General features: G+C 45.7%; 1 protein-coding gene across 1 annotated transcript; it reads right to left on the bottom strand.

Moving 5' to 3' along the window:
• Positions 1-24,143: 24,143 nt before the first annotated feature.
• On the bottom strand, positions 24,144-60,713 carry LOC134420551 (tyrosine-protein kinase ZAP-70). The gene is made up of 14 exons (XM_063160705.1): positions 60,553-60,713; positions 40,499-40,721; positions 39,859-40,110; positions 36,490-36,650; positions 35,846-35,984; positions 33,545-33,623; positions 33,085-33,125; positions 31,497-31,545; positions 30,224-30,404; positions 28,834-29,040; positions 27,401-27,593; positions 26,294-26,434; positions 25,891-26,003; positions 24,144-25,071 (listed from the first exon to the last, which is right to left on the bottom strand). Exons 2-14 carry the CDS (start codon positions 40,646-40,648, stop codon positions 24,948-24,950), a joined length of 1,830 nt encoding a protein of 609 aa, XP_063016775.1. The 5' UTR covers positions 40,649-40,721; positions 60,553-60,713; the 3' UTR covers positions 24,144-24,947.
• Between the last annotated feature and the right edge of the window lie 3,105 nt (positions 60,714-63,818).

Consider the following 63,818-nt stretch of genomic DNA (forward strand, 5'->3'; position numbering starts at 1 on the left):
AAACCTTTTGGGGCTGAAGGATTCCTCGACCCTTTTGTGGACGAAGGATTCCTCAAACCTCTTGGGTTGCTGGAGGCCACGTGCGTCGACGGGAATGGGTTTGGAGTCGCAGCCGAGGATGTTTGTGGAGGGGTTGAAGGTTTTGCAATGAAACTCAGCCGGTTCCAGCACCTTGGGCACAAAACTCTTCTGGGCAGGGCAGCAGGAATCACCAGCAAAGGGCTCCACACCCAGCAGGGGTGAGGCTGCCCGGTGCCCCCTGAGGTAGAGCCCAAGGGGGCGGCCCTGGTAGGGGCTGGGCGCGGGGCTGAGGAGCCCGAAGCGCAGCTTGAGGGACAGCAGTTCCATCCTGAGCACGGCGTTCTCGCGGCTCAGCGCTGCCAGCTGGCTCTCCATGGCCACGTCGTTGAGGCGCCGCTTCTCCCGCGAGCGCTTGGCCGCCTCGTTGTTCTTGCGCCTCTTCTCCCAGTACATGGTGTCCTTCTTGTCATCGGGCATGAATTCCCTCTTCCGCCGTGAGTGTCCGCCCGCCTTCCCCAGGAGCAGCTGGGCCCGGCCCCGCTGCAGCACCAGCTCGCTCGGGGTGGTCAGGAAATGCTCCATGGTGGTGGGGAGGGCAGCTGGGGTTCTGTTGGAATGAGAACGCTCATTAGTTGCCTCTAATGGTGGAGGTAATTAGTGCCATTGGGTAAATTAATATTGGAATGGGTTTGGTTTTTGTCTCTGTGTCTTAGGATGGAAATGGGGGTGTGTATCTGTTCCTATCTGTCAGAGGTGGGGCAGTTATCTGTCACCCTGGTTTTTTAAGATTTTCTAAGCCGTCTGATGTTGACATTATTGTTGTGAACTTTCTCACACACTTTCTGTAAATAACTCATTGTTTTGCATTCCTTTATGGAGGAGGAGAAAGTTGATGAACTGTTGGTTTGTCCAGTGTCATTGGAGAGGTGTCACTGTCACTCTTGGAAAACTATAAATGTTGGAGTCAGAAAATAAACTTTCCTTTTTCTTCACCTTGAGAACAGCGGTGTGTGCTTGTGTTCTTTCATGTCCTACAGCGACAGTTATCTTCTGTTAATTGGGCAGTTTATCTCTCCCACAACCAATCCTCCCCCCAGGAGATCTCTGCTGTCCATGGCCACTGAGTGTCCCTGCAGGGCTGATCCAATCCCAGCATCCCATGGGGAGATGCTCCGCCCAGGGGAGGAGCCAAGCATTCCTACCTGGGCACAATCTGAGCCTGGCACAGCACAGCAGCCTTTGCCCCCTGCATTGCCAGAGGAGCAGCTTTCTGCTGCCCTGCATGGCCAGAGGGAGCCCAGGCCCATCTGCAGCAGCCCTGGAGCTGCAGAGGAAAACTCCCCCCTTGTGCAGGATCCCTGCTGCAGCAGAGCCACAGCTGGCACTGCAGGAGGGCTGAGCCCCCCTGGGATGGGGCTGGGACACCGCCCTGACACACAGGGAGTCAGGGCATGGTCTGACTCTGGCAGTGTTTTTGTATTACTGCACTTTTTATCTTTTTTAAAATTTTCTTCTCTAATAAAGAACTGTTATTCCTATTCCCATATCTTTGTCTGAGAGCACCTTAATTTCAAAATTGTAATAATTCAGAGGGAGGGGGTTTGCATTTTCCATTTCAGGGGAGGGCCCTGCCTTCCTTAGCTGACACCTGTCTGTTCAAACCAAGATACTCTGTTACACACACATGTGAATGAAGACAGCTTCTCCCATCATCTTGTAGCCACCTTGGAGCCCTCTGTAATATTTTCAAAATATTCAGGTTCTGACGTGTCAGCACATCAATCAATCAATCAATCAATCCCATCTCACCCAGAATATCCAAAAATGTGCACGACCAAGCAAACCCACAGATTTCATCAGTGGACTGTCATACTTTATCTAAGTAATTTCAATCAAGATGATAAAAATTAGTAGTGATCTCCTACTCATCTCAAGCTGCCTTACAGCGGAAATAAGAGTCATTAGCTCTGTTTGGGAGATAAGGAAGGCACAGGGAGAAGAACTGATTTACCTCAGTCACGGATTTGGGGCAGGAGCTGAAGCATGGTTACAAAACAGCTTTAATATAATGGAAGAATTTGGGTTGGAAGGGATCCTAAAGCCCGTCCAGTGCCACTCCTGCCATGGCAGGGGCACTTCCACTGTCCCAGGCTGCTCCAAGCCCTGTCCAACCTGGCCTTGGGCACTGCCAGGGATGCAGGGGCAGCCACAGCTGCTCTGGGCACCCTGTGCCAGGGCCTGGCCACCCTGCCAGGGAACAATTCCTGCCCAATATCCCAGCTAAACCTACTCAGTGTCCATTTAAAGGTATTTCAGAAAATCTGATCTCTTTTTAAGGTGTCCCAAGCACCCAACAAATGAAGCAGGAAAGATCTCTGGAGGATTTTGAGGATGAAACAATGTGAGAATGGATTAAGTGAGCTCCATCATACGTACACAGAGTTACACAAATATTGTACAGCAGAAAGGTGAGCACTGACCCTAAAATGCTGTTCAAGGCCTTTGATTCAGTGTTCCACTGCTTGTAGATGAAATCTTTATTTATGCAGGTTTAGAAACCTTCAGTACTGGCCAGTTGTAACCACCAGTGACCCCTGCACAACTCAGACCTGCAAACCTGACCAGCCCACATCTATTCCCTCTCCCAGTTTGCCCAGTGTGACCAGAGTTTTGTTCTGCTTTAAACAGGACAAGTCCCACCAAAGTGCTCTCTGCACAAATCAGTGGGATTTTGTAATTAAATATATTTGGAATTAATTTATTTTAATTTCTCCCTAAGCCTGGAGATCTCAAAGAGTACACAAAGGTTCTGAGCATAACTCAGAATGAACAAAAACAAACCAAAACAAAGAATGTCCTTTAGCATGAATAAGTTTGGGGTAATTCCTCCAGCTTGTGATCAAAATTACTGCTGACCTAAAAGCATCAAAAGGAGACTTTCAACGAGTGGATTTGTGGTTTTTCACAGTGTCAAGAGGCAGAAATGCATTTTTTTCAGGGCTTAATCACTTAGCAGGAATGTTTCAGGTTTGGAGGTGACGTGAGTTGTTTGTTGAATGAGTCAAAGTGGCTTTTTCACTGAGTGAACTCCTCTCCTATGGTGGGCAGAGCAGGTTGTTCTCTCACCATCCTTCCCTTGCTCCTGGCGCCCATCACAAGGGGATCCTATGGGGAATTTCTGGACTTCTGTCCCCAATATTCCCTGGGAAGCATGAGGGGAAAAAGAACCCAAAACAGGCATTTGTGAGACAGAGCCTGAGCAATGAACCTTCCTGAAAACCAATTTTGTTCAACTTTTCCCACATGAATCTTACCCTTCACACTCCAATGACAGTGCCAAGGTGGGAATTTCCTTCAGAACTCAACCCTTGAAGCACATGGATGTGAAATAGTGAGAAGTGAGGGCTGAACACAGGGGAAAAGGAAAGAATCAAACATTTCCACTTCCTTGGAGGTGGGGAAGGCCTGGAAGGAGGCCGGGTGTGAAGTGGGAGGCAGGGGAAGAAGCTCTTATCAGAGGCAGGATCTGGCCTTTTAAGGTCAAGGAATGAAGCCTGAGCTGGGCCAGTGTGTGAAAGCATCAAGGTTTAGGCCACAGAGTCTCAGCCCCACCTGTTATTTTTATCTGCAGCCCACAAATTCACACCTGTGCCCACACGAGCCTCGGGGCTCCTGGCGAGCGCGGCCTCCAGCAGCGGAGAGCACAAAGTGACACCGGGCCCGTCCCCACAGGCCCCAGTGGAAATACTGATATTTACAGTGACATTAGAGCAGTTTGGTCAGGGGAATTATGCAACCAGGAGTTTCTAAGGTGCTTTGGTGTCTGTTGTTTCTGCAGCTGGAAGTATAAAAGAGATTTATAAAAGAGATTTCAGCGTCTTGCCTGAATGTAGGCCGAGCTCTGTGTTATCTGCATCCTGGACAGAAAGCACGAAAATATTTGTAAAATGATGCTGCTTCTTTGGTTTTCACCTCTTTTTTGCACTAAATCTGCTGGTTCTGTTTAGACAGAGCATCTCTCAGAAACTCTGCTTCTCTAAAGAGCAGCCTTTGAGCTTTACCTGCATCCCGGACCAAAAAATGTGTAAAATGAAAGCACCAAAATATTTGTAAAATGATGCTGTTTCTTTGGTTTTCACCTCTTTTTTGCACTAAATCTGCTGGTTTTGTTTAGACAGAGCATCTCTCAGAAGCTCTGCTTCTCTAGAGAGCTGCCTTTGAGCTTTACCTCTGGACAGGCTGAAAGCAAGGCACGGTTTTTATATCAAGATTGTTAAATGCATGAAGATAAGAAGTAAAATCCATCCTAATCACTTCTGTGATGCTTCTAATCAGCTAGGAAGGGCTAAATGTGCAGTGGCCTGGTTTAATGTGCACCCCTGTGAGGGTGAGGACGTGCTGTACTCAGGGGTTTGCATTTGCTTTCCACCGCCCTGCTCGAAAGATCCTCAACTTTGGTAAAAAACTTTTCCTCCCACTAAAAGAAGCCCTTTCAGGGCTCAGCACTATCTCCCCTCCTTTTGCTTATCTCCCCCCTGAGCCACAGATCAGAGGGGACTCTGATGAGTTGGACTTTCCAGCAGAGTGTGCAAAACCCTCCAAGAAAAACTTGATATCTCAGCGGAACTGATTCAGTGCTGAGCCCTAAGCTGATACATAATCAAAATGCCCTGAAATCAGCTGCTGAATCTCCCTTTGCTTCAAGCCCAAGGCAAGACTTCGACCCTCAGATTATTCTTTTTGTTTCAAGGATGCAGTAAAATTAAAAAAAAAATCCTGTGAAGGGCAACCAGAACAGTTTCTCCAGACAGAAATTTTAACTGGTTATTTGTCAGGAGTAAAGAAAATTAACTGGGATTATTAACAGAGTGGATTTCAAAGAAACAAAGGAAACCTTCACACAGCACAACTAAAATTTGGAGTTCTTTCCATCAGGATAGTGTAGTCAGCAAAAAAGGGAGAAAGATCAAGCCTTAATCAGCAGCAAGTTGTTATTGATATATAACTGAAACACAGTCATGGTTTTAGCGTGGGATTAGAAAAGATGATGTGGATTAAATACAAAATTCAATCCCTGTAATATCATATCTGTATTTTATTATTCTCAGTTTCCTCCATTTTTAAATTTTGCTATGTCTCTCGGTGACTTCTATAAATTGTAAAGTTTTTCTTAAATCTTCACACCTGTTTATCCTTATATAAAAAAAATTATATCTTCAACAATCGATAAAAATTTGGTGTTTGAAGTTTCATTTAAAAGCACAGCTGAGAGGAACATTCATCACTAAAGCATCAAAAATAAAAATCCAAGCCTAAGTCTACATATATTTTAATTAAATAGAACAATCAATGTAATATAAAAGGGCACAAAGTGACTTGGCAGAACTTCCCTGTATTGGACATTTCTGTTCTTGGCTCTGAAGTGAAAATGGTTGATTTTAAACAAGCAGAGGGAAGGAAACTTCCAATTGTTTTTCATGAAACATCCAGTTCCGTTATGAAATTCACTGCCCCACAGACAATCTTTGGATGAAATTTTCATTCCCAATTTCCTGATCCCTCTGGCTTCATCACCCGGATATATAAGCACCAATCCATGGGAACATCACTGGAATTTACCTTTGTTAAACTGGGCTCAGAATCTGGAATTTGGAGCTTAAATCACACAGTTTGAGCCAAGTTCCCCTTGCCTCTCATCAATATAAAGGAGCTTGAGAGCTGCCTATTTTTTATCTTTTAAATTAGCTCATCCTAAACTAAATCAAAATTCAGCTCTTAATCTCAAGTCACTCCAGCACATCAATACCAAACCCGTAGGAGTTATTGAGAATTTGCTCTGATAAAATGAGATAATTCTGATATTTTTCACTGATATGAGAACTTACAGTGATAAGATGAGGCCCAGGTGCTGATTTACATCAGAAGTTTTCTGATGTAAACTTCTCTGAAAACTTCTCCCAGGGACACTGTACAAACACTGCAAGCAGCAAGCAGTTTTTGATCCCTGCTGCTGCTGCTGCTTCTACACCTGAGTAGTAAGAAAAAAATTAACCCTGTGGTTTGGTGGTATCTCAGAGTGCTCTTTAAAGCTCCCAGCCTGTTTAAGATAAAAGGGCTCCACTCTAATTACTCATATTCCTGAGTATTTGACATTCACACGGCACAGTGGTTAACAGGAGCTGTTGAGGAACACCTATTACTCACTTCTTATGTCTCAGTGGGAAATAACGTGGTCTGATGATGAAAAGAGGCACAAAAGGAGCAAAAAACAGAACCCAATGAACTGTGGCAGCCAGTGCTGGAGGACTGGAAGCTTTAAACTCAAACTCAAACCAAAACTGACTCAGAAACAACCTCAATGTGCCAAAGCCCCAATTTGCTGCATGTCTATTTTGAAAACACAAAAATTATTGTTGGCTCCAAGTGTTAAATATTGCTGCAGGTCTGAAAATGGATTGTAGGGCCTTTAATTTCCAAAACTAGGCATTTTCACCTTCATCTTTTCTAAAATCACTCAAGCTTTGCATTCTTTTCTTGGAAATTTAGATTTCAAGATCCCAGAAGGATTCTCTGGATCAGATTCCAATTACTATTCATTATTATTATTATTATTATTATTATTATTACTATTACAACCATGGATGCTGAAATCTCCAGAATCACCTTTTCCTCTACAGATTCCAGGTCAGAAGGATGAGCTTCCTGATGTGCTAAAATTTTAAGCTCTAAGCTATTAAATCACTGTCTCCACAGCCTAATCACAACAGGTGGTTTGTTGGAAACTCAATAGAATGAATTTTGTCTTTTTGGTCTTGAGGTAAGAGAGTTTAAAGGCTGGGAACCCACCATGAGTTACCAAAGCAGCTGCTTCCTTGATTCCCCAGGCCCTGTGGTCCAAGCCCACAGCTCTGAGGCTGCTCTGCTCGGGGTAAGAAGCCTCAAAAGCAGCTCAGGTATTCCTCAGTTGGAACAATCTGACCTCTAAATTTGACTGTGGGTCTCTGACAGACCATAAGGCTGCAAAATGCTGAAAAGCCCCGAGGTGCTGCTGAACATTTACAAGTGGCCGAGTTTTGCATTTCTTGGTCTGCAAATGCCTCAGTGAGAGCTGCTGAATAATCACAGAATCAAAAAGTCATGAAGTTTTCACAGTGTTTGCTCCATTTCAGTTGCTTCTGCACCTGAGAAATCTGACCTGGCCCACCCTGATTCAATGCAAGATATTCATAAATGTCGGGGGATTTTTTCTTTTGGGAAAGGCTTTCAAGAAATCCTTTTTATTCCCCAGTTTTATTTCATAGCTTGGATGGATAGTATTGACTCTGAGACAGTTTAGAAATAGTAGAATCAGAGATTTGAGTATTTCAGCCAAAAACTGAAATCAGCTTTGGAGTCCTGAGGATGGGATGGATCTGGAGCTGCGGGGATGAGAAGGTATCAGGATGATCAGAGGGGTGGAGCAGCTCTGAGAGAAAAAGCTGAGAGAAATGGGAATGTTCAGCCTGGAGAAGAGCAGGCAAACTGATAGTGGCCTTCCAGGACCTGAAGGAGCTCCAAGAAAGATGGAGAGCCAAAATTTCCAAGGGATGGAGGGACAGGACAAGGAGAATGGCTCCCACTGCCAGAGGGCAGGGCTGGATGGGAGATTGGGCAGGAATTGTGGAATCCATTCCTGGAATGGATTTCCCAGAGCAGCTGGGGCTGCCCCTGGATCCCTGGCAGTGCCCAAGGCCAGGCTGGACAGGGCTTGGAGCAGCCTGGGACAGTGGAAGGTGTCCCTGCCATGGCAGGGTGTGGAATGAGATGGAATTTAAGGATTTAAGGTCCCTTCCAGCCCAAACCATTCCATCATTCTGTGATTCTATGAAAACTCAAAGCAATTCAGATCTTGGTACTTTCATATAATTTCTGCTTTTTTTTTTTTTTAAAGAACTAAAACTCTCCTTGGAAGCCAATTATGTCAGAAAAATAACCTGGACGCTAAGGAGCATTTCACAAACATCTTTAGTTGTTCCTTCAACTTCAGCACCCATTTGTTGGACCCTGCCCCAGGAACACAGAACGTGAATAACGGAATTATTCTTTTTCCCCTGGCCATCTCTTTGAGATATCTGAACTCTTTCATTCACATCAAATGCTGCTGAGAGAGGCTGGAATTCCCCTGAGCTGACTAACGCAAACCAACCCAACCTGGTCAAGAAGTCCTGACACTGCCCCTCACTGAGATCACCCTTGAGCACCATCACAGGGACCAGATTGCAGGAGCAGCCCCTCCATATCAGACCTGGCTCATTCAAAATATCATCTCTAATATCATCTATGAGAAAGGAAAGAACACACAAAGCCGTTGTGCCCCTCACAGAGGGCAGGGATGAACCTGGGATATTTCCAGCAGCCGCTCAGGGGCTGCAGAAGGAACCTGCAGGGTGTGGCTGCATTTACCTTGATGGCACTGCAGGAAAGCTTTTCCTGGCACTGGATCTTCACTCTCACGATGGGAGGAGATGAGAAGGAGCCCAGGAGCTGAAGGACCTCCTTGGAGGAGCAGTTGGATGCGCACGAGCGACGTGCGCGAGTGCAGCCCGGCTTCCGCCCTCCTCCCCTCTCTGCCTACCCAGAGGGATGGAAAATTCCATCTGCTTCATACTTTTTTTTGTGACCAAAACTGCTGTCACAAAAGGTTTTTTTAAAAAAGTGAAGATCGATGGGCAGAGATAAAGCTCATTATTATCTGAAGGTTACCCCACAGGTTACGGTGATGCCTCGGCAGGAGGAAGAAGTGAGAGGCGGCCACGAGCCCAAGGTAAGTCCCTTCCTCCCCACAGAACGTCACTGCAGGCCCTGAGATCCAGGAGGCCTAAACTGAAATCTAAAATTAGGCACAGCCTAAGAGGTTTTTTTGCTGACACAAAGCCAGAAATGCTGGCTCAAGCAGAGCTGCCATTGGTCTTAACGAGTCAAGGAATTCTGTCTTGGAATTCCTAAGAACTCCAATTCAGAAGTCAAGACCCATCAGGAAATAATTGACCACATTTCTACTCTTTTGGAGGTGCCAGCAGATCTTGAAGAAGTCCCTATTTTAAAAGCAGAGTGGAATTCTGTCATTTTGGTCATTTCTTATCATTTGCAAATGACAAAATCCCCCTGCTCTGCAGCAGCTGAAAAGGTGCCACTGTCACCAAGTCCATGACAACACTTCCAGAGGAAAAGCAGAACAAATCCTTATAAAAACAAGGACTTCCCCTCATTTTCCAAATCCATCCAGCAAACATCAGTCAGGAAAGAACCTTCTCCTATATTTAATATTCCCAATTCCTTCTTTCATTTTCCATTAATCTCTTTCACAATGCCCAACCCAAAATATTTTGTACAGCCCGTGAAATTTCCAGGATCCCAATCCTCCGGCTCCTTGTGTGGTTCCTCACAGCAGCAGCTGCAAATTATTCCTGATTTACCAAAGTGAACCAGGCCTTATCCCTGAGCCCCAGAGATGGGATAATATCCCATGGGATTTTGCAAACCCAGCCAGATTCCAGCCCTAAGAAGTTATTTAGCATTAAGCAGAGAAACTGAAACCAAGTCCAGCTCTCCCTCTCTTTCTCCCAGTCTTTTCTTTGCCTAAGCCAGCACAAGCACTTCCAGAACTCAGGGCTAGAGGGTCCCATTTACAAGAGTTTCTGCAGGACCTAAATTAAACTCCTTTCATTACTTCCCTGTCTGTTCCAGACCATTCCCACTGAGATGTGCAGCATATTCAGCAGATTGGGACTGGAGCATTTCAAGGACCATGAATTTCTGCACATGGCACCTTTGTCATTGTCTCCTTAAAGTTACAAACTGTGGTTGTCCCTGGATCCCTGGCAGTGCCCAAGGCCAGGCTGGACAGGGCTTGGACAGGGCTTGGATGGTGAAAGTGTCCCTGCCATGGCAGGGGTGGCACTGGATGGGCTTTAAGGCCCCTTCCAACCCAAACCAGACTGAGATTCTGTGATTTTATGATAATTTCCCAGCAGGAACACACTAATCCTTGAGTTCTTTTGCAGAAATCCTATCAAAGGACCTGAAGTGCTCTAAAAACTTTCTTTTTTCTTTTTGAAAGGAAGCAAATCATCCCCAGCAGCCTGGCCTGGAGGCTGCCAGGCCTCCTCCACTCCTGCACGTGCCAAAGGCACTCTCAGCCCAGCCTGATCACATCTCTCACTCATTAATTGCTAATAACAAGATTTTCTCTCAGAGGTTTCCCTTTCACTCTGCTATCACAGGAAATAAATTAAACTTCTGAAGATTTTTCAGGCACAGTCAGTGCTTCTGAGTTTCCGTAACACACAGAGCTGCTGGCAACCCACGAAAGCTGAAACCGCTCACTTCAACCCCAAATCTTGGTTCCTCTGTGCCCAAGGCAGCAGGGTCCTTATCAGGGCTTTATCAGTCTCAAAATGCTGGCTAAATAAAGTCAAGGCTCTAAATTAGTATTTGGGTTTTGTCTGAAAGTGCGCTCAAGCTATATCTGGAGTGTTTCCACTAAAGCTGCTCAACTCCTTCCAGGTTTGCTCTCAAACAGCAGAAATAAACAGCTAGACCATGACAGAAAAAAGCAAAATCCAGTGGACTGTCTCCTCCATCCCCTGCTTATTCCAATCTTTGCAATATCCCAGTTATTGCAATATTAAGAATCACAGTAAAAATGCACAAGGCGGAAGCAGGAGGAGTTTCTTGACTCCACAAGAAACTAAAAATACTTTTCCTTTTCAAGACATAAAGGCAAAATCTGCTCTTAACTCTATCTTACCTGATTTTCTGCTATTAATCACACCTTAGCTGATTTTCTGTTATTAATTACACCTCACCTGACTCATTTTAATGACCTGAATTATTGCACAACTTTGGTAAAGGAGGGAGCTGTGGCCTGGCACCAATTTCAGCAGACTTCGAGCAGGTTATTCACCAAAAGGATTTCACCCCCTCATCTTTTAGGTCTGAGGGACCCCCAGGAGATGGGACAACTCCCCAACTCCCCAAAATCCAAATTTAAGGGGACACTTCACCGCCAGCTGCTGAGGCCATGCTGATGTGGTAGCACTGTAAGAGCCCCCCTCAAACAAATCCAGTGAAAACACCCTTGAAACCAGGGCAAGCTGGAAGACCGATTATTAATTAATTAATTAGAGTGAGAAACAGAAACATTTTGTGAACAGCAGAAGTTCTAGAGGTTTCTGCCTCAGGAAAAATCAGGGCAGGGACCCCAAGAGCAGTGATGGGACCTGGTGTCGTTGTTTCCAAGATGTTTTACAGCTGCTCAGGAAAAAAAATCTGGAATTGATACAATTTTCCCAATATCTGCTGTTTTTCTGGAAGCCTCTATGAGCTAAAGGTGCTTCATTATAAAACCCTCACCTTTTAATTAAAGAAAAATGTGAGGACTTAAAAATCAGACGGACAGAAAACAACAGCAAAAACCCAACCCCACAAACAAAACAAACCAAAACCAAAAGTTCTTCACATTTGATTTCCTACCCCAGTATATTTTGAATTTAACTTTTAAAGTTAAAAGTTTAAAGAAATTCAAATTGGATTGGAATATTTTCTGGGTACAGTTGATGGTTTAGACTCTTTACAAGAGAACTGAAGTTCTGAGGCACCTTAAAGGTGCCCAATTTTTGAAAGCGGTGGTTTTGAAGTGAAACCTTCTGCATTTGGCAACCAGAAATGCCAGAAATTGGAGAAATTCATGTTTTCTGCCTCATATCTGCAGGTTGTTCCACTTGTGCTGGCATGGAAGTCATCCTATAATTAATTATTGCAATAATTATTATGAGCAGGGCTCTCATATTGGATAACTGGCACGTAGGACCCTTAGAAACTGTAATTCCTTTATCCCAACAAATCCTTGGTTGCCCCCAAGAAATCCAGCCAGTGAGAAGCCAGAGAACAACCAAATTCTATTTTAGAATGGTCAAAATTTAATAAAACTTTTTTTTTTTTTTAATTATGTCTTTTATTCCCTCTGCTACAACCAAGGGCTTTTGTCACCTGTGGAACTGGAGGTTCCAACCTTTGGGTGAGTTCCCACTTAGGGTTTTTTAGTCTGGGGAGACCTAAGAAATGTAATTTTTGCAGGTTTTTTTAATCAACAGAGTAATTATTTAATCTCCAACTTCCTTGAAATCCAAAACAATGCTGGCTGCTCAAATAAGCACAAATAAGCAGGAAAGAAGAGGTAGCAAAAGTGTCCGACTTTGACAATGAGGAAAATAAAGTGGAATAATACAACAAAATCTACAAATATCAGCATTTGTATGTGAGGATGGAACAAGGAATTGGGCAGGGAGATATTGGACATGGCAACAGTGAATATTTGTGCATCTAGGTGTCAGCAGGGATGGAGGGTGATGGGTGCCAGTTTGGAGACAGAAATTCAGGGACAGGTAGGGGAAAGCAGAGAATGCAGAGAGATATAAAAAGAGGGGGTAGAGAGTAAAAAGGAGGATGGAAAAAGTAAAGAGAAAAATGCAAAGAGAAAAAAAAAGGGAAGAAGTGAGAAAGAAGAAAAGAAAAAGAGGTTAGAAAAAGACTTCAAAATATGGAAAGGAAAAAGCGCGGGGAAGATAGAAGAAGATTTTAAAAGAAAGAAAAAATATTAAAAATATGGAAAGTATTTAAATATTGAATAAAATATAAAATATAAAATATATATAAAATATAAAACATATATAATATAAAATATATACAAAATACAGCAGATTTATGGAAAATAGATAATAAAACTGTTAAAATATATAAGATAAATATAAAATATAAATATAAAATATAAAAATATAAAATATAAAATATAAAATATAGAATATAAAATATAAAATATAAAATATAAAATATAAAATATAAAATATAAAATATAAAATATAAAATATAAAATATAAAATATAAGTATATTTTCAATATTTTAATTATTTAAAAAATTTTAAAACTTCTAAAAGCAGCGATTTTCCTGCCACGAGCCAGCCCCATCCCAGCAGAGCCCCGGGGCTCTGGGGACAAACCCAGCGATGGTTTTCTCCTTTTCCCCCCAACACCTGGAAAAGCCCCAATCCCTGGGATTCCCCATCCCAACCTGGCCGGACTTACCTTGAGGATGGCACCCAAACCCTGCAACCACCCGTGCAGGGCGACAGGGGGACGCGTCCCCAAGTGTCCCTCACCTCCCGCCCCTGTGACACCCCCACACATGGCCCTGGGTCCTTTTTTGGCTGGGGTTTTTTTTGTTTTTTTTTTTCACTTTTTTTTTGTTGTTGTTCGTTTCTGCCCGAGCAGCCCCGGGGAAGCTGCAGCGATGTCGCGATTACGTAAGAGGCGGTGACAAGCGGGGACAGCGAGGGGGTGGCAGGTGGCTCCTGCAGCAGCACCGCTGCTTTCGAGCTTCAGCATCTGCAGGGCAGCCAGGGGAGGATTCCGGTGTAGAATCCTCCTGTAGTTTTTAAATATAAATTTTTTTTAGTATAATACATATCATAAAATAATAAATCAGCCTTCTATGCAGAATTGGGGTCACCCAGGAGAGGACGAGGAGCCCCAGAGAGGTGACAGCAGCACCCTGAGGGTGGCACAGGACCCCACCCCACAGACCCTGTCTGTCTGTCACAGAGATATTGCTGAAAAATCCTTTTGTTATGAGAGAAATAGTGGATTTGTCTTTACAAACAAAAACCTGATAAAGGTTAAATAGATAAAAGCCAGCACTGAGAGATAAAAGAATCAATGGGAAGGATTGCACTGGTTGATGAATGGGAAAAGATATCTTGCTTTTACAAATAAACTTCAGGTTTGATGAGAAATGAAATTAGGCATTGAAAGATGAAAGAAACAATGGGGAAGAAAAATCGCTAAATTCAGTAAGAAATAAAAAAACAAAAGGGAGGATTGTACATTAGAGGGGAATCTTCGGTATCAGGTGTATCAGGAAGCCTGAACCTCTCAAGTACCTCAGCCAATGGTGAAAGAGAGAAGGGAAATGAGGATAAAAAGGAGGCTGCATCCTCCAAAAATTCAAGAGATCGCAGGGGAATGCACCATGGCCTCTCCCTTTATTCGAATAAAGCCAGAAAGGACTCCTCTGTCTCCTTTTTGGACATAAGCCTCTGGTGTTTGTGGATTAATTTTCCTAACAGTTAGGATCTTTTGCTGTGAACAGTCACAAGATTTCCTTTCCTTTCCTTTCCTTTCCTTTCCTTTCCTTTCCTTTCCTTTCCTTTCCTTTCCTTTCCTTTCCTTTCCTTTCCTTTCCTTTCCTTTCCTTTCCTTTCCTTTCCTTTCCTTTCCTTTCCTTTCCTTTCCTTTCCTTTCCTTTCCTTTCCTTTCCTTTCCTTTCCTTTCCTTTCCTTTCCTTTCCTTTCCTTTCCTTCCCTTCCCTTCCCTTCCCTTCCCTTCCCTTCCCTTCCCTTCCCTTCCCTTCCCTTCCCTTCCCTTCCCTTCCCTTCCCTTCCCTTCCCTTCCCTTCCCTTCCCTTCCCTTCCCTTCCCTTCCCTTCCCTTCCCTTCCCTTCCCTGAAATTTCCTGAAATGTCCTTTCCTGAAATTTCCTTTCCTTTCCTGAAATTTCCATTCCTTTCATTTCCTGACATTTCCTTTCCTGACAGGAAACGAGGGCTGGGCTCTAGAGGTAACTCTTCTCTCTTACTGCTCCCAAAAATGGGAATTGGGAGACTCCTGGTTGCACTGAACTTTAGATATCTGCTCCATGTGGAAAAATCCTGTAAGATTGCCCTTCTAGTGAATGGAGAGAAACAGACTTTTGTGAGGTTCTGATCTATTTTAGATTTTTACCATGAGAAGAAGAAACACATCTTGTCATCTCTTTATTGGCAATATAATATAATATAATATAATATAATATAATATAATATAATATAATATAATATAATATAATATAATATAATATAATATAATATAATATAATATAATATAATATAATATAATATAATATAATATAATAATTTAAGGGTGTTTTGGTTTTGGTTTTGGTTTTGTTTGTTTGTTTGTGGAATTTTTTTTTGGGGGGGGGTTGTCTGGCAATATAAAAATTTTCCTTCAGAAAATGCCAATTTCGCAACAAATCGTTTTTATCTGTGAAGGAATGAAATTGTGACATAAAGATCCTTGCTGGCTCCACAAACTGGAGTTGAAATTCAACATTTAAAATGGATTGTTGTGAAAAGAGGAATAAAAAGCTTTTTTAAGGAAATACAGTGATTTTAAGGAAGTGCAGGGGACAGGGATGAGCCCAGGACATCCAGCTGTAAAAGGAGATTTTCTGCATTTCAGATTTTTAGGGATCGGGTAACTTCATCACTGGGCAGTCTGTCATGAAAAAGAAAATATTTTGATTAAAACAGGTTTTCCACAGCAATGTGAATTTTCACCAAGGAGAATTTTCCACAGCAACCCTCAATTTTCAATTCAAACTGAATTTCATAACAGCACTTGGGGAACCACCCTCAGTTGTTCTCCCTCTCCCCAGTGGTTTCCAGCTTGGACAATCCAAACATCCCAGCCAAAAAAAAAAACCCTAAAATACCCTTTACTTCCCAGATGTATTGTTTGAACAAACCCTCCAAAGGTTGCAAAGAAAAATTCTCCAAACCCCAAAACAGCTTTTCTGTTTTCTGTTGACAAAATCATTGCCAGGAGCTGAGAATTTCAAAGCAGCTCCACAAAGTTGTGGCACCACCAGACTTTTCTCTGCAGAAACATCTCCCAGGGGATTTTTGTGGTTCAAAGCATGTGGTCCTGCTCTGTTTGCCCTCCTAACTCAAGGCAGGGCTCAGATGCTCCTTTTCAAGGTCAGGTCTTGTGGAAGAGGTTTTACAGAGACTTCTGTGAGCCAGAGAGAAGTTTGAGATGAGGATCCATGTTTAACCCTGAAAGAATTTTCTACCAAGGTCATTGACATAGAAACCAAGAAGGAAAGAAGGAGAAATAAGAGAAACCTGCAACTATTCCAATAAACACTTTGTTTGTCTTTCCTGACCAATGAGTAAAGTGTAAACTTGGGAGTTTTGTAGGAACTGTAGGAGTTTTGCAGGAGTTTTGTAGGAATGTTTAAAAAGCTTGCATGCTGTAGTGAAAACAGCTTGAAACCTTCTGGAAATGGAGTGGGTTCTTTGTATTGTCTCCATCTCAACTATGACAAGGTCTCACCTTTCCTGCCAAGATATTGCATCTGAACTCATCTTCAAACCCTCACCCAGTGCCACCAGTGGCTCACCCAGTGCCCACAGGAGCCACCACAGCCCAGCACCAGGGGCTTTCCTTCCTCTGCCCTTCTTCACCCTCTTCATCTGAACCCCCAAAACCAAATCTCTGCCACCACCTGCAGTCCAGCTCAGCTGGGGTTTATAATTTTTTCCCAATCTTTTAATGTTTCACTGAGTTAAGAAGGCATTATTTGTGTTTTGGGAGGGACTAGGAAGTGCCACGATGGCATTTTCAGTGCTCACCCACCCCAGCTGCCCAGAAGAATAGAGCCTGTCTGCAGCTCCTCAGCCCATCCTGCCAATTCCTGCAGGGCTTTAATAACATTTTATCCTAAATGAAGCAAAGCCTGTCCTGCAGGAAAAAGCACTGGAAGTTGCTGCTATAGGAGAAAAGGAAACTCAGCCAGAATTGGAGAGGGATTTCAACATCCACACAGCTGGGGAAGGTGATTTGGGTTTGGGCTGCAGAGATGATCCAGCACTGAGCTGGGTTCCCATTCCTGTGCTCTGTGGTTGAAACAGAGACAATACAAAGCAAAACACTCCATTTTCAGAAGGTTTCAAACTGTTTTTGTTATAGCATGCATGCTTTTTATACATTCTTACAAAACTCGTAAGTTTGCACTTTATTTTGGGGTGGTTGGGAGACACAAGACAGACTATGGACTTTGGACCTGGTTAACATAAGAGATTTGATAGCAGGATGCCTTGGTAAAAGCAAAGGGAATTTTGAAAATTAGACCTAGATTGCAAGAAGATTAAATCAGACATGTTTCCTGGAAAAAGGAAATCCCATTAATCTCTGCAAGAGGTATTGTTATTTGCATAAGTTTGTGATTTTAGCCTAATCATTGTAGTACACATTACTGGTCTCCCTGAAATGGTATATAAGTGTTTGTATCCCACAAATAAATCAGATTCTGATCACCAGTCTCCCCGTCTCTCTCCATCGCTGACAACTTTACTCATTGGTTACAAGAGACAAAGTGTTTATTGGAGTAGTTGCAGGTTTCTCTTATTTATCCTTTCTTTCTTGGTTTCTGTGTCAACGACCTTGGTAGAAAATTCTTTCAGGGATAAACATGTATCCTCATATCAAACTCCTCTCTGGCTCACAGAAGTGGCTGCAAAACCTCTTCCACATGGGAGGGGTTTGGAACTGGGATGGATTTGCTGGCATGCACAGTGTGCTCAGGATTTTGGCAGGACCCATCCCTGGGGAACAGCTGGCCTGAGGGGCTGGAAAGCTCCCTGGTCCTTTTTGTCACGCCTGAGCCATTGTTTGAGGGCTGGCAGCAGCTCCTGGCATGAAACCACTGCGACATCTGTGGTGTCACCCCAGGGCTGGGCTGTGCCAGCACTTTACTCCTTGGTTACTCACTGGAGGATGATTCCCTTCCACCCCTGGGCAGGGAATGGGGCAGCACCAGAGCCCCGTGGCTCCCTGAGTGCAGCAGCTTTGGGAGCACAGGGGATTTCACTGGGTTATTCCAGAGAGTCCCCTTGGCCATTCCCCAGCAGGAGGGATGCTGTGGATTTGGGGAGACAGGAATGGAGGTTGTCGTGGTTTGAGAGGAAGTGAGTTTTTTGGGATGCCACGGTCAAACCGCGACATTTTTGGTTTCTCCTGACCGGGAAATCGAATTTCAGGCAAGTTGATAAGATAAAACTGTGAGATGAGATCAAAGAGGAATAAGAGCAAAGCATGTATTAGGTTAGATTGATAGTGAAAATCTAGGGATAGAGGTTTTATTGTTTTAAGTAGAAGTGTCTTTCATATAATTTTGATAATAATTTTAGAATGTGTGTTCTCAGAGGCGAAGGGTGGAGCGTCGTGGTTTGAGAGGAAGTGAGTTTTTTGGGATGCTGTGGTCAAACCATGACAGAGATGCTGCAGGAAGGGGCACAAACAATGTGAGGGTGGGCAGGCCCTGGCACAGGGTGCCCAGAGCAGCTGTGGCTGCCCCTGGATCCCTGGCAGTGCCCAAGGCCAGGCTGGGCAGGGCTGGGAGCAGCCTGGGACAGTGGAAGGTGTCCCTGCCATGACAAGGGTGGGATGGGATAAACTTTAAGGTCCCTTCCAACCCAAACCATTCTGGGATTCCATAATAACCACTCGTGCCAGCAGAGTCCCAGCTCTGTCCTTGTGTGCACTTCAGACACACAAAATCCTTCCTACACACACCAGGACACACCTGACAATTCCCAGGTGCCCCAGGGATGTCATTCCCCACTCTGAAGGCTCCAACCTAAAAACACCAGAAGGGAAAATAAGGATTAAATCTGCCCTAAGTGACATTGTCCTTTGGAAACTGCTCCAAGGGAACACTGACATCCTCCTTCCACTGACTTGCTGGGAAGAATGACCTCCACAAATTCCCATCACTTCACTCCCTCTTCATTTCACTCTGCTTGTGAAGCTGATTTTCCCTTACATTGGTTTTCCCTTACATTGGTTTTCCTGAGCCTGGGGCTGTGCTGAGGCATCTTGCTCCATCTTGGTCCCAAGGACAAAGGGACAGCTGTGGTAGGAGTGTCCTTCTCCAGCAGAGTGAGATCCCATTTCCATCCTGTCCTGCTGGATTTCTCCATCCTCTCATGGGCTCTGATCCCTGAGGGCAAAGCAGGTTGGATGTGGAGGGAAATGTGACCCATTTCAGGGGAATGGCCTTTGCCTGTTTTTTCCAGAGAAAAAGGGTCAAAAATCCCTAAATCCTAATGAAGAATTCTTGATTAGGGGATACAATCAAACCCTTGGTTTAGAAAAGCCAATTAAGAAAACCTAGAGGAGAGATTTTTCCTTCATTACTAAAGTTAAAATAACAGAGATAAACCAGATAATTTGACGTGAAATCAGAATTAAACACAGCAAACTAAAATTCAATATTCCCTTTAAAGCCTGCTTCCTGTAGTTTATACTTGGAATAACCTCTGAAATATTCCCTTTGCTGAGGCTCCACTGCCCTTTGCTGAATTCCCTGCTCTGTCTGTGAGTTGGTTTTTATATTCTACCCCAAAAATTCCTCCTTTTGTTCCATTTTCAGTACCTGAGCCCGTGTCATTATTTCTGCTCTTTCTCAGCAGCTGCTCTGCTCCTTTTCCACCTTTGCTGTGTCTTTGCAGCTCCTCCCAGTGTCAGCTCAGTTGTGATTTTTCTGACTGTGCCAGAACAGCCCTGGGGTGTTAAACAGGCTGCCCTAAATAGCAGCTCTCAGCCTTCTGTACAGTATTTTTTCCTCTTTGCTGAGTCTTTTCTGCTTCACATTTGGGAAAAATGGGTGCTGAATTTGGGGATCAGCTGGCAGGATTCAAAATCTGCCTTCCTGTGTCTGTTTTTAACCCAGTTTTGGTGCACCAGACACTTTTTCTGTCCTTTTTTCTCTTCTTTGTAGAAGCAAAAACATATGAAAGAAAATACTTTACCCTTTTCCACTGGTTGGAGGAGATTTTTTTATCTTTTATTAACCATTGCAACCACTTTTTTTTCCAATCAGTATTTTTATTTTTCCTTTTAATTTGGTGAATATCTGCCAGTTAAATTTTCAATTTAAAAGGCTGGAACAAGACAAGAGATTTTGTGATTCCCCTATTTCTGTGATTTCCTTATTTTTCTGATTCCCTTATTTATATGATTCCCTTACATTTTTACCACCTTGAGTTCCTTCCTGAAGGTGTCTTTTGTACAGATGCTTCTTAATAGCAAATAAAATAATTTTCTGTGAGATTTGCTACAGTAGAGCAAAATGTGCTAAAACCTGCAAATTAATGAATTTATTACACTATTTTTATTACATTATGCAATGTAATAAATAAATAGTGTAATAAATTATTTTTAAAAAATAAAATAAATTTATTTTTATTTATTAATGTAAATGTTTATTTTATGTTGAGGCATTGCTGTGCGACAAAGAGGCCAATTCCCAAAGGATTAACTGTGAATTTTTGGAATCACAGCTCTGGGAGCAAGGAAGGCAGAAGGATAAATTCAGAGGGTCACAGAATTCCATACAGAATCATGCAATTAAGGTTGGAAAAGACTTTTAAAATGAACAAGTCCAACCATCAACCCAACAGCACCATGGTCACCACTAATCCATGTCCCCAGGTGCCACATTCAAAGGTTTTTTTGAGCACTTCCAGGGATGCTGACTCCACCACTGCACCGGGCAGCCCTTTCCCATGCCTGACCACCCTTTCCATGAAGAAATTCCACCTGATATCCAATCTAAACCTCCCCTGGAGCAGCCTGAGGCCATTTCTTCTCATCCCATCCCTGGGAGAAGATAAGGAGATATCAACTCTCACCTCAGTGGGATTTTTTATTCTTTTTTAGGTCAAGGGTTGTTGACTATTTGCCATTCCAGTCTGTTGCCCAAAATTCAATGGCACACGGCCAAAATCTTGCCCAGGATGATGTGGCATGTGGATTTTGCAGATCTGGGGAAAGATCTGCTCCACCACATCCCTGTTTCCATCACGTCAAAGGATGTGGGGAGTGCCACAGGACCGTGCTCTACACCCACTCCCTGACCCCAATAAATGACTTGGGTTGGTCAGGAATTTTCCAACCTGATGAGTTTTCCACCTGAGAACGCTGACAAGGCCCAACTGAAGGGTTCTGGGGAAGGTTTTTATTCCATTCAGAGCTTTGGTGGTGGAAACAAAGCAAGGCCTGGCCAGGTCCTTGGATGGGGCCTCAAACCCTGTCAGCTCCATCCCTTCTCCACACACCCTGGAGCTGTGGCCACAGCATTTCCCAGCTGATGGATGAGCCAGGGCACCAAAGAGAAGCAGTTCCATCAGCAGTGACTTTGTAGAATAATTTAATTAATTGATCCAACAGCGAAATGTATTTATTGGAGGCATTTTTTAACCTGTTGGCACACAATTATTTCTCTGCTCAGTTTGGAGATTCCTCAGGCTGGCCCAGGGCTACAAGCCCAGGCTGGGGGTCAGAGGAGGAAGAGTTGGAGGTCACAATTAGGGGGAGTTGGAGGTCACAATTAGGGGGAGTTGGAGGTCACAGAGGAGAGAGCCCACAAGTGGAGGAGAGAAGCTGGTTTTGGTCCCATTTTTATGCTGCTGAACAAAACCTGAGAGGAATGGAAAAGGACACTTTGTGCTTGTGCTGTGTACAACTGATAACCAGCATGTCCGTGTGATAGGATAGGTGTGCTGGTGATAAGATAGGGGCCCTGGTGATAAGATAGGTGTGCTGGTGATAAGACGGGTTGGGATGAGCTAGATCAGGCTGGAGGATGTGATGAGGTGTCCCAGTGATGATCAGATGGGTGCCAACACTGTCACGTTATCACTGTGGGTGCTCAGGAGGGTTCAAGCCTTCCCTGACAACACAGAGAGTGGAAAATTCCAAAGATTTGGGTAAAAAAGAGGGAGATGGATGAGTGCAGGAAAGGAGGGAAGGAAGAAAAGAGAGGATTTGGGGAAGTTTCTGGAAGAGCAGCAGCTCTGACTCTGTGCTCTCCAACTGCTGCCTTTATCAGTGACACAGCTCTTATCTACCCCCAGGTCCTTGGGATCAGACAGGGAAGGGGCTGCAGGTCCAGCAGGGTGTTCCACCTGCAGCAGGGAGAGAGGCAGAGCTGGAAAATTATCCAAATCCCTGCTGTGCATGGCAAAGAGAGGCTGCAGGGCCTGGAGAACTGGAGATGCTCCCACTGAGGGGGCTGAGTCCCTCTGGAATGGATGATCTGGGCCTCAATTCCAAGGAAATTCCCCTCAGGGGTGACTGCCAGACCCTGCACATCCCAAAGCAGGAATCACAAAGGTTCACAGGAGCCCTGTGACTTCAGGTCCTGCTTGTCTCACTCCTTTTTCCCCTTCCAGCAACTCCTGGTATTTTCCAATGCTCTTGGAACAGGCAGCTTCCAACCCAAACCATCCCCAGCACAGGATAAACCCTTTCCCTTGGTCCTCTGGAAAAATCCCAAGGGATTTATGTCCTGTCTGTCAGGGTGTGGATAAACTCAAAACTGTCTCCAGCTAAAGCAGAAGTTTCTCTGTGGATACTTCTCTGTTTGAAAAAAAAATAAAATAGCAGAGTCCACTGAACTGAAAATTTATTGTAAGAAACCATTTCAAACCAGAAAATGGACTTGCTTAGAAAACAAAGTCTAAACAAAATGTTTTGGCAGTGGCTTTCAAGCAGTAAACACATTGAGCCTTCTCTTTTCCAGCTGAAGAGCTGCTCTCTCTGGGAGGAAAACATGACAGAGAGGAGAATTTTCTCCTGTCTCTGCACTGAGTGACTGAATGAAAACAAGGCAGGTTCTCCTGGATCCCTGTTTTCCTCTCTGCTGGAGGGGTAATATATCCAGAGTTCAACATTCTGGGCAAGGGGATGGGGCTGAGAGAGAAAATGAGAGAGAGAAAATGAGACAGAGAAAATGAGAGAGAGAAAATGCCACGTGAAGAGCTGGTGTCTCTGGAGGCTTCTGTCTAAGCAAGGACATTTAGGATATTTTTTAATACCAAACCTGGCTCAGTGACTGCTGGGACAGAGGTTAATTCAGATGTAGATAAGGTTAATTATCTAAATGCTCCCCGGAACTTTGTTTTCAGCCCAAATCCACTCTCACCGAGGCTTTTGGCTGTACCTTGGCCCGAGACTGTTTGTTTATCCCCAGGACAAGGTGCTGGGGGGGAGCTGCTCGGTGGCTTTAGCTACCAGGAGATGGTGAGAGATAAATTCTTGTGTTCGCAGCATCGCAGGGCTCCCACCTCCTCCTTCCTCTGCCTCTCTGTCCTCTGCAGCACAGCCCCCATCACGGGCAATCCCCTGCACTGGGGATCCACTGCAGACCCAGCTAAGCAATTTAATTTTTTTTTTTTTTTTTGCAAGAAAACATGCCAAAAACCTTCCAGCTCTGCAGCAAAAACAGCCAAAAAATTGCCAGGTTAGGTAAGGGGAGCATCAAGGAGAGAAATCCTGGCTTAACAGAGTGAAATTACATTTATTTGCTTGTCAGCCTGATGGAAATGATACAATTATTAAAAATAAGCTTTAGTTAGTTAATCATAGCCAATACATTAATTATAGACAATGTGTTGTTCTTAAATTACTCTTAGCATATAGCAAAGCTCCTTTTGTGGGAACACAGCCTGGAAAAACGACTAAAACTGTAAAGTTTGTTGAGCTAACCTTGATATGCTGCAATGAAAATTCACTGCTTTGTTTGCTAAAAATGTATAAAAAGGTGAGGAGGTTTTGGATCGGGGGCTGTGTGGAGGCTGGGATTTTGTCAGCCCCATCCACACCCAGAGCTGAGAATAAAGCAGTTTTCTAACACTAAAAATGCAGCATTGGAGGGTTCTCTTGTCCTGATGGGTTTGGGGGGTTTTTGGTAACAAGGCTGAAGCAGTTGCCAGCATTTCTCAAAGTTCAATGATCCAAGCCATGGGATGTCAGAACATGGAATAGTTTATTTATAGGGTGACCAGTTTTTAAGCTTGAAAAACAACATTTCATCAGCACAGAGGGGATCCAGGAGCTGAGGGATTGATCTTGGAATTGCTTGGGAGTCCCCTTGGAGGGCTGGGTGATAAAATGGGTTGGGATGGCCAGGGGTGCAGGGGGAAAAACCAGCTCTGTCCCACTGCTCCTCCCCATCCCAGCTGCAAACCAGCTGCTCCTTGCCCTAATCCAAGGGGAAAAGGAGCACAGGTGATTCCTTGTGCTGTGTTCCACCCCACAAACCCCACCAGAAATGTGCACTTGGTGATGTGAAAAATGCATGTATTTTATGATTGGCTTTTCGCAAATATTCAAATGAATATTATATGTGTTGTGTTAGAAAATAATGCTGTATTAATTCTCTTAAGTACAGTGTTAAATATAGTTTTGGGTTATAAAAAATGTTAAAATAGAAACGATGCTATGTAGGATACTTTTTTAAAGAAAGGACTCGCATCGAGATGGCAGCCACAGGACACCTGAATCTTTCAGAAAAAGAGAATTTATTGCTGCATTATCAGAAGAAATGAACTTCTTCCCATCTCGAAGGCACTGTTAGGATTCAGAGGAAGAAGCTGACACTGACCAGACAGAATCCTGTGTTTGAATGGAATTTATGCATCATGTATGAGGTGTATGAATATGCAACAGGCTGTTGTTTTTAAGGGTTAATCCTCTGTTAACTGTGTCCTTTTTCTGGCTTGTGCTGCCCAGAAAAAGGTACCTGGACATCCGTAACTCTTTGTATTTGTTGTCTCATATTGTCCTAATTCAAACTGTCCAAATTATTATTACTCTAATTGTATTACTATTTTTATAACCATTTTATTACTATTAAACTTTTTTAAAATTTTAAAAACAAGCGATTGGCGTTTTTCACAGTGGTTTCCTGGGAAAGCATTGTTTGTTAAAGAATCTGGAAAAATCCAGATTTTCTGAAGCCAACACAGTTCATCCTCAGGGAGCCTGGGAGGCACAAAGCTCTAGGGTCCTGGGACAGCTTTGGAATTGGGTGGGAAGGAGCTTTGACAGTCTGTGCTGCTGGGTCAGGATGGAGGAGCTGGGGGGCACGGCTGGGTGTCCCCGTCTGTCCCTCCTCATCCTCAGTTCCGCAGCTGCTGAGGAGCGTTTGAGAGATAAAAGCAAAACTTCACCAAGAGCCTTTCCAGGTCCATACAGGGCAGGTGGAGGAGCAGAGGAGAAGTCTCAGGGCAGAGCTGCTTTGGCCCTGTTCCCTGTGTCTGGCCCATTTTCGGGCTTGGCAGCAATGCTGTAGTAGTAGGAGCGGATGGTGTTCTCCACAGCCACAAACCCTGGACGTTCTTCCCATCTGCAAGGGCAAAAAGAGTCATCAGAGAGGAACAAATAAAGTCATCAGAGAGGACAAAAATGGCCTGATGCACTCAGAGGACACAGAGACCCTTGGGGAGAGCAGCAGCCAGGGCTCAGGAGGCAGCTGAGACCTCTCAGGGACACAGAGGGACAAAGACACAGAGCCTTGGGTGTGACGGTGTTCACAGGGATCTGAGGATGAGGGAAGAGACGAGGATCTGACTCCATGTTTCAGAAGGCTTCATTTATTATTTTATGATATAGATTACATTAAAACTATACTAAAAGAATAGAAGAAAGGATTTTCATCAGAAGGCTAGCTAAGAATAGAATAAGAAGGAATGATAACAAAAGCTTCTGTCTCGGACAGAGTGTCCAAGCCAGCTGACTGTGATCGGCCAATAATTAGACACAACTCTATGAGACCAATCCCATATGCACCTGTTGCATTCCACAGCAGCAGATAATCATTGTTTACATTTTGTTCCTGAGGCCTCTCAGCTTCTCAGGAGGAAAAATACTAAGGAAAAGATTTTTCATTAAAGATGTCTGTGACACCTTGGGATCTTCCAGGATTGACACAGGCAAATGGAGAGGTTGGATAATAAAAAATTCATTTTGGGCTGGGGAACCATCACAGGCAAAGGCAGGAGACACCATTTCTTTGTGTTGTCAGCATGCAAATAGTGTGGTGAAGGTGTCCCTGCCCATGGCAGGGGGTTGGACTGGATGGGCTTTAAGGTCCTTTCCAACCCAAATTTCCAATCCCATTTGGGATTTGGTGGCTCTGGTGGAGCTGGGGTGGTGAAATGCTCACCTGTATGTCCAGCACTGCTGCATCAGGGAGTACATCTCTGCTGGGCACTCCTGGGGACAGTCCATGCGCTTGCCCTGCTCTATGAAGCTGATCACCTCAGGGCCCTTCATTTTCTGGGATGAGAGCAAGGAGAAATTAATGTCTCCCAAGTGAGCAGAAGGATCAAAGAGAAGGAGGATCAAAAAACTCTGCTTTGATTCAAACCCAAATTAACTCCATTTGTTTTCTATTTCTTCTCTCTTAAAACGAGCACAAAGCTACAGGATCCACCCTCATTTGTGCCTTTCCTAAAGGGGAGTGGGGCTGTGACACCCACGGGTGACAGAGCCAGCTCTGCCTCATCTTGTAGGACCCTTCCTCACCTTTTAGGATTTCTGCCTCACCTCGTAGGGCCCTGCCTCACCTTGTAGGGTTTCTGCCCAAAGCTGAAGGCCTCCCACATGGTCACACCGTAGCTCCAGACGTCGCTCTTGCTGGAGAACTTGTGGAAGAGGATGCACTCGGGGGCGTACCACTTCAAGGGCCACTTCCCTGCTGTCCTGGCCTGCAGCAGAGCAAGGAGGGACATTTGCAGCCTGAGATTGCTGGGAGCTGCACCTGGATTCTGCTGGGTGTTTGTGTCAAATCTCACATGGCTGAAAAAATCACCTTAAATGGGAGCTCCAAAGCCCAGTCCAGGCCCTGCTGTCTTGTTGTGCAGGTGCTGAATGCCCAATGTGCCACCCTCCTCCTGCCACCCGCCCCCAGGGCTCAGTTAAGCCATGGAATTATGGAATGGTTTGGGTTGGAGGGGCCCCAAAGCCCATCCAGTGCCATGGCAGGGACACCTTCCACTGTCCCAGGCTGCTCCCAGCCCTGCCCAGCCTGGCCTTGGGCACTGCCAGGGATCCAGGGGCAGCCACACCTGCTCTGGGAAATCCATTCCAGGGATGGATTCCACAATTCCTGATTCCTAATCTCCCACCCAGCCCTGCCCTCTGGCAGCGGGAGCCATTCCCTGTGTCCTGTCCCTGCAGGCCTTGTCCCCAGTCCCTCTGCAGCTCTCCTGGAGCCCCTTCAGGCCCTGCCAGGGGCTCTGAAGTGTCCCTGGAGCCTTCTCTTGTCCCAGCCTGGCTCCAGAGCAGAGGGGCTCCAGCCCTGTGACCAATTCAGTGACCTTGGCTGGACTCATTCCAACCGGTCCTCATCTTTCTTGTGCTGGTGGGCCCAGAGCTGGACATAGAATTCCAGGTGGGGTTTCTCCTTTAGTTGAGCACTGCTGGGAAGATCAGCCCTGGCTCACTCTTCATCACCTTCTCTTCTCTCTGGCTCCTCTCATCCCCCTGGCTGGCTCTGCATCCTGCTTGTCACCAGAGCTCTGCAAAGCCCCTTTTGATGTCACTCCAGTGAAATACAGCCTGATGTGCAGAGGGGTCGGTGAAAAGCCCAGATCCTCCTCAAGTCTCTGGGGGGTCTCATCCTCCCAACCAGGAGGGCTCCTGCTCCAGACCCTTTGCTTGCTCATACCCACCTTGTAGTAGCTGTCATCAGCTCCCAGAGCCTTGGAGAGCCCAAAGTCACTGATCTTGGCATAGTGCTGGTTGACCAGCAGGACGTTCCTGGCTGCCAGGTCCCTGTGGACAAAGTTCTTCTCCTCCAGGTACTTCATGCCCATGGACACCTGGTGCATCAGCTCCACGATGTTGCTCGTTGTAATCTCGTCCCTGGGGAGGGTGAAAGGAGATCTCAGTCATAAAGAACCTGCTGTGGTCCCTTCTGACTTTTCCAGCTGTAAGGGAGAATGAGCATGGAGAGCTCTGCTCCAGAAGCATCAGCCCCTGGAGCCTCACATGAAAGATTTCTTTCTGCTCTTTTCAGCTTTCCTGCACCTACAAGGGTGTGGATGTGACAGCCTGGTCTGAGACAGAGAAAGCAAGATAAGCGTCCTGGATCTCAAGCAAATTGTGTTCTATTCACCATCTGTATGGCACTGTCTTCTGTTCAGTGGGCAGTTTTCCTTATCTCTTCCACAACTGGGGAGACATCTGCTGATAATAGCCATTGAATGTCACTGCATGGCTGATAAGAACTACAGCATCCCATTGGGAGATGTGAGCCCAGAGGGAGGAGCCAAGAATTCCTACCCGGATATAATCTGGAGATTCTGGAACACCAGCACAGCTTTCTCCACTGGATTCCCCAGAGGAACAGCAGCTGCCTCTTCTTCCACTGGATCTTCAGAGGAAGAGACTGCACCTTTCTACAGGATCCCTGCTCCAGCAGAACCAGCCCTGACACTGCAGGAGGGCTGAGCCACAATTCCAATGGGACTGCTGCCAACAGCCTGACCCACAGGGTGTCAGGTTGGGTTCTGACTCTGTCAGTGTTGTTCTAGTGTACTGCATTGTTTATTTTATCTCTTTATTTTTCTTCTCTATTAAGGAACTGTTATTTCCTGCTCCCATATTTTTGCCTGAGAGCCCCCTTGATTTAAAATTTATAGCAATTTGGAAAGGTAGGGGGCAGGTGGGGTGTTTAACATTTTCTATTTCAGGGAAGGCTCCTGCCTTCCTTAGCAGACACCTGGCTTTCCAAACCAAGACAATAAGTTTTCCCAGAATCAGCCTGGGAAGCTTTAGAGAACTGGAGATAAACAATGATAGCCAAGTATTAAAAACAACCTGCAGGTGGTGTTTTTCTAATAATCTGTTTTTCTGGTTTTCTCATAAGATTGCTTTTAAATAGGAATCTTGTTAATTAGCCAGTCATGTGAAATGTGTTGATTAAATGTCCAATCAGGTCCAACTGTAGTGAACTAAGCTATAAAAGAAGAGAGGATTAAATAAATGAGGCTTTTTGCCATTTTGCCTTCTGATCTGATTCAACAGTGACACACGGGTGGGCTTCTGAAGTAGATTTTGAGAAGAAACACAGAAAATCAGCCACATTTTATCCAACACTCACTTCTTGGAAGCCAAGAACCTGTTGAGGGGCCCTCCAGAAGCCATCTCCATCACGAGCATCAGTGACTCAGCCTCGCACACCCCAATCATTCTCACAATGTAGGGATTGTCCAGTTGGTGCATGATCTGAGCTTCCTTCATCATCTCATCCTTCACCGTCTTCTCGTTATTGCTCTTCAGCACCTTGATGGCCACATCAATCTGCTTCCTGCATGGGGAACAGCCATGGTGTCACTGTTGTATTGTCTAAAAAATCCCTTTGCCAGGATTTCTTCTCCTGGGAAGATGAGAAGCCTCAGCTTCTCCTGTGTTTGCTGCTCTGGAATGTGGTCTGGACATTGTTTATCCAAACATGTGAATTGTTTTTACTTAATGGCCAATCACCATCAGCTGTGTTGGACTCTGAGGAGTCAGTCACAAGCTTTTCATTATCATTCTTGTTAAGCCTTCTGTCTGTATTCTTATTTTTCTTTAGTATAGTTTTAGTATAGTGTAATATAATATGTAATATAATATGTAATAATAAATCAGCCTTCTGAGAACATGGAGATTTCTCATCTCTCACCTCATCCTGGGGACCTCACAAGCACCACACTGTGGGATGGGCTAAGAACAGCTGGAATTAGGGGTCACAACCAGGAATGGAAATCCCTTTTCCTGGGACACTGATCTCTCAACAGCCTGTTCTGGCAGGGCCCTGCACCATTCTGGTGTTCCAGGATGGATAGAAAAGGTCACCTCACCCTTGTGGGTGTAGCCAGAAGTTGCCATCCTTGATCTGGGGATGAGACACCTCCCTTCCCACACTGAGATCTGGGTCATCAGTGCCATTTTTCCAGGAGGAAACTGAGGCACAAGTAGGTAAGGACAATCAGAGACAACGAGCAACAGAGCCAAGGGTGGCACAACTCCTCAGTGTCATTGCTTTGGCCTGACACGGACAGAGGTGGCCTCAGGAATGTGGAGTTGTTCCTCTGAGCCCAGCAAGTCCCTTTGGAAGTGGCAGCTGTGTGCCTGGGAATGTAGAAATTACACACCCAGGGCACTGCAGCTGTCAGTGAAAATCCATGGGAAACCATGGAATTACAGCATCATATCATAATATCCTGGGATATCTGGCATTAGAAAAGACCTGCAAGACCATCAAGTCCAACCCCTGGCTGAACACCACCATCCCCACTAAACCTCACCACAAAACCTGCTCATCTTCTGAACACTTCCAGTGCTGGTGCCTCAACCATCAGATCCATCACCCCTGACCTTCCAGGTCATTTCTAATCCCCTCTATTGTCACTTTGGGGCCCATCTAGTGACCAAGAAGACAGCTGTGGACACTTCAAGCCCAGCCAGGTCCCTCTCCTCCCCCTTCCTTCCCCAGCACTCTCACTCACTTCCTCATTTTGTAAACTCCCTTCTTGACGCAGCCAAAGTTTCCTGCACCCAGCTCCACCTCATCAATCATCAGGTGGTCCCTCTTCAGGAACAGCTTCTTGTCCTTCAGCTCCTCGGGGTCGCTGTAGGGGCTCTCGTAGACACTGGTGTCCATGGGCAGCAGCCGGGATTTTCCTGCCCCTTCCCAAGAGGAGCACTTGGTTATAAACCTGCCCTTCCCCATTTCCCCATCCCTCTGTCCCTCATGGATTGGGAAGGGTTTCTCTGCTCTTTTGGCCAATTCACCTCCACCTCCAGCATTTCTGGTCCCTCCTGGGCATCTCCCTCCCTTTCACAACCCAGGGCCCCTCCCAGTCCTTCTCTTCACGGAGAGCAGCAGGCACAACCTTCCCAGGATTTCTCCTGGGGAAGGCAGTGAGAAAGCTCAGAGAAAGAAGAGAGAAAACAATTCTTATCTCTATTTGCTGCTCCTGTTGTTTGGCACATGTGGATTGTGTTATGGAGATTGTTTACTCAGAGTGATTTGTTAATTGGTGATGGTTTGGATTGATTGACCAATCAGGTCAAAGCTGTGTCGTCACTGTCTAGTAGGGGTCATGGGTTTTTCTTTAGTAAAATATGATATGATATGATATGATATAGTATAATATAATATAATATAATATAATATAATATAATATAATATAATATAATATAATATAATATAATATAATATAATATAATATAATATAATATAATATAATATAATATAATATAATATAATATAATATAATATAATATAATATAATATAATATAATATAGCTTAATAATGCAATTGTTCAGCCTTCTGAATCTTGGAGTCATTGTACATTATTCCTCTGGCTGGGTGTCATCCTGCATCAATACAGTCCTAGTGTACTGCAAGAGATGGGATAAGGATAGGGGCCTGAGCATTCCCACTCCACATATCTGCCCTTTACCCCACTGAAATTCAGCTGAATCCACTGAAAAATGTTAATTTTAGTGAAAAAAGTAAATTTTAGTGAAAAAACGCCAATTTTAGTGAAAAACGGGGCTACGACAGGGCTTCACTTGTGGCTAAGGCAAAGAATGGGGTAAGGCTTGATTTCCTGGGAGCCCAGTATGGGTGCAGGGCCCTGAAATGTCTGGGGTGCTCCTGGATGCTTTTGTAAGAAAGGGGCTTTGTAGCAGGGCTCCAGGGAACCCCTGGGCTCCTGGGACATTCCCTGTCCTGTCCCCTAAGAGGAGAAAAGGGCTCTGGATGTGCTCACCAACAGGGTCTGGGGTGTATCCATCTGCATTGAGAGGGCCCAGGTTTCTCTGGAAAAGAAATGAGGAGAAAGTGGATAAAGGAGAAATTGCTTCAGTTGCAAATGGAAGGGAAAGGGACAGGGAAAGTGCACCCCAACACAGCCCCAGCTGGTGATCCCTCTGAAAGGTGAGATTGGAGTGGTCTGGAGGCAACATTGCTGAGTATAAATTAATTTTTTCTGTATAAATAAATAGAGGGGACATCACTCAGCCTAACAATTCCTTGAGCTGGAAGGGACCCTCAGGGATGATCAGTGCAGCCCCTGTACCTGCCCAGCCACCCCAACACCCCCACCCTGAGCACCCCTGGGAGCTCCTGCAGCTCTGGCAGCCTTGGCACCATTCCCTGGGCAGCCTGGGCAGTGCCCAGCAGCCTCGGGGGGCAGAACCTTGCCCTGAGCTCCATGCCAAGGCCTGGCACAGCTGCAGCCCTTGCTGGGCTCCTGTCCCTGTGCCAGAGCAGAGCTCAGCCCCTGCCCCTGTGCCTGCCCTGGGCAGGAGCTGCAGCCCCCGAGGAGCCTCCCCTCAGTCTCCTGGGCTGCAGCTGAACGAGCCAAGTGCCCTCAGCTGCTCCTCAGCCCTTCCCCAGCTCCGTGTCCCTCCTCTGGGCACTCTCCAACAGCTTTGGGTCCTTCTGATCTCGTGGTGCCCAGAGTGCCCCCAGCACTGGAGCTGAGGCTGCCCCAGGGCAGAGCAGAGTGGGACAATCCCTCCCTGGGCCTGGTGCCCCCAGCACAGGGTGGCCCTTGGGGCTGCCAGGACCCAGCAGTGACTCAGATCCAACTTGCACTGACCAGGACCCCCAGGGCCCTTTCTGCAGTGCTCTGAGATGAGCCAGATCTGCTGTGATGCCTGGAACAGTTGCTGTGCACATCCCAAGGGATGCTCCTGCCTTAGAAGAGCTCAACTTGGGCACCTTGGTCTGGTTTTCTGCATGTCTGCTGATTTCCAGGGCATCTGGGTCTTGTTTGGCTTTGGGATTTGCTGCTGAATTTCTTTTTTCTTCAGCCCCTTCCCCAGCTCCATGTCCCTCCTTTGGGCATTCTCCAACACCTGGGCAGTGCCCACCACCCTGGGGGCCACTGTGGGTGAGGTGATGGGTGAGCCCCCAGGCCTCACTCAGCCCCCCAGGATCCCCAAACCCACTGCTTTCAGCCCAGCCCAGCACTCAGGGGCTGAGCAGGGACATTCCCCAGGGCAGGGCGAGCACAAAGCCCTGGCTGGGGGCCAGTGGGAGCAGCAGGGCTGAGCATTCCCAGAATCCCAGCAATGGAGGGGTCCCCAAGGACAGCCCCACATGTGGCAATGAGCTCTGGATGAATGGAAACCCTTCTCAGCTCCACCAAGGGCTGTGCCCAGCTATTCCCCACCCCCATCCAAGCTGGAAAGGGAACAACATCCCAGCTGGGCTTAATAAAGTCCAGTGCAGTTGCTGAGCTTTCAGACAAAAGCAGGGTTTGAAGAGCAGGGTTTGATCAGCCAGGCTTGAAATGCAGCAATATTAAAACCACTGAGCTCCCAATGAGACAAAGGCTCCCCCAAACTCACGCTCACGGAGGGGTGGGTGGGTGGAACTGGTGCTGCAGAGGCTGCAAAACAAGAGAGAGGGTTTGTTATCAGGAATTTCTTATCAGCAGTTTATTATAAGGAGTTTGCTCCAAGCAGGGCCAGAGCATCGGTCCTTGAAGGACCCTGTGGGTCTGATCCCATCCCCTCCAACCCCCAAAGGAAAACTTCCCCAGCTTTAGCCTAAAAAGGAGTGGAAATGGCTCTGGATGTGGCTGTTATTCCCAAATTTTGTCAGGGAAAGTGGCACCACTGAAGCACCCCATGGGCAGGGACTTGCTGAGCTGTACCCTAGGATGGGACAGGCTCTCAAGTGACATTTGTGACACGTGGAGCCAAAGTGGCCCCGGGAAGGAAGGGAAATTTGGGATGACACTGCTCCAGCTGGCACCAGGTGGTGGCAAACCAAGGCCAGGGGTGGCACTGGGAGGTGTCAGCTCACCTGGCATGTTGGGGTTGGGGCAGGCTTCCCTCAGGTAGAAAATCAGCCCGTCTGGTTTGAGCTTTAAGTACTCCACCAACTGGGAAAGAGATGGGAGGAAAAAGAGGTTATTGTGAGGAGAAAAAAATCAATATATAATATATAATATATAATATATAATATATTATATATTATATATTATATATTATATATTATATATTATATATTATATATTATATATTATATATTATATATAATATGTCATAGATTATATATAATATATACTAATTTGTATCTAGTATATATTAATGTTGTAATATAAAAGTATATATTTATATATTGTATATGATATTTACTTTTATATTATAATATTAATATAATTTAATAATATTAATATAATTATATATAATTTAATATAATTTAATTATATATATTATATATAATATAGATTATATCCTTATATTGTGCATTTTATATATTATTATGTATAATATAAGTATAATATCATTATATTATTATATTATTATATAATAATATAATAATATAGAGTATTTATATAATTTTATATTGACAATATATTTAATTATATATATTATTATCTATATTATACATTATATATTATATTGTATATCTAGTATTAGTATTAGTATTAGTATTAGTATTAGTATTAGTATTAGTATTAGTATTAGTATTAGTATTAGTATTAGCTTTTGTGGCTTAGAGCATTGAATCCTCTCAGATTTATGGCAAGCAGGCACCAGTCTGTTTCTCTCTTCTCTGTGTGCACTTAGGGATGTCCCAGGGTGTGATTGCATCCCTGGACTGTATCTGCCAGAGCTGGGAAGAGCTTGGGGAATTCAATAGGGCCCAAAGAAAGACAAAATCTGCAGTCTGAGCAGGGCGTGTGGGGTGCAGCGCCATTGTTGTGCCAGCCAGGAAGGGGTTGAGGCCCTGATGTGTGGGATAAATCCTAAGAGAAAGCAGATGCTTTTTCCCAGAGGAACTGCAGGGTTTGTTGCAGGGATCCCAGGGAGTTTTTGATGGCAGCACCTCTGGATCCAGCACAGAGGGGACATCACCCACCCTGGGGACAACCAGGCCAGCCCAGGGACACCAGGCTTTCCCTTCCCCTCCTGCCTGGCTCAGATTTCAGCTGCAATTGAGAGCCTGGCACGGCTCTGTCGCCATAAAAATGGCCCAAAATCTTTGTTTTCAATATAATTCCATGTGAAAACAGCCCTGGGAATCCAGAAAATTCAGCAAAATGGGGTTGTTGTCCCTCAGACAGCACTAGCCAGGAGAAAGCTCTGGCATCCACTCTCTGCGTAATTTCAGTTAATGGTTTAACTCTTAAATGACTTGTTTTAATTAATTAATCCCAACCAATATATGTATAATTATAAATGTTGTGTTATTCTTCAATTACTCCCAGCCAGCATGGAACAAGGTTGTCATGAGCTACTTTTGCAGGAGCACAGCTGGGGAAAATTACTGGAATTTTAAGTTTTGATAAACTAACTCTGATATACCCCAGCGAACAAAGCCAGGAAGAGGAAGATGGATTGAGGTTGGACATCTGGAATGCAGAATTTATGGATCACAAGGAGACTTTGGAGAAACCAGAAGAAAAAAAGAAGAGACTAAAAAAGATTCAGTTTAAGCATTGGAGAGTCCCTGCTAAGGAAAAAAAATAGAAAAAAATCTTTTTTAGTTTTAAAAAATTAAAAATATGGTCTAATTAGCAGAAAAGAGAAATTAATAACCAAGAGAGGATAAAATACTAATTAATGAAAGAGAATTAGCATGGAATCATGGAATATTCTGAGTTGGAAGGGACCCCTGAAGATCAGTGGTGGTGATTACTAAGTGGTGGGGATCAAACCACAACTTTAGTGTTATGATGTCATTTAGAAACAATAAATATTAATTTATTCTTCTTTATAAATAAGTATAAAAAATAAAATCCTTTTATAGAAATATATTTTCTATAATATATATTTATAAATATATATTATATTTATAAATATATAATATATTTATAAATATATAATATATTTATATAATTTATATATAACTTGATATTTAATTTTATATAATTTTATATAAATATTAAAGTCCAATCAAGTAACAAAGTTTTGGATCAGGGTCTGGGTGGAGGCCAGAATTTTGTCAGCCATGCACACAACCCCTGGCCAGGAATAAAATAATTCCTGACTCACTGACACTAAAAAAATTATGCTAGAGGGGTTTATTTATCCTGAAGATTTTGAGGGACTTGCTAATGCTTCAAAGCAAGGAAAGGGTGCCTCAATTTCTTGCTACCTGCCAGAGTGTGTCAAATTTGGTGCCCTCAGGAATGGAGTATTTGCCAGATTTATCGTGGTCCACCCGGTAGTGATACACAGTCTTGCCATAGACGAGGGACAGGGCATAGGCACGGTTCTCCTTCTTCTCTCTCAGCCTGGCAGGGACGAAAATGATTCATAAATTATTAAAGGCAGCTCTTGGTTTTACTCTGAGGATTGTCAGTGCCAGTGGTGAGTGGGCACGTATACGTGGAGAGGTGTCCCTGCATCCTTGTATCAAACTATATGTATTATATTTAAAAGTATATATAACATATAATATATAACATATAATATATAACATATAATATATAACATATAATATATAACATATAATATATAACATATAATATATAACATATAATATATAATATATAATATATAATATATAATATATTATATATTATATATTATATATTATATATTATATATTATATATTATAATATATTATATGCTATAAAGTTATATACTATTATATATTATAAAATTATGCATATAATGTATACAATTATATATATTCCAGTACCAAATAAAATGCAAGAGGCTGTCTGGAGCTATTTTTAAGGGCAGTGGGGTGGGAAATGGTCAGAAATCCAAGGATGCCAGCATTGCATACTCACAGGAATTTCCCATCAGGCTGTGCCCCTGAGTACAGCCTCCGTTCCGCCTCTTCCCTGCTGATGTTGCCGTGGTACCAGGGCATCCTCTCGTGGGCTGTGGTGGCCACCAGCTTCTCCACCTGGGGAGCCTGGCTGATGATGGCCTGTTCCAGGGCATCCCCCTGGAAAAGAGCAGGAAAAGAGACCTCCTGCCATCCTGCTGCTCTGCCGATGGCTTCAGCACAGCTCACTGGGGGCACATGACACAGGAAACTTGGAAGGTCTCGTGATCAACTGAGACCCAACAGCCGCTGAATTATTTTCTGCTGCAGAGCAGAATTCCTGCTCAGGGCAAGGTTCTTCCCCCCAAGGGTGCTGGGCACTGCCCAGGATCCCCAGGGAATGGTGCCAAGGCTGCCAGAGCTCCAAGAGAGTTTGGACACAGACTCACACAATTCACAGAGTCACAGAATTCACAGAATTCCAGAATCACTGGGTTGTCAGAGACCTCCAAGATCATCAAGTCCAACCCAGTCCCAACCCCTCAGCTGAACCCTGGCACCCAGTGCCACATCCAGGCTTTGTTAAACACACCCAGGGATGGGGACTGCACCACCTCCCCGGGCAGCCATTGCAGAACTTCATCACCCTTTCTGTAAAAAACTTTTTCCTAATATCCAACCTACACTTTTTTCCTGATATCCAACCTAAATTTCCCTTGGCACAGCTTGAGGCTGTGTCCTCTGGTTCTGTCAGTTCCTGCAGACAGAGCCCAGCCCCAGCTGAGCACAGGCACATTTCAGGGGGATGTAGAGGGTGATAAGGGCACCCCTGAGTCTCCTTTTCTCCAGGCTGAGCACCCCCAGCTCCCTCAGCTGTTCCTCACAGGGTTTGTGCTCCCAGCCCCTCACTGATAGAGCTCGCAGGGGTGCCCAGGGTGGGGTTTGGGGTGTCTGTGCGGGGACAGGGGCTGCACTGGATGATCTTTTAGGTCTCTTCCAGCTCAGGATATTCCATCTCTCCATGATTTTCTTGACAGCACAACCTTTCTGGTGCCCCTGCCCACCACCCACAGGCACCAGGACTTGGCAGGGTCGGCGCAGTCTGGCAATCACAGGGAAGGACCCTGAGCTCCTTTCCCCGGGCTCACACCGCTGTCAAACCGTTCCTGTCCCTTTGCCAGGAGGTGGCGATGTCCTTTGTGCTATCTGCAGGTGGCCACCCATCTGCTCTGGGGGAAACCCTACAGAATCCCCTGTTCTGGGAGAGAATTCTGCTACAAAATATCTCATTTTAGCACAGAACACCTCAATTGGCTATGGAAACCCCAGAGAACACCTCGTTCACCCTACAAAATGCCTCATTCTGTCAAACACATTTGGTGTAAATAGGCCAAATTCAGGAAGCTTCTGTAGAAAGGCTCCATAAGGGCACTGCCTGAGCCATATTTCTCCAAGGACTCAAAAGTCAGAAAAAATAAAATCCCAGAATGATTTAGGTTGGAAAAGACCTCCAGAGTCAGCAAGGCCAAGCTGTGCCCCATCCCCAGCTTGTCCCCAGCCCAGAGCACTGAGTGCCACCTCCAGGCCTTCCTTGGACACCTCCAGGGATGGGGACTCCAAACCTCCCGGGGCAGCCCTTTCCAAGGAAACAACAAAATGACCCCTGGAAATATCTGAGGAGCCAAGGCAGCAGCAGGCAGAAAGAAATGAGGTCCATGGCTGCCAGTGGGACCATTTTGAGTTTTGATTTATATATTTTCATTTATATGATTTTTTATATTGTAGATATTCCAGTCTGCAATAAAATGCAGGAACCTGTTTGTGGATATTTTTAAATTTAAATAATTCACAGACCTGATCCAGCATCCTTTGCCTGGTCTCATGGGTAAAACCTTCACTGGCAAAAAAAACCCATCCAGAGATGCAAAAATTCCACTCCAAAGAGTGAAAATGACCAGAGCAAAGTCTAAATCTGCGAATCTGCTTTCATTTCATCTTCAGCACAATGTTTGGAGGCATGGGCACCTCACATATGGAGAGATATTCCCAGAAATCACAGAATATTCTGAGTTGGAAGGGAACCACAAGGATCATCAAGTCCAGTTATTCAGTAAATGGCCCCATATGGGGATGGAACCCAAAGCCTTGGCATTGTTACCACCTGCTCTAACCAACTGAGCCAATCCCAGGAGTGGGATGAAGAATCTGCTGCCAGCAGTGCCAGGGACACATCCATGGCACGGAGCTCATGTCTTTATGTGCCCCTGGAGCTCTGTGGTTGGGGTTTGGGATGGGTTTGTTTAGATCTCGGATGGTTTGTTGGGGTTTGGGATGGGTTTGTTTAGTTCTGGGATGAGTCATTGGGTCTTGGGATGAGTTGGTTTAGTTCTGGGATGGGTTTGTTGGGGTTTTGGAGTGGTTTCTTTAGATTTGGGATGGGTTTCTTGGGGTTTGGGATGGGTTTGTTGGGGTTTGGGATACAATGTTGGCTTTTGGGATAGGTTGTTGGCTTCTGGGATCAGAGCTCGGGTTTAAGGCAGGGAGCAGAGGAGAAGGCCTGCAAAGTGAGCTCCAGCTGTTCCAAGGATGGATCTGAAGGCTTGGGAAGATGTTTAGACCAGCATGTGGAGAAGAAACCGGGATAGAGCAGGATTCAGACCCCTCACAGTGCCAGCATCCTCCAAGGAGAGCAACTTTACTCTGCTGTGCTGCAAATGGACATGACAGCACCACAGGAATCACAGCTTCCCACCCTGTTGGAGCCCTGGCTGCTGAGAATTTCAGACTTTCTGTGCTGCCAGGCACTGACCCCCAAGAGAACACTGCATTGACCTGAGGCTGTGGAGAAGCTTCCAAAATGGAATGATAGAACTGGGATTGTGGGTGTGCAGTTTGAATAGAAGTGTGTAATAGCACATGGTAAAAAACACAGATTTTAAGGGTTTAAAATACAGTAATATATATAAAGCAAGATGGAGGTTTTGGGGTGGAGCCTGGTCCTTCACCTTCTTCTCCATGGGTTTGGGTGGCTTTGTGTAATTGGATAAAAAGTCCACATCGTGAGCCATGGGTGGTTGGGTATTGGGTTAAAAGCAAAAATAATTTACGTGTCATTTCTTAACTGGACAGTTTATCCTTAAAAGGACTTGTAGAGAGAGAGATGGGGCTCCATTTATTAGCTTGTTAGAGTGAAATGCTGCAGAACTCAGGGTTTGTGGGACTGTAGCAGATATAAGAACTGATAAACATCTGAGTGCCAACCTGAAACACCGCAATTAATCCTGACCCTGGCAAAAAATAAGAGAAGCAAAAAAAAAAGACAAGCAAAAAAAGAAAAAGCAAAAAAAAAAAGAATCCACACTACCCCACAATTTGAAAGCCCCGGTACCTCCAGTTTCCAGGTCTGCCGCACGTATTCCCGCACCATGTTGTCCCTCATGCTGTCGAAGACACCGGGCTGGGGCTCCACGCCGCTGGGGCGGTTGCAGGGCTTGCGCAGGGGGCAGCAGAGCCCGTCAGCGTCCTTGGAGTAGAACTCGCAGAGCTCCTCGGGGCCGCAGTGCGCCTTGCCCCCCAGGATGGCGTAGGTGCCGTTGAGCTGGCGCTCGATGGGGTAGTGGTAGAACTGCAGGTCGCACACCTGTCACAGACATCTTCTATGGAAAAGCCTTTCCTCAGGATTTTTCCTCCTGAGAAGCTCAGAGGCCTCAGGAACAAAATGTAAACAATGATTATCTGTTGCTGAATGCAACCGGTGGGTCTTTGATTGGCCCATGTTGGATGTTCGTAATTAATGGCCTACCACAGCCCAGCTGGCTCGGACAGAGAGCCGAGCCACAAACCTTTGTTATCATTCTTTCCTATTCTACTCTTAGCTAGTCTTCTGATGAAATCCTGTCTTTTATTCTTTTAGTGTAGCTTTAACGTAATATATATCATAAAATAACAAATCAAGCCTTCTGAAACACGGAGTCAGATCCTCGTCTCTTCCCTCATCCAAGAACCCCTGCGAACACCGTCACACGTACCATGGAGAGCACGTAGCCGCCCAGGCTGCGCAGGCACTGCCGCAGCAGGAACAGCCCGTCCGCCATCCCGCCCAGCTTCAGGTGCTCCTCGGCCTCCGAGCGCGCGATGCTGCCGTAGTAGAAGGGCAGGTGGGCGGCGGCGTCCGGCATCTCCCCCTCCGCTCGATGGATCACGCGCTGAGGAGGCTGGCGGGCCAACAGGGAGGAAGGTGACGGTGCTCCCCTGGAAGGAAAAGCATTCAAGTTACAACAAAATGTTGGGGAAGATGAAACAGGAAAGCCTTAGAAATATGATTGCCTGGCAAAAGATTTTGAGAATATAGAAAGCGTAAGCGAGATTGAAATGAAAGCAAGCTTTGAGATACCTCAGTTACTGAACAATGGGAAAACAATGGTGTGGCTGACTGAAGGTAATCCCCTTTTGATGGAACAACAGCCTCTGCTTGCAGGCAGCTCCAAGGGTCCAAGCAGACCCTACTTGGACCTGTCTGCAAGGTCCAAGTACCACCTTGGCAGAAGGGGCGCAAAGAGGAGATTTTAGGGTTTAAAATGTAACACAGTATGGTAATGTAATGATTCTTACTTGCTGTATGGAAATGCTATAGGATTTGTATATTTTTACTGGATTGGTTAGTGAGAATTAGAATATTCAACACGTAAGATTTACTGTATTATAATGGGAACCTCACTCTCTTATCCCTTTTACTTTCTTACCCTTTTACTCTCTTACCCTCTCATCCTCTCTCTCTCCCCCTCTCTTCTCTCAGCTCTGCTCTGAGCTGTGGCTGGCAGCTCCCAGCAGGGCCCTGCACCCAGGCCCTCTGCAATAAACCCCCAGTTCCATTACCTGGCTCCAGAGATCTCTCGTCTCCCTCCGTCCTGACCGTGCTACCCCCTGATGCGCCTACAACCAAAAGGCTTCTCCCAGCATGCCTTGCTGTGATATGCAGATTCAATGTATCCCATTGGTCCTTCCCCCTTGCTCCACCCCTGTGCCCTCATCCCATTGGCCCTGGTGCTCTGTCCTGCCCCTTGAGATCCCCATATAAATCCCTGCTTTCCCTGCCGGAACGTTTCTTTCTTCCTAGATCTCTTTGAGGAAGAAGCTCAATAAAGGCTCTCCTTGGAACCCCATACCAAGACCCAGTCTCTCCTTCTGCATCACCTGGATCACAGAGGAGCTGAAATCACTTGGCATGAGCACAGATGTGCTGTGCCCCCAAGGTGACTTTTTCAAGACCATTCTGAGCAATACCTGCGCTGACAACCCACTGCTAGGGCCCGGCCTGGCAGGGAAAATTGGTCCCTGAATCATCATTTTCCAAAATGGCTTAATTGGGGTTCAGACTTCCCTGTCTAGATGTTCTCCCACTGGCTCTCTGTGGGGTCATTTCAACCTCACAGCATCCCACGTCCTTCTATTCTGTCCTTACTAGAGCTGAGAAGTGCAAATAAAAATCCACCTGATTTTGATTTAAATATCCCAAGCAACAGATAATCCACTTGATCTTGATTTATAGATGCCAAGGAATAGAGAAAACCCCTGAACCTGGTTTAAAGATCCCAAGCAAGATAGAATGGCCCAAATCCTACAGTGAGTTCCTCCAGTCCTTGATTGCCTTCACTATTAAAAATGTGCTCCTTAAATCCATCCTGATGTTTTTAGCCTTGACTTCCTACCATTTTCTCTCCAGCCCTGTTCACAATAAAAGGAAATTCTTTGGCCTCTCTGAATAAATGAGCTTTGCCATGAAGGTCTAGAAGGCCAAAATCTTAAATGCACTGAGATTAAAACATGAGATGGATATGAAACGTCTAAAACAACATTTAGATAAACAACTGCCCCAAGCACAGAAAAAGGAGAGAAACCCAAGTGCTTCTGGGCAGACATCAACCAGCAGTCAGCAGAAACAAGGAGAAACCTTCCTTGAATTGTTTTTTAAACAATCTGTGGAATTTTTCCCTACAATACCTGGCTCTGACTGGTTCCTGATGCTCTGATCCCTTTGGCAGAGAGGGCCCTTCGTTGACCGAATCCTGCAGAGCCCCTAGTGCCAAAGACCTTTAGGGCTTGTCCCTGTACAAGGCTTGTATCTCTGTCTTGAATCACCTAAAATTCCACCCAGAGGGTGTTGACAGAGCCCAGTTTGCTGTGATCAATGGAAATTTTACCATGACCAAAGGGTCTCATTTGTTCCCTGAACTTTGGCATTGCTCCTGCGCAGATGATGACCCCAAAAAGATCAGAGAGATTTCTCCACCTGCGCCTCCTGCAAACACGTCACTCATGTAAGGAGCAAAGAAAGACCAGATTTTGGGGCAGCACATTGGGTATTTGCCCTGATTCTTCCCAATTTGACTCTTCTGGACATGGTGGGAGAAGCTGCTTCCCCATGGGCTGAGCACACTGCTGTGGTCTCTGCTCCCAGGCAGTGGTTGGATGTTGCAGACATCTTTTATGGAAAATCCCTTCCTTAAGATTTGTCCTCCTGAGAAGCTGAGAAGCCTCAGGAACAAAATGTAAACAATTATTATCTGCTGCTGTGGAATGCAACAGGTGCATCTGTGATTGGTCTCATGGAGTTGTTTGTAATTAATGGCCAATCACAGTGAGCTGGCTTGGACAGAGAGCTGAGCCACAAACCTTTGTTATCATTCTTTCCTATTCTATTCTTAGCAAGCCTTCTGATGAAATCCTTTCTTCTATTCTTTTAGTACAGTTTTAATGTAATATATATCATAAAATAATAAATCAAGCCTTCTGAAACATGGAGTCAGATCCTCATCTCTTCCCTCAACCTGAGACCCCTGTGAACACAGTCACCGCTGGAGCTGTGCCTGGGCATGTGGCCAGCCCTGCCCTGGTGGTCAGCCCTGCCCTGGCTCATGCCAGCCTGGTTCATCCCTCCCAGCAGCACAGGGCCCTCCTGCCATCCCCTGGCATCTCTGGAGCTGGGGAGGGCTTGGCTGGATCTCTGTGTTGGAAGGGCTCAGGAGGAGCTGTTCTGCCCATGCACCCTGCCCTGCTCAGCCCTCAGCAGCAAAGGGCTGCCAGGAGCTGGATTTATGGCCACCAGAGCCTCCTCTACCTATTTGTTGTCCCAATGAAGCTCTGAAATGGCCCTGATGAGAACAGGAAGGGAGAGCAGAGAGGAGGCATCACAGCTGAGGCAGGAAACCGCAACAGGAAGCGTCAGTGGTTCACAGCCAGGGTGAGGGACCAGCAGAAACCATCCCAGCACAGCTCAAATCAGCCCAAATTGTGAAGGCCCTGTCACCAAATTCACCAAATGGAGCAAAGTGGGGTCTTGGCACAGCTGCCAGTCTGGAATGTGGAGGTGAATGGGAACACCCTGAGGCTCAAACCCAAACTGGAGTTGGTGCTTGGGACCAAAGCAAAGCATCCTAATCCTGTGGTGCCTCCAGACATCAAAGCCCAGACCGGTTCCCAGAGCTGGTTCCCCACGTTCAGCTCCTGAGACCAGCTGGCTGCCAGCTCTGCCCGAGCTCAGCCTGCTCCCAAGAGGATAACTCCAGGAAAATGGGCTGAAGGAGATGAGCAGGGAGGATGCAGCTCTTGGGTTTAGCTGCAATCAGGTTCATGAGTCACGTTCTTGAGAACCAGGAAATAACTGAGTGGGCAGAGGGACGTCAGTGGCCTCCTGTGTGAGCTGCTGCTTTGCACTGGGACAAACAGCCATGACATCTGCACCCAGACCTGCTGAATCCCTGCTCTGGAAATTCCAGGAGCAGAACATCACAGCAAGTGGAGCACCTGTGTCAGCAGCTCAGTCAGGTGAAAGTGAGAGGGCACAGAAGTTATTGATGACATGCGAGCCCTCACAGAATTTCCAGCTGCCCACACTGGGTGCTCTGTTATAAACAGGATGTTTTTCCTCTCCAATCACAGAGCTGGGAGTGAAGAAACCCTCACAGAGATAGGAGAGGGACCCAGGGCTCAGAGGTTGGGTCAGGCAGTGCCACCCAAGCCTTGCTGCCACAGACCAACCCTGGTAGGAAATTTCTCTGCTGAGTAAAACTTTCCCAGTCCTGAGACACGAGGGAAAGTCACTGAGAGCAGATATGAACAGGAAGATTTATAATCCCTCTAAAGCTCTTACTTTTAAATATTTGCCCTGGCTGGTTTTATTGCCCACACACCAGCTCAGAGTCTCCTCTAATTCCTCTTCCAAACTCTATTCTGGATGAACCTGAGCAACCCAGAACAACCTCAATAGACCTGCAAAAATCTCCTTCAACTTTGTTCTCCCACACTGCCAAATGCAGCCAAAAATGAGAACCAATTTCATGGAACAGCAGCTGAAAGAGACTGTGCAAGGGACCCTCCACCATTATTCATTTCAATTAACAGGACCTCGTTTCTCCTCGTTTTTTAATCTGTATCCCTGGGGCTGCAGGTGCTGGGTGTTCCCTTGGGTTTGGGTGGTCCCACAGGTTGGGCACAGAATTCACAAAATTCACAGAATTTGAGAATCACTGCGTTGGAAGAGACCTCCAAGATCATCGAGTCCAAGCCAGCCCCAATCCCTCAACTGAACCCTGGCACCCAGTGCCACATCCAGGCTTTGTTAAACACACCCAGGGATGGGGACTCCAGGCATATGATCCTCCCCAGGCAGAACATTCCAGAACTTTATCACCCTTACCATGAAAAACTGAAAGAATGATAATTTTTTCCTAATATCCAACGTATATTTTTTCCTAATATTCTAATGTTTTTCCTAATATCCTACCTATAGGATAGGATCTCACCAACTTCCTAATATACAACCTATAATTTTTCCCTAATGTCCAACCTATATTTCCCTTGGCACAGCTTGAGGCTGTGTGCTCTGGTTCTGTCAGTTCCTGCAGACAGAGCCCAGCCCCAGCTGAGCACAGGCACATTTCAGGGGGATGTAGAGGGTGATAAGAGCACCCCTGAGTCTCCTTTTCTCCAGGCAGGGCTGGAAGTCCAGGGTTCCTCTGGTGGTGGCCACGTTGGCAAGTTGGTGTGATGACGTGAAGATGCACCCAAAAAAACAACTCCCACATGAAATCAGTCAGGTCTGTGCCCCACAACACAGGAAAAGCAGACAGGAAGCCCTGGAGATGTCACTCAATCACATCTATTTATAGATGGCCACTCATTTTTTTACTCAGATCAGACAAGAACCAACAGGAACTGGTTTGATTTCATAATTTCCCAGAACAGCACTTGATGCAAATCCAGACCAGTTCCTGAGAGCAGGGGGTTGTACTGGTGAAACTGGAGGCAGCACTGGAAGGTTCAGCATCCTGTTAGGACCGAGTTTTTTATCTCCTTGTCCTGGCAGCAATAATCCCACACACCACAAATAATCCCTGCTAACACAGCCACAATGGGGTGGTTGGGACAGTCTGGAGGGGAGCAGGGACCTGCATTTAATGCCAGAATAAATGCACTTTGTTCTGGTGATGTTTGCTGCAGAGGTGATGGCCCAGCCAGGGACCTCCTGCCTGTCCCCAGCCCTTCCCTGCATTTCATTCTCTTGTTTCTGATTTGTGGTTCAAGAGAAGAAAAGGCTGGAAAACACCTGCAGTGTCCAAGTTGCTTTTGCAGATTGTTCATCCCAGGACTGGCTGGGACTGTGCAAGAGGAGGAAATGAGGAGCTGATTCCCAGGATTTTTTTTTTGTTTTTTAAATCTTAAAACATTTAACCCTAGGGGGATTCCTAAGGTTTTGTTTGTTTTTTAAATCTTAAAAATTTTAATCTTAAAAAAATACTATTTTTTTAATCTTAAACAGAAAACGTGCAATAACTTTGATTTAAATTGAAATAACTTTGATTTAACTTGCGATAACTTTGATTCAACTTGAAATAACTTTGATTCAATGCAATGTTCCATAGTTCAAAGAAAAAACCTGGAAAACTTCACTTTGCCTTGACCTGGCTGCATTCTTTTAATTACTAATGTTTAATTCTTTATGCACTCCATGGCAGCTCTTCCCAACATTTAGGAGCACTCACATTCCTGGCTGGAGCTGCTGTTCTGCCCTCCCTGCTGGCTGCTAATTAAAGCCAAAGCTGCTCAGCTCTTGATTAACACTTGAGCTGTGTGGGAGTTTGTGAGAGCCTGTCTGTGTTTGTGCTCACAAACACGGGCTGTGTGCAGATAGCGATCTGCTCCCCTGCTCAGGGAGCTCACTGACTCACAGCTGCCTGAAATGGGTGAGTTTACAGTAAATCTGCAGGAAAACCTCCCTCATTCCCACCGAGGACCTGCTCTGCTCTTGCTGCCCTTGAACAAGCTGAGTCCTCGGTGCCCCAGCACTGCCTGATGCAGAAATGCTCCAGAAAAAAATCACCAAGGGTGGAAAAGACCTCGAACCTGTGAAAAATGCATGTATTTTATGATTGGCTTTTCGCAAATATTCAAATGAATATTATGTGTGTTGTGTTAGAAAGTGATGCTGTATTAATTCTCTTAAGTAGTGTGGTAAATATAGTCTTAGGTTACAAAAATTGTTAAAATAGAAACAATGCGATGTAAGATACTTTTTTTAAAGAAAGGGCTTGCAGCGAGATGGCAGCCACAGGACACCTGAATCTTTCAGAGAAAGAGAATTTATTGCCCCATTATCAGGAGAAATGAACTTCTTCCCACCTCAAAGGCGCTGTCAGGATTCAGAGGAAGAAGTTGATGATGACCAGACAGAATCCTGTGTTTGAATGGAATTTATGCATCATGTATGAAGTGTATGAATATGCAACAGGCTGTTGTTTTTAAGGGTTAATCCTCTGTTAACTGTGTCCTTTTTCAGGCTCGTGCTGCACAGAAAAAGGTACCCAAATTGTTGGTAACTCTTTGTCTTTATTGTCTCATATTGTCCTAATTCAATTTGTCCAAATTATTATTACTCTAATTGTGTTAGTATTTTTATAACCATTTTCTTACTATTAAACTTCAAGTGATTGGTGTTTTTCACACCCAGCACTACCTGATGCAGAAATGCTCCAGAAAAAATCACTAAGAGTGGAAAGACCTCCAACCTTTGACCCAGCACCCAAACCCCAGCACTGAGTGCCATGTCCAGTTGTTTATTGAACATTTCCAAGATGTTTCACTGCTTCCCAGGGCAGCCTGTTCCAGTGTTTGACACTTTTTCCATTAAGAAATCCTCCCTGATATCTTCTTCACTTTCTGAAGTGAAATGTGGGAGCCTTTTGGCCCCATTTATATTATATTATATTATATTATATTATATTATATTATATTATATTATATTATATTATATTATATTATATTATATTATATTATATTATATTATATTATATTATATTATATTATATTATATTATATTATATTATATTAACAGTTTTAAGAGCTGGACATCCTAAAATTACTTCCCTTATAATTTTAACCCATTCCTTTAAGGTCCCTCCAACCCAAACCATTCCATGGTTCCGACACTCCCTGTTCCAATCCTCCTCTCCAGGAGGAACCTGTGGAAGGTCCCTCCCAGGCAGGTCTGGTGCCCTCAGATGGCCCCAAAGGCCTGGGCTCCTCCTGATCCTGCAGGGATTTTTCCTCTCAGGGTTATTTGTTAACAGAAGGAAGCAATTTGCTGCAGGGGAGGGACAAGGCCACCTGCGCTGGGGCTGCTGGGGACACCTCTGTGCCTGCTCCCTTCAGGCTGGGCTTCTCTAACGGTTGGCACTGCAGAAAGCAGTTTTTTGGTTCCCAAAAAGCAATTTATTGGTGTCACCCTGCTTCCTCTGGGTTTTCTCAGGTGCCTCCCCGCAGAGGCTGGGACAGGAATATCTGTGAGGTCACAGCCACCAGATGAGGTTGATGCCTCAGGTTTTGGCTTTTCTATTTTTCACATTCTGTGCTGCTTTAGTGGGTGGGTCTGGGCTTCACATCAGGGGATGGTGAGCTCTGTGCACAGAGCAGGGAGACAAAACAATTCCTGCTCCAGCTGGGGACCAAGGACAAATGACCCAAATCTCAGCCCAAGAGCACAAACAACATGGGCTGAAGAGAGAAAAACAAGCAGGATGGGACTGCATGGGCTGGAGCTGGAATTGGACAATGAACTCCAATATGCAAATGGAGCAGAAATATAAAAATGAGAAACCCCATGACTGGTCGTGCATTTTGTGACCATTTTGGTTCATCTTGGGTGCAGCCCTGGCTGGGCTCTTGTGCTGCCCAATACTCCAAGAGGTTATAGCAGGGACAGAAGCCCTTCTTGGAGCTGCCCTGGTTTGTGAAAGCATCTTCACCCAAGTCAGATGTCCCTGGTGAGCAGCTTTCCCCTGGAGCAGGAGGGTGCTGGGCCCAGGGTGGCACTGCTGGGACATTTCTGTGTGAAGCCAAGTCACTGTGCTGTCCTCAGACAGCCTGGGCTCCTCTGCTGGCTGTGGACTGAGCTGTGAAAACACCCTGCTGAGCCTTTGTGGGGCCACTGGAAACACTCCTGGCTCCAGAGCCATTGATCCTGAACAGTTTTTAATGAGGGTCTGGGGCACAGAGTTAAACACAACCCTGTTGGGAAGGATGAAAGTTTGACAAGAAAGTCTCACAGGTGTGTGTGCTTAGCAGAAGGATTTTTAAATGTTGAGTCTGATGAAGGAATAGAGATGGAAGCAAGTTTTGATATGGAAGAAAAGAATTGCTGAGCCAGTCTTACTGGATAACCAAGGAGGCAAAGGGTGTGTTAGTTAGAAGGGGTTTTTATGGCTTAGAGCAAAGGATAAACCCACCTCAAACAAGAAGATGTTTTTACCAAGCAGAAAGATAGCACAGGCAAACAAGTCAGCAAAGCTGCAAGTAGAAAAAAGGTCTCAGAATTTCCCACTGTGAGAAAACTGAAAAACAACTTCTAGCTTAAACTGCAGTGTACTAACTTTTAGTGCTTGGAGAACAGTAACATGAATATGGTAATTATAGCAGTTATGATGGGCTATAGATAACAGTTAAGGTATAGATTGGTTGTACTCTATTAAGACGCTCAGCAAAGAAAAGTATATAATGCATTGCAACCAAAAGAAAAGTCTATAATGCATTTGTAACCTAAACTATGGGTCTCCAGGCCTGCCTGCAGCTGGAGCTAACAGTTGTAGGCACAGCTCTGTCACCCACAATCCTGGACTGCTGTAACCTCTTGGATGGAATAAACTGCATTTTGGAGAGCCCCTGCAGTCCCACATGCCCCATTTAGGGGGCATGTGGGACTGCAGGGCATCTTAACAGTGGCGCCCAACGTGGGGCACCATTAGTAAGAGCCTTAATGAGGGATGTGGGTCTGCAGGCCTGGCTGCAGCTGGAGCCAATAGATGTAGGCACAGCTCTGTCACCCATAACCCTGGACTGCTGGAACGTCTTGGATGGAATAAACTGCATTTTAAAGAGCTGCCTGGAGTCCCACATCCCTCATTTAGGCTCTTATAGACCCCCCTCCTTTCCTGCCTGGTATCCCCCTGTGCTCCTCTGGGCTGAGAGCTCAGTCCTGGCTCCCAGCAAACGATGTCAGGAGCTTTGTCCTGGGGCTGGAGGAGCACAGAGCTCGTCCCTGCCACCAAGGTGTGGACAGCAAATGGAGAGCAGTCAGAAAAGCTGCAGCTCCTCTGGCTTAGGGATAGAGCAGGAAACTGCAGCAGTTTGTGCACAAGTTGGAGGAGAAGGGCTCTGGTTTTTCCTTTGCTTCTCCCTGGCCTCCCTGCCTCACCTTTTGCTGAAATTACAACTTATATACAGCATCAGGGGCCTGGAGATTGATCCTGAAAGCACAGAGGATTTGGGGATTGTCAGACTGCAGGAAGATTAAATGAGATATTTATGTGAGGGAATTGTGGCTGAGCCCATTCCTTTACTACTTCCTTACTCTGGCAGGTAGCACAGACTTGAGCAGGGTTGTAGGAGAGGGGGCACAGAGGGCTTTGAGAACATTTAAAATAATTTTACCCTGGCCTGCACTGGTTTGGGTCCTCCTGAAGGTGCTGAGCAGGTTCTGAGCTGCCCTGAGCACCAGATCCTTCTCTCCCCTGCCCCTCTCCCTGCTTCAGGTGCTGCAGGGGCTCACAGCTCTATTTCCAACCACAAGTGACAGTGGCTTTGCTGCATGAACAGCTGTGCTCTTGCCTTGCCTCTGCTGTTTAAAAATAATGGTGATACACGTGTGAAGTTATCAGCATGGCTGGGTTTCCTTCCTTCAGCAACTCTGCCTTCATTTAAATTTACTTAAATTTGCCAAAATTTCATTTTAATTCTTATTAAATTCTTGTTTAATTTGCTCCCAAGTGTTAATACTGCCATTTACTTCCATTCTTCTTTAATTTACTTTCAATTAACTTCCAATTTACTTCCAAGCATAAGTAATTTACTTATACTTTGAAATGGTTGTTATGTCCTCCTTAATGACACCTCCCTACTGAGCACAGCCTCTGCTCTGGCTCTGGGTGCTGCCAGACACAGATGGTCCTGCCCAAAACCATCTCCTTTCTCCTCTTTTTGCTTCCCAAGGTGGGTTTTTAAGGAATTCTCACTCTGGGCAGCATCTCTGGGCAGATGTGGAACTTTGTGGCATTTCTGGTTCACAGTTCCCCACTGGAGCCACCTCACAGGTCCCTCCTGGAGAGGAGAATTGGAACAGGCAGACATGAATGGAATGACAGAACCATGGAATGGAGCCATGGAATGGAACCATGGAATGGTTTGGCTTGGAGGAACCTTAAAGGAATGGGTTAAAATTTTAAGGGAAGCCATTTTAGAATGTCCAGCTCTTAAAAACTGTCTAGAACCAAGGCAGCTGTTCCCACACAGCAAAAACCACCTTGACAGGGACCATTAATGCCATTTCTGCAGGAGCAGAGCTGTCCCTGGGTCTGGCCCTCCCAGACTGTGAGCTCAAGGAATTCTGGAATGCTTTGGGTTGGGAAGGAACTTAAGTCCCATCCCATCCCATCCCGTCCCACCCCTCCCATGGCAGGGACACTTTCTGTTGGATTATGGGGTTTTTAAACATTTTTTTGAGTTTTTAAAATGCCTCTCAGTTGCCCCATCTCTGGGTCAGAAAAGGGCATCAGCCAACAACATCTTCCACTGTCCCAGGCTGCTCCCAGCCCTGCCCAGCCTGGCCTTGGGCACTGCCAGGGATCCAGGGGCAGCCACAGCTGCTCTGGGCATCCTGTGCCAGGGCATCCTCACCCTCTGAGTAAGGAGTTCACCCATTATCCATCCCAAACCCAGCAGCTGCCACCCAAACCAGCACTGAGCTCGTTGTGCTGCTGCTGTGTCAGTGCCACACATTGATCACCTCAGCTTGGACAGCACAAAGGTTTCCCTGAGCCCTGAGCTGCCCCAAAAACTGCCCATGGCCACTGGACAGGGGGTGGCATTCACATTTTCTGAAAAAATCCCTTTGCCCAGGATTTTTCTCCTGGGAAGCTGAGAAGCCTCAGAGAAAAGGAAAACAATACTTATCTCATTTGCTTCTCCAGTGTTTTGCTCATGTGGGATGTGTTTGGAGATTGTTTACCCACAGGTGATTGTTTGATTGGTTTAATGTGAATTGTTTTGACTCTTTGGCCAATCAGCGCCAAGATGTGTCCAGACTCTAGAAAGAGTCACAAATTTTCATTATTATCTTTTTAGCATTCTGTAAGTATCTTTTCTGTATTCTTTAGTATAATGCAATGTGATGTGATGTGATGTGATGTGATGTGATGTGATGTGATATAATATAATATAATATAATATAATATAATATAATATAATATAATATAATATAATATAATATAATATAATATAATATAATATAATATAATATAATATAATATAATATAATATAATATAATAATATAATATAATGTAATATAATATAATATAATAGTATTCTTTGTATTCTATATAGTATTCTTGAATATAATATAGTATTATAAAGTAATAAATGAGCCTTCTGAGAATATGCAGTCAGATTCATCATTCCTGCCTTCATCAGGACATTCCCTGGGAGTACAATAGCCAGGGGGTTCTGTCTGGGGCAGTTCCAGCTCCCCCAGACCACTTTGGTCTCTAAACATCTGCAGCAGATGTTGGAGCTGCTTCATCATTACCTTCTGGTGGGGCACAGCAGCTCCTGTGCTCCAGGAGTGCCTGGAACAGGGACACAACCTCCTGCAGCCCTGCTGGAAGGGCTTTGGGCAGGTTAGAAATATAAAAAATACAGAAATATGCAGCTCTGGAGTTGGCTGAGAGACCAAAGTGAATTCTCTGTGCCTGCAGTGCCAGGGGCTCTGCTGTCTGTGAGTCACAGTCTGAAATCTCAGGTGAAAGGGCCACCAGCAGCTCCCAGCACCACAAAATGAACGTGTTGTGCTCATCTTTATAGCCAGAATATTCCTGTGGGCACAGAGGGTGGAAGCTGCTGCCAGGTGGGGAAGGGCTGGCGGAGCTCTGGGTGCTCTCACTGCTCCCCAGACACACCACGAGGAACTCAGACTGCACAGACCAGACCTAAACATTCCCTGTGGTTTGAAAATTAAGGGATAAAATAAATACCACCCCTGGGGCTCAGTCCCATGATCCCAGCACGTTGGTGAGGTTGAAATGAGTTATTTTGGGGGGGATGGTTTGAGCCTCAAAGTGTTGGAAATGTGACAAGTTCAGGGAAGGGCAGTGGAAGGAGATGAAGGGCCTGGCTGGGCTGATTGATGGGCTCAGCCCTGGGGAATGGAGACAAACACTAATTGTTGGCCAAGAGTGATGGGGGAACATCTGAGAGCAAGGGAGAAGCATCTGAGGAGCGCAAGTTTCCTTCAGAGAGGAAAAACTGGTTTGGATGTCCTGCTAAAATGGAATAGGGATAAGGCAGAAGAAATTAATCAGTGGAAAGGAAGTCTGGGTATCAAGAAACATTTCCAAGCAAGAAGATTCATCAGGATGTGGGGCAGGGGGAGCGTGGAAGTGCCATTGGCAGGCCCTCAGCACAGGATCAGGAAATGGGAACAATCCTCCGCAGGCAGGAAGAACCCCCAGGGATGAGCTCACAGGACTTTCCCATTGCTAATTCCTGCAATCCTGAGTTCCATTAGGGAAAATCCTGCTTTCAGTTTCTTTCTGGAGCCAATGTGATCTCCAGTTCTGTCAGTCTTTTGTGGAAAACTGAAGATCACTGAGCACAGGAGGATTTTGTGACATTTTTGTGTGAAAGGAGAGTGAAACCCTCCCCATGCACAGCAGTAAATACTCTCTGGCACATTTTTATAACTCAGTGATCAGGACTGAGGTGCAAAAACAACTCATTCTCCATGGTCTGGCGAGTTCCTGGTGTTTGTCCTTCCTGTGCTCTCGAGGGGAGGTTGCATTAATCAATAACTGCCCATGCTCAGGCTGTTCCCACATGGGCACTATTCACCTCTCCCTTCACTTTTCCACCCAGGAAAAATATCCCTGAGGCGACCTTGCAGCTGAACACCCCAGAGCAGGCAAAACCCAGAATTTCCCTTTTGGAAAGGACCCTAGAAGGAGCAGAAGAGGGAAATGCTGCCCCACAGAAAACCTTTGGGGTCCTCGTGTTCTGCTCCCCCTCAAGCTGGATCTGGGGACAAGAAGAGCCCGTGGATGTCAGAACCCAGGACATTCCTCTGTGCCTTCCATTTTAACCCATAGAAACAATTCCCACCTTTGTGTGAAGAGTTACAGGCCACAAGACTTTGAGTAGAATGATGGTTAATTTGTCACAGGGTGAAAAAGTAGAATTCTGGGGATTTAGAATCGAGGTTCAAGAGGCAAGATGGAGAAATCTGGGCATGTCCTGTCCTTCTTCTCCATCCTCTGCTGTGACGGTGACACGTTTGGATTGGTTTAGAGTAGAGACAGACTGTCTAACATAGGTGATAGGTATTGGAAAGTTATTGTTAATAAATTACAGGTATTTTATAGTATAAAAAGACAACACCTCCCCAAGGGTGGTCAGTGTGACACAATCCAACCTGCTGGACAGATCTCAGCAAGTCAGAGAAAAAATGGAGTATATAAGAAAAAATAAACAAACCTAAAAAGCAAAACCGACAAATCTCAACTTCTTCTTCAGCCGCAAAGCTAAAATATAAAAAGACTTTCTAATACCTCAAAAGTCATCTTAACCACAAAAACCCAAGACATGGACACAAATTTCCCTGTGCTCAGAGCAGTGGGGATTGGTGCTGGAGGTCCCTCTCAGCTGTGGGGGACGTTCCTGGCTGTGTTTTGGGACACTGAGAGCAGAGTTCTTATTTCGCCCACAGCCTCTTTACAGGGTCAGCAGTTTTATTCACCACTTTCCAGGGTGGAAATCCCTCCACATGCCAGGGAATGGCAGCTAAGCTGGGCCTGTCCTGCCCTGCTTGGGCCCAGCTGAGTGCCCAGAAAGGCCTGGTTTAAACCGTGGGAGTGGATTTTGGGGAGGTGCAGACAGCACTGAGCACCCCTGAACCTTCTGCTCATCCCTCTGGCATCCCTCACCCTGCTCTGCTGTGTCTGTGGGGTTTTTCTCCACACTCTTGTCTGCCTCCACATCCAAATGATCCTCCTTGGGGCAGGATGTAGGATGTGCCCCCTGTTCACAGAGTGACTAAATTATTCTTTGCCTTAAAAGGCAAAAAGCCCACAAGTTTCTCTCCCAATTTGATACGAAGATACCTCATAGGAACTTTGAGGCTTCACCTCAGACCTGCGCCTGTCCACTGGGCAGAGGCCAAGAGGTCCCACCTGGATAATTCACTAGAAAAAGGAAGAGAACCAAGGAAATATTTGCTTTTGTGGGGTGTTTTAGCAGGAGCAAGAACCTCTCACCCCTAGCTCAGTTTTTCTATGTAAGAACTTTGTTATTTTGCCTTCCATTAAGCCTTTTTCTGTTTCCAACACTGCCTCAGAAGCCATCCTGCTGATTTGATGCCATTCTGGGCTATCTCAGGTGTGATGGGTTCTCTGAGAGCTCATAAAACTTAGTGTTAAAGATTGCAATGCAAGTTGTTTTCCATTGCCATCTGTATGGCAGATTATCTTTGTCAAGTGGGCAGTTTGCCTTATCTCTCTCTTATGACCACAATCACTCCTCCCTCAGGAGGGGACATCTGCTGATAACAGCTTTTGAATGTCACTGCATGGCTGATAAGAACTACAGCATCCCATTGGGAGATGTGAGCCCAGAGGGAGGAGCCAAGCATTCCTGCCTGGATATAATCTGGAGATTCTGGAACACCAGCACAGCTTCTCCACTGGATTCCCCAGAGGAGCAGCAGCTGCTTCTATCTTCCACTGGATCTTCAGAGGAAGAGACTGCACCTTTCTACAGGATCCCTGCTCCAGCAGAACCAGCCCTGACACTGCAGGAGGGCTGCAGCCACAATTCCAATGGGACTGCTGCCAACACCCTGACCCACAGGGTGTCAGGTTGGGTTCTGACTCTGACGGTGTTGTTCTAGTGTACTGCATTGTTTATTTTATCCTTTTATTTTTCCCTATTAAAGAACTGTTGTTTCCTGCTCCCATATTTTTGCCTGAGAGCCCCTTAATTTAGAATTTATATCAATTTGGAGGGGTGGGGAGGGTTTACAGTCTCCATTTCAGGGGAGGCTCCTGCCTTCCTTAGCAGACTCCTGTCTTTCCAAACCAAGACACTTAGCTTAAAGAGAAACTCATCAGCAGGATTTGCAGGATTTGCTGGATGCTTTCCCAGCTCAGCCCCAGCTCTGGGGTCTGTGCCCAGTTTGCCCAGTTTGGCTCTGGCAGGACCCTGCTCCATCCACTCCCCTCTGTCCTGAAGGTCAGAACCACAACAGGACCTTGAACATCTGGCACAGAAATTGGGAGATGCTTCTCCACTGGTTTAAGCTCAGTCTCGCTCTAGAACTGCATTAATAGAACAAAGTTTTATTGGCTATGATGTTTTATTTCTGGGGGTGCTCCCACCTCTGCCTCCAGTGCGTGAAAGATCAGAAGCCCACATAAAAACTGAGGGGCAAACCATACATGGATGTGCTCACAGATCATCTGCTGGATCTGCACAAACATCTGACAGGAAAATAGTTGTGATTTTCGCTGAAAAAAACACAGCACTTTCCACTTGCCCTGCAGATCTCAGCAGCAGATTTGGGTGTGATCTTCTTCAGGGTGCTCAGTACTGCCTGCACCTTTCCAAAATCAAATTAGAAGGGTTCACTCTGCTTCAGAGACCAACACTGGGACTTTTCTGGAGAGATGGAGAGCAGAAGAGCCAAAAATTTGAATAATCTGTTCTTCCCTGGCCCAACCTCTCACACCTGAGTGACTTCAGAGGCTCTGGCTGGGGGAGTGTTTAGAAACTTTTCAGAGGCACAAATCAGTTGGTTTTGTAAGAGATTTTTAAGTCTGTCAAAATTTTAAACCTTTTTAAAGTGTAAAATACTCAGCCCCTGGGTTTTTTGGTTTTTTTGTTTTGTTTTTTTTTTGTCAGAATAAGAGAAAACCTGGGCAAAATGTGGCTGTGTTGGGCACCTTGGAGGCAGAATGATTTTCTGTGAGATCTGAGCACGGGGTTGGAGTAAATCACTGAGGGACACCCCAAAACCCCACCCTGAGCACCCCTGGGAGCTCTATCAGTGAGGGGCTGGGAACACAAACCCTGTGAGGAACAGCTGAGGGAGCTGGGGGTGCTCAGCCCGGAGAAAAGGACACTCAGGGGTGCCCCCATCGCTCTCTGCAGCTCCTGAAAGGTGCCTGTGCTCAGCTGGGGCTGGGCTCTGTCTGCAGCAGCACTGACAGAACCAGAGCACACAGCCTCAAGCTGTGCCAAGGGAAATACAGGTTGGATATCAGGAAAAAGTATAGGTTGGATATTAGGAAGTTGGCGAGATCCTATTCTATAGGTAGGACAGTAGGAAAAACCTAATTAGGGTATTAGGTTGGGTATTAGGAAAAATTGATCATTCTTTCAGTTTTTCATGCAAAGGGTGATAAAGTTCTGCAATGGCTGCCCGGGGAGGTGGTGCAGTCCCCATCCCTGGGTGTGTTTAACAAAGCCTGGATGTGGCACTGGGTGCCAGGGTTCAGTTGAGGTGTTGGAGTTGTGTTGGACTCAATGATCTTGAAGGTCTCTTCCTACCCAGTGATTCTGAAATTCTGTGAATTCTGCATCCAAATCCTCCTGGAGCTCTGGCAGCCTTGGCACCATTCCCTGGGCAGCCTGGGCAGTGCCCAGCAGCCTCAGGGGGAAGAACCTTGCCCTGAGCTCCATGGCAGCAGAAAGTTTAAGAGCAGGAAGTTTTATTGAGCATCAGATGCTCTGGTTGGAGATTTAAAAGAGGAAAGATGAACGTGATGCTGAAATCAAAACAGCAACAAGGAAAGGAATTCTGCAGGATCCAGCTGAGGGCCCAAAATCCCACGTGTGGAATGTCCTGGTGGTGGGTGATGCTCTCTGGAAGGGTCTGTATGGGACTGGAGCTCCAGCTTTGCCTGAGCATTGGTGGAACATTATTTCAAAGCAGACAGAGACCATTCCTTTATTAATCTGTGTTCTGGGTATCAAACAAAAAGTCTAACTGGGGTTGATTAGAGGGTGGCCAGAGGAAATTCCTGATGAGGAAATTCCTGAAGAGGAAAATGAAGACAACTGGGAAGTGGAAGTGTTGGACATCAGCTCTGAGGGATCAGGACATCCCTGCATGTGAGCAGTGAATTGTGAGTGATTTCTGGGAATTTGTTCTCACATTCCCTGAGTATGGAAATGCTCCACTCACAGCCAGCTTGGGATCCCCCTTATTTTCTAAGTATAAAGCTGAGCCAAGGTTTTCTGAGGCAGAAATAAAGGGTTAGACCTGCCCAGGGCATTTTGTTTATTTTTAATTACAACAGCAAAGGGGTTTTGTTGCAATGATTTGGATGGGTTGTGGGGAAATGGAGTTATTTCAGACTGGTTCATGTTTTATCTTTGCTGCCTCACTCACTGGGGCTGGAATTTGATTCCTGGCTCTGTGTGGAGTTTGTGGAAGCTGCCCATGGTCCCCATGGCCCCCTGGGATCTGTCCCATGTTCTGGCTGTGCCCATTCAATTCCACACCCAGCAGAGCCTTTCCTGGCACCTCTGGGATATTACAAAGCTAAATCAGAACATTTAGAGATCAAAGCAGTGTTTAAAAATGCACATTCCTGCACTAAGGACTAAGAGCAAGTGTAATACTTCAAGCTTATATTTAATTATAATAAATATTCTATTATTATGTTCCATTCTATTAAATAGTAATCTATTTGTTGTATCTATGTTTATATTTAATTATATTAAATATTCTATTATTATATTTAAGTCTATTAAATATTAATGTATTTGTTGTATCTATGTCTATCTTTAATGATACTAAATATTCTATTATTATGTTTTATTCCATTAAATATTAATGTATTTATTGTACCTATGTCTATACTTTAGGTATGTGCACTTACAGTCTGTAGTATATTAGCCAGCATTAAATATTGGTGATGTTCACCTGGACAATCACCTGTTAACAATTATTTGTATTTTTGAGTGTTTCCAACCCTCCAGAACTTCCTGCTTTGCCCCACAAGGAGCTGCTCCCTCCTCGTTACCCAACTCAACCCCAAATGTTGTCAGAGGTGAAAAAAAACCTTTCAGTGCCACTCTTTGCCTCCAGCCTCTCTGTTTTTGTGCCCCAGTCCCACCTGTTTGGGGTTTGTGAGAGGAAAAGCTCGGCTTAACCGACACCTTTGTCCTTCCTGAGCTTGGCTGCTCGAGCCAAATGCTCTGTGCTTGGTTGGGTGCATTTAGAGCATGGAGAGAACCTGGGAATTCCCAGAATTTCTGCTTTTCATGGAGCTGGGTGCTTTACAGAGAGACTATGGATTGTCCTGGTTATCTGGGAGCTTCCAGAAAGCCTCTTCCCTTACATCTTGATGGGAATTAACTTTTAAAGTTGTATATGAATACGTGTGAATTCTAAATCCTGCTGCGGCAGCACCCATGTTTCTTTAGGAAATCCTATTCCCAGCAACATAAGCAAACTTTTCAGGGAATTGAGTCCCTCTTTCCAACAGGAAAAAGGAGGATGAGGGATTGAAACCAGCAGAACCATAAATAAATCAAGAAGATCCCTTTGTTCACCCCCCTTGTTCAAGCCTGATCCCTTCTCCAGTTCTTTCCTGGGATGACTTTCCCTGGTGTTCCTGTGGGGTTTATTCCAAGTCTAATGGATAGGAAAGGTTTTTCTGAGGTTCAAACCCAAGTTTCCTTTGTCCCAGGTTATTCCCTAACACCCCAGACTGTGTTTGGAACTGTGCCTGTCCTCACCAAGGAGAAACAGAAGAGATGTCAAAGAAACCCGAGGGAATAAAAGTGAGTTTGCTTTGGGATTCCAGTCTGTTTGTTGCTATGATGGCGAGCAGCAAATCCCTGAAGTTCTTCTGGAGTGTTTGGAGCATTATCCAGCAGGTGCCAGGTTCCCTAAACCTTCCACAGTGCCACTGAGATCCTAAATCTCACATTGCCACGGAGATCCTAAATCTCCTCACATTGCCACTGAGATCCTAAATCTCCTCACATTGCCACTGAGATCCTAAACCTTCCCATAGTGTCACTGAGGTCCTAAACCTTCCCACAGAGCCACTGAGATCCTAAATCGCCTCACAAATCTCCTAAATCTCCTCCTAAACCTTCCCATGTTGCCACCAAGGCTCGCAGGAAACGTAAAGAGAAACTTCCAGAGTTTTGATGCCATGTCCAGAGGTGAAGGGAAGGGAAGGGCTGGCCAGGTATGCTGGACCACAAGCCATCATCTCGTTGTCTTCTGACCCATCTAAACCCCCTCAGCTTCAAAAACAACGTGATGGCCCCAACTCAACCCCGTTTTTTTCTAATGGAGCGATCGATAAGAAAACCAAGGTGGAATGAGGAATCAATCTGGAATTTAACACCAACATTTCACAGGATCTTCCCTCTGAACGCCCTGGTGCTGCAGAAAGGCACAAAGCAGCAAAGCAGCCATGATGCACCCGCCACCCCAAACAACAGCAGCGAACAAAAAGTGCCTCTTACCTGCTCTGCCGAGGAGCTTTGGGGGCTTCCCTACAGCAGCTGGGGAGCAGGAAGGGAAAAAAGAGAGAAAATGATCTTTGTGGAGTGAGGGTTGTGTCAGTTTTGGGAAAGAAGAGGCCGCAGCATCCAGCGAGAGCTCTGGCATTCGCAAACCACCGCTGGCTGGGTTTCTCTGAAATGTGACCTTATTTCCTTGTTGCACAGGAAAGGAAAGGAGAGCAAACAAAAACCGTGCAGCTCTGAAGAGTGAGAGAGCTCTGAGATCTTCCCCGTGTCAGGGCAGGGGTCTGCTGTGGGAGGGAAGGGGACAGAGGGAGCTGGTGAGGAGCTGTCCTTATTTAAATGGATGTTTTAGGGGAGATGTTGCTTGGGGAGCAAAGATGTCTCCTTGAACAGTTTCCACTGAGCAGATGTTGGGGGGAAAGGGAATTTCTGTGCATGAGTGTCTTTGCCACAGGATCACAGACTCACCTGGGCTGGAAAAGCCCTCTGAGGTCACTGAGTCCATCCTGTGGCCAATGCCCACCTTGTCCCCAGCCCAGAGCTCTGAGTGCCACCTCCAGGCCTTGCTCAGGCACCTCCAGGGATGGGCACTCCAAACCTCTCTGAGCAGCCTCTTTTGACTCCTGACCACCCTTTCCATGGAGAAATTCCTCCTGATGTCCTCCAAATTCCTCCTAGAGCAGCTCGAGGCCATTTCCTCCATCCTGCCCCTGTTCTGGCAGCCTTATATCCCATCTTTCCAATACCCCATGGACAGGGACACCTCCCTCTGGATCAGCCCCATCCATGACTGATTCCTGCTCAATGCAGAGGTGTCCCAAGGAGATGGATGGACAATCCCAAAGTTTCTTGACTTTTGCTGGCAGAAAATTTTACTGTAGAAGTCAGGACTAAGGCCCTGAATAAGCAGGATGAGCTTTATGATGATCAGGACTTATTGGAATTAAAAAAAAATTGAGAATAGGTTGGATTGGCAGAGCACAAGGTACCCCTGAGCATACCTCAGCCCCATGGATTGTTCCCCCAGGAGCCCTTTGTTTTAATTTTCACATGGAGTTCTTCATGGTGTTTACCCAAAAATCCACAACAAAGCTTTCCCCAAGGACAAGGTGAGATCCTGAGGTGAAAATGCAGCACCCCATTGCAGTGCCCTCAGCAAAACCTACCTGAATATTTGTCATTTGCCCCCAAATCCCCCCAAAATTCTCAATAATCACTTCTGATGGCTCTGCTCTTAAAGTCTGCACCTCCTTCAAGCCAGAATTACACTTCTGGGAAACACCAACCCTATTTTATTTAACACCTGGGACTAATTAAGCCTGGCTTTACTGTTGGGCAATTAGTTTACACGTCTGTGCCCCGGTGGAAAAACAAACTCTTTTGTTTCCAGCTTGTTTCACTCGCAGGTTCTCAACCTGCAGCCTCTGGGCTGCAAACAAAGCCCAGCACTTTGTTTATTGCTGCAGTAGCTGAAGGGCTGAATGGAGCTTTGTTGTGTTGGGTGCTGAACAGCCATAAAAAGGGTGAGTCTGTGGCCAAGGAGCTTGTCCCAGCACGGACTTGGGGCCAGGCTGTGATGTAGAGCCAGAGCTGGGAACTCTGCCCAGGCCCTGCAGTTCAGACATAGCAAGGCAGGGAGAATATTTCATTTTATGTGCAAAATGCTTACACAGAATTACCCTGTCAGGCCTCAGCAGCATTCCCTGTGTGTCCTAACAGCAACCAGGACAGTCTGCAGCCTTTTCAAGCCTTCAGAGGAGCCCTGGCCTTGGTTTGGTGCAGGTTGGACACGTTGGGCACCATCCAGCACTGCCAGGAAGTGCCAAATTTGCCTGGAAGTGTTGGCCTTTGTGCCTCCCTGGGGTTCAGGCCATCATCCTGGGGGGTTTCCAGCATCCTGGGGGGGTTCCATCATTCTGAGGGGTTCAGTCCATCATTCCAGTGGGGTCTCCATCATCCTGAGGGGGTTTCCATCATCCTGGAAGTGTTTCCATCATCCTCCTGGGGTTTCCATTGTCCGGGCAGGGTTTGCAGTATCCCACTAGGGTTCCCATCATCCTGAGAGGGTTTCCATCACCCTGAAAATGTTTCCATCATCCCACCATTGTTTCCATCATCCCAAAGGGTTTCAGGAACCCGTGGGGTTTCCATCATCGCAAGAGTTTCCATCGTCCCATGGGGGTTCAGGATCCCACTGGGGTTTCCATCATCCTGGAAGTGTTTCCATCATCCTGGCAGGGTTTCCATCATCCCAAGGGAGTTTCAGCATCCCAAGGGGGTTCAGGATCCCACTGTTCTTTCCATCATCCCAGAAGGGTTTCCATCATCCCAAGGGGTTTCCATCATCCTGGAAATGTTTCCATCATCCCAGCAAGGTTTCCATCATCTCAAGGGGGTTTCCATCACCCTGTGGTGTTTCCATCATCCCAAGGGGTTTCCATCATCCTGAAATTGTTTCCATCATCCTGCTGCTGTTTCCATCATCCCAAGGGGTTTCAGGATCCTGGCAGGGTTTCCATCATCCCAAGGGGTTCCATCATCCTGGAAGTGTTTCCATCATCCCAGCAAGGTTTCCATCATCCCAGGGGGTTTCAGGATCCCGTCGGTTTTCTGTCATCCCGAGGGGGTTTCCATCATCCTGGGGAGGTTTCCATCATCCCAGAATTGTTTCCATCATCCTGGAAGCGTTCCCATCATGCTGTCATTGTTTCCATCATCCCGTGTGGTTTCCATCATCCCACTGGGGTTTCCATCATCCCAAGGGGTTCCATCATCCCATGGGGTTTCAGGATTCTGGCAGGGTTTCATCATCCTGGAAGTGTTTCCCTCATCCCAGGGGGATTCAGGATCCCACCGTTGTTTCCATCACCCCGGGCCGTTTCTATCCTCCCAGTGGCCTCGGTCGCTCCGTGCAGCCACAGGAGGGTGCAGTGACACCGGGCTGCTCCCGGCTCCTCTCCATCCCCTGCTCAGCGAGGATTTCAAACCTCTGCTGGAAACCCAGCCTCGTCTCCTCATCCTAGGGAGAGGAAGGAGCTGGATGATTTTGGAGTTTTAATGAGGGGGGGGGGTTGTTGGTTGCCCCATGAAATCATTTTTTCAGGCAGATTTCAAATCTGATCTGATCTGATACTTTTTCAGGTATCAGATTTTTCTGATACCGAACTAATCTGAAAAATAAACTTTCTAGCAACCTCAGGGACTGAAAATTTCTATTCTTTATGCTGTTTATCACCCCCTCCTCTTTGCTGTGAGCCTCTGGT

This window comes from Melospiza melodia, chromosome 7, assembly GCF_035770615.1.
Source record: "Melospiza melodia melodia isolate bMelMel2 chromosome 7, bMelMel2.pri, whole genome shotgun sequence".
Classification (NCBI taxonomy): Eukaryota; Metazoa; Chordata; class Aves; order Passeriformes; family Passerellidae; genus Melospiza; species Melospiza melodia.

Bases quoted from the DNA above. Each gene is read 5' to 3' on its own strand.
- LOC134420551 (XM_063160705.1), bottom strand. From the start codon at position 40,648: ATGCCGGACGCCGCCGCCCACCTGCCCTTCTACTACGGCAGCATCGCG. The intron at 40,111-40,498 runs GTACGTGTGACG...TGTCTGTGACAG, and splicing joins GCGGCTACGTGCTCTCCATG to GTGTGCGACCTGCAGTTCTA. The intron at 26,435-27,400 runs GTGGGTATGAGC...GCTCTGCTGCAG, and splicing joins CTGATGACAGCTACTACAAG to GCCAGGACAGCAGGGAAGTG.